The 72,089-nt window shown below is 45.5% G+C and overlaps 4 protein-coding genes across 4 annotated transcripts in view; all 4 read right to left on the bottom strand.

Moving 5' to 3' along the window:
* LOC123135097 (LOB domain-containing protein 16) overlaps positions 1-92 on the bottom strand; it is a 1,088-nt gene extending 996 nt beyond the window's left edge. Inside the window, exon 1 of the mRNA XM_044554210.1 lies at positions 1-92. This exon is cut by the window's left edge and continues 294 nt beyond it. Within this exon, the coding sequence (XP_044410145.1) occupies positions 1-24 (24 nt within the window). The 5' untranslated portion in view covers positions 25-92.
* An 8,757-nt stretch (positions 93-8,849) lies between these two features.
* LOC123139909 (chromatin-remodeling ATPase INO80) lies at positions 8,850-12,652 on the bottom strand. The gene is made up of 5 exons (XM_044559621.1): positions 12,357-12,652; positions 10,188-10,471; positions 9,984-10,073; positions 9,486-9,853; positions 8,850-9,389 (listed from the first exon to the last, which is right to left on the bottom strand). Exons 1-5 carry the CDS (start codon positions 12,595-12,597, stop codon positions 9,125-9,127), a joined length of 1,248 nt encoding a protein of 415 aa, XP_044415556.1. The 5' UTR covers positions 12,598-12,652; the 3' UTR covers positions 8,850-9,124.
* Positions 12,653-52,055: 39,403 nt separating this feature from the next.
* LOC123139412 (BTB/POZ and MATH domain-containing protein 2-like) lies at positions 52,056-53,129 on the bottom strand. Its single transcript, XM_044559219.1, has one exon. It carries the CDS (start codon positions 53,127-53,129, stop codon positions 52,056-52,058), a length of 1,074 nt encoding a protein of 357 aa, XP_044415154.1.
* Positions 53,130-65,706: 12,577 nt separating this feature from the next.
* LOC123139411 (BTB/POZ and MATH domain-containing protein 2-like) lies at positions 65,707-66,780 on the bottom strand. The gene has a single exon (XM_044559218.1). It carries the CDS (start codon positions 66,778-66,780, stop codon positions 65,707-65,709), a length of 1,074 nt encoding a protein of 357 aa, XP_044415153.1.
* Between the last annotated feature and the right edge of the window lie 5,309 nt (positions 66,781-72,089).

Below are 72,089 nucleotides of genomic sequence, written 5' to 3'. Positions count from 1 at the left end.
ACCACCACCAGCCGCCGCAGCCATCGTTTGTTCCTACTTCCCTAGCGACGACGGAGCTTCTTGATCGAGGACGACGTGGCTTGCTAGCTAGCTGCTTGGTTCGCCGGCCGGTACCGGTGCAGGTTGAGGTTGGCCTGGTATTTATAGAGGGAGGGAGGGAGCGTGGGTGATGGGATGGGACGGTGGCGAAGGAGGAAGAAGATTAGGAGAAGGTGGTGGAGAGGAGAGACAAGTAGGGCAGCGTTGGTCCGGTTTGAGGGGAGCAAACGTGTAAATGCTGTGTTGAATACAAGGGCCCGGCCGGCTTCTTTTACCCTAATTTATACTAATTTACACCCAATTACCCACTTAAAAAATGCAAATGTGCATGGCGCTAGCTGCTCAACTGGCTGGGCATGTGGGTGTCGACGATGGAGTGTAAAGACGCAACGCGTGCGTGCATGGGAAATGAGAATGCTTCTCATCTCTCATCCCGTCTTTGTTTGTTTGTCACGCACATTCCGGTACAGGTCGGTCGCAGAGCGTTGCAGGAGACGCTGAAACGTACGTACAAAGGGATCAATCAGCCACTGGCCGAGTATTTAACCAAAAACTACCACAATTGACGGAAACGTGACGAAAAACTACCACTTTACGTTTTTGTGCGAAAAACTACCAAATTTAGACTAAACCGTGGCAAAAAACTACCAACTCGTGAAATCGCTCGCTTCGCTCGCGCTAACCCTGAATCTGACCGGTTGGGCCCGCGAATCAGGCGCCACGTTGGCTAACGGTCGCCCGCCGCGCGTAGATGGCCGTTAACGGCCCGTCCGCTGTCGGAACGGCGCCTGTCAGTGCGGTGCGGGTCAAATCTGATCCGTTCCCCTCTCGATTCACTCTCTCCCTCATCTCCCTCTCTCTGACCTAGGTGGCGGCCGCCATGTCCTCGTTGATTCCGGAGGGCGGCGGCGCTGGCGGCGGCGACGCTGGCGGCGAGACAAGTTTGGACGCTGCTGCCTCGCCCGCGGCTCCACCGATGGCCAGCGGCTTAGTCGATAATTGGTTGGGGAGCACCAGTTTCTCGATGCAGGCCGGCTCGCAGCAGCCGGAGGCACCGCTCTCCCAGTCATCGCCAATGGGTCGCAGGTATGCAAGTATCATCTGCTGGGCTTTTGGTTAGCTGCTTCAACATTGCAAATTAGTAAGATGTGTTTGTTTCTGTTAGTTGGACATGTGTAGTAAACTGGAGTCAGTAAGCTGTATAGCTCAGTCAATTTCAATTCAATTCATGAGCACTTATTTGTGCAGTTTGGCTGACCAGAAGTGGGATATATGGTTTCATTTAGAAGGAAGAAACCCTGTGAAAAGGGGTATATTTGAGTCAGATATTTCTTTGCTTACTCTATAATCACTCATTGCTAGTGAAGGGTATGGGGACAGTGATTACATGTACTATGTGAAGGAGGAGGAAATTGGATCTGACAGAGTAAAGTATTTAGGTAATGAAGCTAGTGTTCATGAAATGTTGGACTTTTTTCATCATGTCAAGCTAGTCAACATAAGGGTTGTGAGAAATGTTGAACCTGGAATTAGTACACAGGCTAATGAGAATTACATGAACACTCAAGAGAGCTGCTGTGTGAAAAAGGTTGTGGAGCAATCTGAGCTTCAGAATCAGATAGATGATAGAAAAGGCTCAGCTTGAGAGGAGCAGGATTCAAAGAGAGGCAGATTTGAACCACTTTGAAGGAGACACTGAAGTGTCTGAATTTTGTTCTGAGGATTCAGTTCATTCAGATGGGAGTGCTGAAGCTGTTCAACCAATGGAAATAGTGTGTGTCTCTGAAGAGGATACAACATTGCAAACTACTGCTATTGTGAAACATGTGAAGAATCCTGGTCCAACTAGCAGATGTCACAAAGAGGTAGAGAAAAAACGTTTTGAAGATTGGTTTCCTGAAGCAGATGAGTTTTGTTTTGCTGGTGATGCAGGCATAAGTGATGAGGAAGAAGTAGATGATGTTGAACTACCATACCTCATGAAGAAGCCAAACACAAAGAGTAGTAAGAAAAAGATGAAGGAAAGGCTATATTTTGACCCCTCAATTCCCAATTCACATTTACTCTTGTGCAAGAATTTGTGTTTTGATAGTGTTTACCAGTTCAGAGAAGCATTAAGAGATTTTCATATAAGGACTTTGAGGTCTTTTCACTACCACAGGAACACTCCAACAAGAATTATTGTTTGGTGTTCACAAAGAGAGCATGGATGTGAATTTTACATGTGTGCCTCTAGGATAGCTCATGAAAGAACATTTTGCATTAAGAAGTGTAACATGGAGCACACTTGTCCAGCATCAGCAGAGAACACAAAGGTTACTACTAAGTGGCTTTCCAAAGAAGTTGAGCCATCTCTTAGAGCAGATCCTAGAGCACCTGTGGATTCACTTATTAAAAACAGCAAAGTCAAGTTTTCAGTTGATGTATCAAAGAGTGTGGCCTATAGGGCAAGGAGGAAGGCTATGAAGGTTGTACAAGGTGACCAGAAGGAGCAGTACTATAGACTGAGGGACTACCTACAAGCAGTTCTTGACACAAACCCTGGTAGCAGGTGTGTAGTTACAACATTTGAGGACCCAGAAAACCCTGCCCCAACACCTAGATTTAAGTACATGTTCTACTGCTTGCATGCATCAAAGCAAGGATTTCTTAATGGTTGCAGGCCCTTTATAGGTAAATCTATAACTGCAATTTGTTCAAAATATCTTGTTGTAAATATATGGTAGCTAATTTGGGTATGGATGCAGGGCTTGATGGTTGCTTCATCAAGCTAACCACTGGACAACAAATACTTGCAGCCACAGGAAGAGATGGCAATAACAACATCTACCCCATAGCCTTTGGTGTGGTTGATAAGGAAGATTCAGATAGTTGGACATGGTTCCTAACCCAGCTAAGATGTTGCATTGGAAGTGGTAGCAAATTTGGAACCTACACCATTATTTCTGACAGGCAAAAGGTATGCACCCTATCTTAGCCACTAGTTCAGATATATATTGTTATTAGTAGCTTTATTTCCTTTTGTTCATGACCATGGTTATAAATTTACAATCAGGGTCTTCTTAAGGCTATAAATGAGGTGTTCCCTGATTCCCCTCAGAGATACTGCCTCAGGCACATATATGCAAATTTTCAGTCAGCTGGTTTCAGAGGAGCAGAACTAAAGAAGCTAGTAGATCAGGCTAGCTACTCATTCACCAAACATGGCCATGAATTGGCAATGGCAGAGCTTAAAGCAGAGTGTGAGGATGCCTGGAAGTGGCTTAAAAAAATTCCAAAGGAGACTTGGTGTAGGTATGCAATGGATTACAATTGCAAAACTGATCTTGTTGTGAACAACCTTAGTGAGGTTTTCAACAAAATGATCCTTGATGTTAGGGCCAAACCAATTAGGACTACGTTTGAAGGAATTAGGACTAAGCAGATGATCAAAAGGCAGAAGACTAGGGAAAAAACAGAGAACAGCAGGTGGATGATCACACCCAACTATTCAGAGAAATTAGAGGAGAATAAGAAGTATGCCAAATTTTGTGATGCATATAAGGCAGGTCCTAACATTTGGCAAGTTAATAGTAAGGAAAATCAGTACTGTGTGAACCTAGCTACTCAATCATGTGACTGCAGGAGGTGGGACATGACAGGTGTGACATGCAGTCATGCAATAGCAGCAATGAGCAAGATTCACATGCACCCAGAGGACTATGTGCATGAATTTTTCAAAAAAGCACTATATATTGAAGCATACAAAGACATAGTGTACCCTGTCCCTGGTCCTGAATTCTGGCCTGACACCCATACTCCTGATATTGAGCCCCCAGTGTTCAAAGAAAAAGCAGGCAAAAAACAGACAGCTAGGAGAAAGGGGCAGTTTGAGGTGCCTGCTCCAAAGGACACAAGCAGGATGGGAACAATTACATGCAGCAATTGTGGTCTACAAGGCCACAGATATACTAATTGTGGGAAAGCTCTAAAACCTAGTCTTGAGATGAGAAAGAACTTACACCAGGTCATTCAAAAATGATGCATTCTTTGTTTACTTTTTTTAGTTCTGGTATATTTACTAACTGATTTAATTTTGTCATGCAGGAGAATAGAGAAATTTTTAGTTCTAGTGCTACACATCCACCTCCACAACCACCACCTCAACACCAAACTACACAGATGCCAGCATCATCAGCTCCACCTCCTAAAGCAAATAAGAGAGGTTCAACATCAACAGTTTCAGCAGGAGCAGCCAGGTCTTCACCAGCACCTGCAATAGGATCTGCATCAACAAGAGCTGCAAGAACAAGAGGATCAGCATCTACAAGAACATTCAATGCACCAAGAACATCCACTGGAGAACCAGGGATATTGGCAGGCAAGAGGAAGAGGAAACCTCCTAGCAAGTTTGCATCCTATTTCAATGCTAGTGGAAACTATTGAGTGTATGCTACTTATTTGTGTTCTGCTACTAAGTTTGTGTTCTGCTACTAAATGTGTGTTGTGCTACTAATTTCTGGACAATGTGACATGTGAACTTATTTGTGCCCAATACAAATGGGCTAAGTGCTACTGAGTTGTTTTGATTTGTTTTTTTGTTTTACTTCGCCATTTCTACAGTACAGAACTTATTGCCAAATTCATTGTACAAAAAAAATCTGCACAAAAAAAGTCTGGCCTGGGGCTCGAACCCAGGACCAGTTGGTTGTAACTATGCGTTCAATACCAATGGGATAGTGCTGGTGATTTGTTTGACTAGTATCGGCCAAACTTATTATATGTTGTTAGCCACGTCCTCTTTTCAGCGTGTGTAGCAGCCGGTAGCGTGGACCAGTCGTTTCGGATTCTACTACTTTATTACGTGTCCACCCACCACGCCCTCTCCTCACCCGCCCACTCGTCGGTCGCACCGCCCACTCCACCTCCCCCTCTCTCATGTCGAAATCACCGCCGACAACCACCGCCACCGCCGTCGCCATGGAATGGCAGCTCGCCATCGAAGCTCTCGGCGGCAACAACAAGGAGATCCGGGCGCAGTACAGGGAGATCGCGCGCTGGTTCCCCAGTATGGCGATGCTCAGGAACCACGCCCGCGGCCTCGTGAAGGTGATGACGGCTGATGAAAAGCAGCGCGCCTTCCACTCTGCCGGCCGCACCATCCCGGCGCCGACCATTCTGCTCTGGGCGATGCGCGAGGTGCAGCGCTCCCCCGACCCCAGGCAGCGCGCCAGATGGTGGATGTACCGCTCATCCACCACGCCACCGGCCGCCGCGGACGACGTCACCGAAGCCGTCCTCGCGGTCCCAGCCCCAATCAACAACGCCCTCTGGCGCAATCCATGGGTCCTTGGGCCCTCTGATGACTCTGAGGGCGAGTCTTCTGACGACAAGTCCACTGACGACGAGTCCAGTGACGAGCCCTCCGACGACTCTGACGACGAGGTGGATGAGGTAGTCGTCCTCTCCGACGACGAGCCTGAACTGCAGATGCTGGCTCCCGTCCTCGACGCCGTGGAGGGGGATAGGAACCGCCCAATCCACGTGGATGCGCTGCCAGAGGTGGACGATCTCCCAGACAGCGTCGTCGTGAAGCAAGAACAAGATGGCGGTGAGGATGATGTGCTGGAGCCGGCGCCGGGCAAGAAGAAGAGGGCGGCCGTGACTGCGGTGCGCCGCTCGCACCGCCTGAAGATGCTGAAGAAGGAGGAGTGAACTGCTGCACTAATATTCAGTTTCGTCAGTCCTGAACTTTCTTAAGTGCAGTAAGTTCCTAGGTTCAGTTTCGTCAGGCACTATCTACTAGTAGTTCATCTTTATGTCAGGCACTATCTAATAGTAGTTGCTATCTATGTCAGGCACTATCTAATAGTAGTTGCTATCTATGTCAGACTATCTATGTTAAGTTATTTGTCAGACTATCTAAGCTAATTGCTATATATGTTACTTGCTACTTCCAACTATGTCAGTACTGTCAGTTATCACACATGATATAAGCAGAGTAAAACAACCTCATCATAGATAAAACATTCTTACTTACTTAACTTAGCATGAGTACTTAGCATAGTAGGTCTTAACATAATAGTCATTACATCATAGATAAAACCAAGTAGTTCTTAAACCATAGCAATACCTCCCTCCCTCATACCATTCTGAAAGCACATGAAACTTTCCCAAAATATACACATAACATGCATGACATTCCAAGGCCAGCTATATATATAGGCCTACTAATTACTTAACCCACAAACCAACCACTTCACTCATTCATAATTGCCTTGATCCTCTCCAGCTTAGCTTTGCTGTCATGCCCAGCGTTGAGCAGATCAGCAATAAGATACTCTAACTTCTTCTTCTCTTGCTTAAGTAGGTCCCTGTCCCCCTCCACTTCCTTCATGGCCTTCCTCATGTTCTGAATGATCTCTGCTTGGCTTTGAAGAATGCACCTTTGCTCCTTGGCAAGCTTCAGCTTTTCCATACTTAACTCAATCTTTGCCTGATCCTCAAGTTGTTTCTTCTTCTCAGCTAGTTCATTGATTGCCTGACTGGTATAGTCCATGTCATGAGACATCTTGCCATCTTGATAGTCAAATAGGTTGGATACATCTTCCACCAACTGGCTGTAGTTGTTTGACAGGAAATCAATTTCCTTCTGTAGCTTGGCCACCTCTTTCTCATGGGCTTGTTTGTCATTCACCCTGCCCAAGTTCTGCTCATGATACATGTCCCAAATCCTGGTTAGCCACCTTTGTAGAATCTCTGGCCAAGGACCATCCACCCACTCCACAACCCCACAGTTCACACCTTCATCCTACAGAAGCAATTATTTATAATTAAGCACAAAGCACTTAGTAACAAACTTAGTACAGAAACCAAAAGTCATAAAGTCATTTCATTTAGCTGAAACCCTTTGTTTACATCAATATGCACCTGACTTAGCATCAGAGATAAATTCAGTTAACAGCTACATTTAGTAACAGAGATAAATTCAGTTAACAACTACATTTAGCAGTAGATATAAATTCATTTAACTCTGTTCTTTTTCAGTTAACACCTACTCTGTTCTTTTTCAGTTAACACCTACTCTGTTCTTTTTCAGTTAACAACTATATTCTCAGGTTCATAATACACTAAAGATATCTGCTTGTAGGTGTTATCAGGTTCAGTCATGTATTGAATTCAGTTAACTAAAGATCTACTTTCATATATAGCTTCCACATGCTGCAGCACACATCTCTGCACCACATGCTGCACCACACATCTCACATCTCCAGCAGCAAAACACATCACACATCTCCAGCAGCAAAACAAGTTAGCGTTCAAGATTTAATACCTGCTGCACAGGACAACCCAGGAAACGCCTGCCAGTCAAAGCACCTTCAAAAGCCACCATCTTCTTCGGCCTCTGATGATGCATCATGCACGTCGACTCAGATTCAGTGTAAGAACCACAGAAAGATGGTTCCACCACAGTGTCAGGGGTTTCCTGCAAAAGAAATTTCGAATCAAACCAAAAGCAAATTGGAATCTCCAATTTGGATGAACTAACCCTAACCCTAACTCTGTTCCACCATTATGCACTTACAAATAGCTGCTGATCCAATGAAACCATGTTGATGTCCTCGTCCGAGCTGTCCTCGTCATACCAGGATGGCATCCTCACCTTCGACCGGCAGCAATGGCCGCGGCGGCGACGGCGATAGGCTGACCTAGGTCAGAGGACCAGGGAGAGGGAGAGGGAGAGGATGGAGTGAGGACGAGTGAGAGCGAGCGAGGAGGAGGAGAATGAGCGGCTGAGCTCGCTCTCACTTATTGGCCCACCGACAGGCGCCGTTCCGACAGCGGACGGGCCGTTAACGGCCGTCAACGCGCGCCGGCCGTCCGTTCGCCAACGTGGCGCCTGATTCGCGGGCCCAACCGGTCAGATTCGGGGTTAGCGCGGGTGAAGCGAGCGATTTCACGAGTTGGTAGTTTTTTGCCACGGTTTAGTCCAAATTTGGTAGTTTTTCGCACAAAAACGTAAAGTGGTAGTTTTTCGTCACGTTTCCGTTAATTGTGGTAGTTTTTGGTTAAATACTCGCCACTGGCCTGGTCAACACTGCACCTGAAAAATGAATTGAGAAAAAAAACAGGTGAGTGTGTGCGCACGTACGTACGTGCACTGGCTGGGCATAGACATATGGATAAAGAAAGCATTTCCCGCCGAATGGCCGCGCTTTAGTTTGCACGGTCGACGACCGCCACCTGAATCCATGCCTCCGTGGATTTATCCGGCCGTGCAAACTTCTTTTTTTAACTTCTTTTTTTTTCAATGGGCCGGCATAGATACTACAATGGTGGCACCTCCCCTCCCACTGTCCACAACATATTTTTCTTCCAATCAGTATATTATAATAGATTCCCCGCAAAAACAAAAAAAAAGTATAGTATAATAGAAAGAAAAAGCAGTGAGACTGATATTAACTTCTTCTTTTTTAGGGAAATATTAACTTCTACTAGCCGTGCCAAGGTGGAGATGCTTCTTTTTTTTTAACTGCGCCAAAGTGTTTTTAAATATCGAGGGCGAGAGAGTGAAAAATAGCACCGCGTATGCAGGCCATGACATTTGTAGTAGTAGCAGCATTGGAGTCGACCGGCGGTCTCGTTCAGCGCTTGTGCTTATCTCCTTCGGCTTCAGATTCTCAGGTCGACCGGCCGTGCCTCGTTTTCCGCCCTCTATCTGGTCGCCTCTCCTCTCCTCCTCCTGGTCAGCTTCCCTGAGACCAAGACGCTGACGATTTCAGAATAACAAGCATTTATCCATCATCACCACACGAGACGAGACACCGGCAGCAACCCAAAACCCAAACCCCAGCCGCATTCACACGCGCACACCAGCGTCGCACGCACGCACGGGCGCCCAAGAAATCTGTGGACAGTGCTGCAACCCAAGATGAGATCACAAGAACGGGGCGCGCGCGCGCGCACACACACACACACACACGAATGCGACTATGAAAACTATAACGTCGTTTTTCGTCATCCATCCTGATCGGTGTAACGTCGCGGTCATCAGACAGCGCACCGGTTTTACATGCGGGGGCGGCCGGGCGTGCCGACTTTGCCTTTAGCCGAGCCACTGCGTGGCGCGGCGGTCGCCCGCGCCGCCGACGGCGCGCCGGATGCTGATCTTCTCGTGGGAGTACTTCTCCTGGAGCCGCTCGAAGGCGTTCACGTCCAGCTTCCCGCTCGCCGACTTGCCGTGCTTGCGCCGGATCTGCTGCTCCTTGATCGAGTTCCACAGCTTCTCCACCGCCTCCCGCTGCCGGGCCGTGAACCGCCCCACGCTCTCGTACGCGTGCCGCCCCAGGATGTCGATGCTCGTCTGCGTCCTGACAAACAAAGCCAGCCCAGAGGATCAGATTTTAGAGCAGCAAGGCAAGATGTGCCGTATAGCGTATACGTTTTGCAGTTGTCAGAGGACTCACCATGGTATCCTGTAGCGCCGAGCGGCTGTCTCGAGGCATTTCAGGAGGGCTTCGCGCCGTGACCTCAAAAGTCTCCTGGACTCCTCGTCTGCCTTTCTGCTCAGGGCTCCAGCCCCCTTATCCTGAGACTTCTCGGATTTCTTTGGCTTGTGCTCCAGGAGATTATCTAGACCGAAAGGATCTGAGGATTCTTCTCCAGAGTTGGACGCTGCAGCAGGTGTGTTGCTATCGGCTGCCTTATTCTCTGTGGTGCCAGATTGGATCTCAGCAAGTGCTGCAAGTGCTGCTGCTTCATCGTTATCATCGTCCACTGTCGCTACCGGCAGGGCTGAAATGGCATCTTTAATCTTCCCTACAGCCTTTGAAAACTGCAGAATAAAACACACAAGAACATTAGTCAGAACACACAAGCCAGTATTGCACATTGCATTCTGATAATGACATTTCTCAAGGGACATGGCAGCTGAGTCGAGAAGCATTTCACCACCATGCACTTACCACAAAACTGTCATCAGTACAGAGATCATTAGCCACCACTGCGTGAAGCATCCATACATCAAACTGATTTTTCTGCTCTTGGTTGAAACACTGCACATCAACCAGAAAGTTGTAAGTAGATGAGACAATGGGTTAATAATGCACAAAAAGGAATAAAACTATGATTTTGCAAGCTATTTGTTCTAACAACAGTAGAAACTTCACCTCTGTTACACCCTCAGCAGCATTAAACAGTGCCTGGTAATCTGCACGTACAGAAGGTTCATTGCAGGCTCCCGGTGAAGACATTGCAGCCTCTAGTACAGCAAAGAAGTGACCGATTGTCTCTGGCTTGACACTTCCAGCCTCAATAAGCTGTAGAGCAAGCTTTGATGCCTTGCTGAATTTTGAAGGATTCCCTATATGTGAAGTTATCTTCTGCATAGCCTCAATGATTTGCATTTCTGATGCATCAACAGTAGTTCTGAAGCGAAGACGCTTCTCAGGAACTGCAAGCAACACATTGGTCTTAGAACAGGACAGTGTGGCAAGTAAAAAGAACTATGTTATTGCTACAAGAGCTCAAATAACAAATAACGTAAAAGAAAGGTTACTTGTAAATATCACACAAACATGAGGCGAACAGCTGGACGTACAAGAACCTTAAGACAAATGGAGATAATAAAAAGTAGTCAGACAGGGCCCATATTTGTGCCATAGGCACAGAGCAAGGCATTCAAGTGCTAGAGCTGCTGGCGTAACTCCGACAAGATTACCACAAGGCATAGACGCTTATGGTTTCACCTTTTGAGTGAATTAATGGTAACCCAAGGTCACTGGTCAGAAATCTCATCAGATTCCACAAATACAGTAGTCACTAAATAACACACTGCAAAATGAACTTTACTAGGTAGGTCTAGCAAACAATGTGCAGAAAAATCCAGTGAACAATGTTGATATTTGGCACATGGCATTAACTTAGCCAGGATGCACTATAGCCCGAATTGAGTTACTTCAAGATGGTGGCGAATCCTGGAGGTAAGCCAAAAGAAATGCTGAATCAAGCTCAAAAGGCAATCATATTAGGACCTCTACAACTCATCTAACACCAGGTTTGGATTCTATCTTCGTTGCGACTGAACTAATAAAGCGTCTTCTATATGCCAGCCAGCGTGTGGTGCATTTCACGTTTGCCTCTACTATCAAAACAGGTTGTTCTAGCTGGTGCAGCCACCGGTCCCTACAGTTATAATCATGGCAAACAAGCTACAATCATCAATTTGCCATCAATCCCTATGGTCAAGAGTTATATCTGTTCTGAGTCTAGTTCCACAACAGGTTGAAGCAAGCTCTTCTAGTTGGTGCAGTCACTAATATGAAGCCATCTGATCCAAATGCACTTTTTCCTCGCATTCTGGGACAAGGGAAACAGGAAACGCTAATCCTGACCTAGAAATCCCCTCATGTTCACCAAACCTGCATCTCGATCTCAACACGAAGTTGTTTGATAACGCCATGACACTCTCGCCGCGCTCCGGTCGACCGCGCACAGCGTCCAACTCCTAGGAAACACTGCCACACAAGGACAAATCGGCGCTAAAATCTACAGCAACACCAGGATGCACCAGCAAATCGCCGCTAAAATCTAAAACAAACTTATAGTAGACACATCTAGCAACCAATGAGCAGAAAATCCACTGAACAATATTCATAATTGGCACATGGCATTAGCTTAAAAGACATTCAGTTTCGGACCTCTATAAATCATCTCAAACCAGGTTCAGATTCATAACTTCGTTGTCACTGACCTAATAAATCATCTTATATATGTCAGCGTGTGGTGCATTTCACGTTTGCTTCCGCTGTCAGAACAGGCGGTTCTAGCTGGCGCAGTCACTAATCCCTACGGTTATTATCCTGGCAAAGCAAGCTACAACCACATAAGTTTGCCATTAATCCCTGTGGTCAAGAATTATATCTGTTCCTAGTCTACTTCCGCAACAGGTTCAAGCAATTAGCTCAAGTATAAGCTGTGCTAGTTGGTGCAGTCACTAATCTGAAGCCATCCGATCCAAATGCACTTTTTCCTCGCATTCTAGGATAAGGGAAACAGGAAACCCTAATCCCGACCAGGAAATCCCCTCCCGTTAACCAAATCCACATCTCGATCTCAACACGAAGCTGTTTGATAACGCCATGACACTCCCGGCCCCGGTCGACCGCGCATAGCATCCAACTCCTAGGAAACCCTACGACACAAGGAGCAAATCGGCGCTAGAATCTACATCAGCACGAGCTCTATCTGAAATCCCACCACGCGCTAGCGGTGCTTCCAGCTCCCAAGCAGCAGCAATTAATTGTAAAGGAGAGGGGCCGGCAGAGAAGAGCGCTCACCGCGGCCTTCGGCGGCGACATCGGCGGGAGCGACGCTGGCGGCGGCGGTGGCGGGTGAGCAGGAGGAGGTGGCGGCCGAGGAGGGGGAGGGCTTGTCCCGCTTGAGGGAGCTCTTCAGCGCGGAACGCCTCGGCACCGTCGGAGCCGGCGGAGGAGGAGGCGGCGCGGGGGAGGCCGCACGGTCTTCGCCGGCGGGAGCCGCTGGCGGCGGCAGGCCTTCGAAGAGGTCGTCGGACGCCATGGAAGTTTTTTTCCCCTCACCTGGAGGTGCTCGGTCTGTTTGATTCTCTGCTTTATTTGGGTTGTGCGAAAGAAGCAAATGGGAGCCCAACTGAGCCGGCCCATTTACACGCACGCGACATCCAGTTGGTGAGCTTGCTTCGTCTCAAAAAAAAAAAGTTGGTGAGCTTGCAAACAGTGCGACATAGTAAAAATCACCAAAATTGTCTAAAAAAAAGAAAAAATCACCAAAAAAAAAGCGCACTTGCACGTGATCAAAACACACAAGCTCCAAGTGATCGACATGAGTTGATACTTGCTAGCCACCCAAGTCGAAAATCGTTAGTGACTAATTGGCAGCGAAAAACCATAAGAACTACCAGCAGCGGTAGATCTAAACGAATTTTGAAGTCTTTTGACCATTTCTTGAAAATGGTGAATAATTGAGCGAACATTTTCTGGAAACACGTGAACTATTTTTTAAAAATGCGAACAATTTTCAAAATGTGTGGAGATTTGTGAAATTTTGAACAGCCTCTGGAAATTTGGAACATTTTTTTAGGAACGGATTTACTTCTCGTGGAGGCACGAATTTGCTTCCGCAAGAGGCACAATCGTGCCTCTTGGAAAAGGAAAAAAATATGTTTTCTTTTTTTTTTCCCATGGAAGGCATTGATTTACTTCTCGTGGAGACACGGATTTGCTTCCGCGAGACGCATAGTCGTGCCTCTAAGAAAAGGGGAAAATGTGTTTTTTTTGTTCCGCGAGAGGCACGTATTTAGTTCTCATGGGGCACGGATTTGCTTTTGTGAGAGGCGCACATTTCTTCTTTTTTTTTCTTCCGTGAGAGGCGCAAATTTACTTCTCGTGGAGGTACGGATTTGCTTCCGCGAGAGGCACAGTCGTGGCTATCGAAAAAGGAAAAAAATGATTTATTTTTTCTTTTCCTTATGCGAGAAGCACAAATTTACTTCTCGTGGAGGTACGGCATTTACTTCTCGTCAAGGCACTAGGCCTTTTGATGAACGAGTACACCCTTGTAGACTTTGCTAGAACTTCATTTCCAAGCATGAACCGATGAAATTGCCACAAATTAACACACTTGTCTCCTAAAACACACTTAGTCAAATAATATTTAAAGTTTTAAACAAGAGATCTTGTTTAGTAACTTCTATATTCGAATATATCAATGTAGATGTTCCCTGTAGGATGTGGTCGAATAGTGTGGGGAGAAGCCATCAAATCTCAATACATGGTGCAAAAGATGTTGTTGGGTGGCGATCAAGAGTGGGGGAGTAAAGAGTCCCTGAATGTGAGTTGGACTCATGTAAATCCTATGGTGGGGGGTTATGCCCCCCTCTTATAAGACTTAGTTATATTGAATCAAGTTAGCCAATCATGCAATGATTTTATCGCAGCATCTTCAAATGGCAACAAGCATAAGTTAATTATACATAACACCATTTGCCAATCTAAGAATTCAAGTGGTAAGTAGTCATAGCATACAAAAAGGAAGGCACCTTGGTTGTTCTTAGATAAGTCTTCGTAAATGAGAAGCTCCTACTCTTCATGAATGCAATGACCAGGAATTCTAACTAGACTCTAGTGCTGCAATTTTTCAACTGAAGTTGCTTTGTTTCTAAGCTACTCGATACTTTCTCCAGAATCATCACTAAGCCATTTGATGGTAATTTCATTGCCATTTTTAGAACACCCTTTTAGACTTTGCCACCTCATTTTTGAGCATGAATCAGAGAAATTTCCACGGAGCAACGCATTTGTCTCCTAACACTCGTTTTAGTCAAATAATGTTTTAATTTTCAAACAAGAGATCTTGTTTAGTTACCTATATATTTGAATATATCAATGTGTATGTTCCCCGTAGCATGTGGTCGATTAGTGTGGGGAGAAGCCATCAAATCCCAATATATGGCGCAAAAAAATGTTATCGGACGACGAGCAGGAGTGGGCAAGTAAAGAGTCCCTACAAGTGACTTGGACTCATGTAAATCCAACGGTGGGGACCATAGCCCCCCTCTTGTGAGACTTAGTTATATTGAATCAAGTCAGCCAAACATGTAATGGTTTTATCGTAGCATCTTCAAATGGCAACAAGCATAAATTATTTATACATAACATCATTTGCCAATCTAAGAATAAAATTGATAAGTAATCGTAGCATACAAAAAGGAAGGTACTTTGGATGTTATTAGATAAGTCTTCATATATGAGAAGCTTCTCCTCTTCATAAATGCAATGACCAAGAATTCTAAGTAGGCTTCAATGTTGCAATTTTTCAATTGAAATTACTTTATTTCCAAGCTCCTCGATACTTTCTCCAGAATCACCACCAAACCTTTGATTGTAACTGCATCGCCATTCTGGAATACACCCTTGTAGACTTCATCAAAACCTCATTTCCAAGCATGAATCAGAGAAATTGCCACATATCAACATGTTTGTCTCCTAACAATGACTTTGTCAAATAATGTTTAAATTTTTGAACAAGAGATCTTGTTTAGTTACCACTATATTCGAATATATCAATGCTGGTGTTCCCCATAGCATGTGGTATGTGGAGAAGCCATCGAATCCCATTATATGGCGCAAAAAATGATGTCAGTGGCGAAGGAGAGTTGGCGAGTATAGAGTCCATACATGTGAGTTGAACTCATGTAAATCCAGGTGTGGGGTCCATTGCCCCCCTCTTGTGAGTAGAAGTTTCAGTCATTTCAACATATAGGAGGACAAGGATTTGAATTAAACCATACCAGAAATCAATATTGTAAGGGTCGCATAAGTAGTTACTTACAATGTCCCAACAACACAATTTGTGTTCTCTTGTTTCTATTTTCCATCAAAGATTCTTACCTTCATGTTTCTGTAAAGGGAAAGGGCGCCAACTAGTTCATTCCAAATCAGGCTCAAGTACAGGTGACAACATGAATTACATCGCCATGGTAATCTAACAGAGTCAGCCAAGGAAGAAAGTACAATATGATTGCCTGTGAACCTGATTAATGCACGCAAAGATAGGCTCCTGAGAAGAAGATAGAGTCCGATGAGCACAATCATGTGCAACACCATTAAGGTCTCTCTTAACATGGTAAACAAAAGAATTTAATTTGCTGGTGTTGCAAAAGAAGGCATCCAAATGGTGCCTAATATCCCATCTAACATCAGGAGAAGTGATGCTTCTAGTAGCAACATCTTTGGCAAGAGTAAGGTTATCCGTATAGGAAGTTGCACCCTGAATATTCAACTGCTTAGCCACCATGGCTGCAAAGATTCTTACCTTCTTGAAATATGATATCTTCGGATTGATTTCTACGTCCAACAAGATGTTGCATACTTTGAGATCTCGATAAACTATCTTTACACTTGAATCTTGGTGGAGAAACGAAAATCCTCTTGTTACCCCTTCATTATACTGAATCTAACCAGCCAATCAAGCCATGATTTTCTTGTAGTATCTTCAAATGGTAATAATCATGAGTTAGTTGTAAACAATATCATTTGCCAATCTAAGAAGTTCAAGTGAGAAATGACCATAACATACCAAAAAGGAAGGCATCCAGACTCTTGTTAGGTAAGTATTCATATATGAGAAGCAATGCTACAAGTTGGGAATAGGTTTGGTTCTTTTCTAAGCTCCTCAATGCCTTGCCCCGAATCATCAGTAAAACAATCGACAACAGTCGCATTACCATTTTCCAGTATACCTTTGCAGACTTTGTCAAAAAACCCTTTTCAAAGCACACTTGAATTAGAGAAATTGGCCATTCAATTGACTACGGCTTTAAAACTCACAAATGTCAATTCTAAATTTGGGTGGTCCGACTCTTTGAATTTCCTTCGTTCTTGTTTTTGGTCCTTTTTTCCTTGTTGGATTACCACATACCAACACATTTGACTCCTAGCACTCACTTAGTAAAAATATCGTTCGCATTTTTAAGGGGGAGATCTTGTTTAGTAACCTCTGTATTTGAATACAACGATGCATGGTAGCATGCGGTCGAGTAGAGCGTGGGGAAAAGTCATCGAACCCTTATATATAGAGTTGAAGATTTTGCTAACCATCGAGTAAGGGCAGGCAAGTATGAGTTTCTACAGGTGAGCCAGAGTCATGTAAACCAAGGGAAGTGAGACCCCCCCCCCCCCCCTCGGCTGTCAACTCAAAATATCCCTCATGAACAAACTAGTAAGCGCGCAATGCCATTCAAAGTCCAATTCTATGTAAATTTGTTTGTCCATTTGTTTAGTGTTAGGGATTTAGCATCTAAAATTGCCGCTTTCAGTTATACCATCATATATATGAACATTTTTTCTAAAATCAATGAAATTATTCTAAAACACGTATTTTTCTGTAATTCATAAATATATTTCTTTTTGTATACATGAACATTTTTTAAATATGTAATGGACTTTTATTTTACATGATTGTTTCTATGTATGTACGCGAATATCATTCTCATTTCAAAAAAATTACTTCCCTTCTTAAAATAGGTTTCTACAAAGTTTCTAAAAACCTTTTAAATAAAATACATTTTTTGAACACAAAACAATATCAGTCTTTTTTTTAGGAAAGCATAGCTTTATACTTAACGTTGCCTAGGCAAATCACCTAAGGCACAGGCTGCCATAGCGGCAGGTACATCTGACTCCCACTGCACTGAGTGGTTCATATCACAGAAATGAACCAAACTAGCGAGTTCATGTGCTACAGAATTTGTACTTCGCTTACAGGACATAACTACATGACGCGAGAACCATAATTTCAGCTGGAGTTTAGTATCCTCAATGACCGCAGAATACGTGGACGAATATACCTTCCTCAGGTCCATGGCCTCCGCGACAAGCTGGGAATCAGTCTCAAAGACCACCCGGAGCATACCCAAGTCAGCATCAAGCGAGACACCCTGTGACAAAGCATACACTTCCGCGCCGAACGCATCCGCAACGTTCTCCTGCCGCCCTGCGCGGCACAGATAACAGAGCCCTCCTTATCCCTCGCTGCCACTCCCCAACCAGCATGGTTTCCTCCCGGCACAAATGAACCATCAACGTTGATCTTTAATCATATCTTCCTACGGCGGTTTCCACCTATCAGTGCTATGCTGAGTGGGCACCTTTGAGAAGATCAGCTGGTATTCCATGGTGCTACACCTAGTTCGCCTTGCCACTTTGCCTGCTGTCCACAGGAGTTCTGCTTCCCGCAGCTTGTTGCGATTACTCCACCACAACCACCAGAAGGTCAAGACCAAGACTCATTTTCTTTCATCTAGCCCCCACAAGAAATCCAACATTGCATGCACGGATGAGATATCCTCTAGCGCCATTCTCTCAGACCTCCATAGCCAGCTCTCTCCACACGCCCTTCACCACTTTGCATTTTATGAACAGATGCGCCCCACCCACCCGCCAGCCACCTTTATGCAAAACTAGTTGCATGTCGGTCGGTGGAACCGGTCTCATGAACGTGGTCTTGTAAGGTTGGTCCGGGCCGCTTCATCCAACAATACCACTGAATCAAAATAAGACGTTGGTGGTAAGCAGTATGACTATCACCACCCACAACTCTTTGTGTTCTACTCGTGCATATCATCTACGCATAGACCTGTCTCGGATGCCACATTGTTGGGGAACGTAGCATGCAATTCAAAATAAAATTCTACGATCACGCAAGATCTATCTAGGAGATGCATAGCAACGAGAGGGGGAGAGTGTGTCAACGTACCCTCGTAGACCGAAAGCGGAAGCGTTAGCTTAACGCGGTTGACATAGTCGAACGTCTTCTCGATCCAACCGATCAAGCACCGAACGTACGGCTGTTGGGGAACATAGCAGAAATTCAAAAAAAATCCTACGAGTCACCAAGATCTATCTATGGAGAAACTAGCAACGAGGGGAAGGAGAGTGCATCTACATACCCTTGTAGATCGCTAAGCGGAAGCGTTCAAGAGAACGAGGTTGAAGGAGTCGTACTCGTTGTGATCCAAATCACCAGAGATCCTAGTGCCGAACGGACGGCACCTCCGCGTTCAACACACGTGCAGCCCGGTGACGTCTCTCATGCCTTGATCCAGCAAGGAGAGAGGGAGAGGTTGGGGAAGACTCCGTCCAGCAGCAGCACAACGGCGTGATGGTGGTGGAGGAGCGTGGCAATCCTGCAGGGCTTCGCCAAGCACCGCGGGAGAGGAGGAGAAAGAGAGGTAGGGCTGCGCCAAGAGGGAGGAAAACTCATGTGTTGGCAGCCCCAAAGACCTCAACTATATATAGGGGAGAGGGAGGGGGTTGCGCCTGAAGGAAATATGCCCTAGAGGCAATAATAAAGTTATTATTTATTTCCTTATTTCATGATAAATGTTTATTATTCATGCTAGAATTGTATTAACCGGAAACATGATACATGTGTGAATACATAGACAAACATATAGTCACTAGTATGCCTCTACTTGACTAGCTCATTAATCAAAGATGGTTTTGTTTCCTAACCATAGACATGTGTTGTCATTTGATTAATGAGGTCACATCATTAGGAGAATGATGTGATTGACATGACCCATTCCGTTAGCCTAGCACATGATCGTTTAGTATGTTGCTATTGCTTTCTTCATGACTTATACATGTTCCTGTAACTATGAGATTATGCAACTCCCGTTTGCCGGAGGAACACTTTGGGTGCTACCAAACGTCACAACGTAACTGGGTGATTATAAAGGAGTACTACAGGTGTCTCCAAAGGTACATGTTGGGTTGACGTATTTCGAGATTAGGTTTTGTCACTCCGATTGTCGGAGAGGTATCTCTGGGCCCTCTCGGTAATGCACATCACTATAAGCCTTGCAAGCAATGTAGCTAATGAGTTAGTTACGGAATGATGCATTACGTAACGAGTAAAGAGACTTGCCGGTAACGATATTGAACTAGGTATTGGATACCGACGATCGAATCTCGGGCAAGTAACATACCGATGACAAAGGGAACAAAGTATGTTGTTATGCGGTTTGACCGATAAAGATCTTCGTAGAATATGTAGGAGCCAATATGAGCATCCAGGTTCCGTTATTGGTTATTGACCAAGAATAGTTCTAGGTCATGTCTACATAGTTCTCGAACCCGTAGGGTCCGCACGCTTAAGGTTTCGATGACAGTTATATTATGAGTTTATGAGTTTTGATGTACCGAAGGAGTTCGGAGTCCCGGATGAGATCGGGGACATGACGAGCAGTCTCAAAATGGTCGAGACGTAAAGATCGATATATCGGACGACTATATTCGGACTTCGGAAAGGTTCCGAGTGATTCGGGTATTTTTCGGAGTACCGGAGAGTTACGGGAATTCGCCGGGGAGTATATGGGCCTTATTGGGCCATACGGGAATAGAGGAGAGAGGCCGAAAGGAAGGAGGCGCGCAGCCCCCCTCTGGTCCGAATTGGACAAGGGGTGCGGCCCCCTTTTCCTTCCTCCTCTCCCCCTCTTTCCCCCTTCTCCTACTCCAACAAGGAAGGAGGGAGTCCTACTCCCGGTGGGAGTAGGACTCCCCTTGGCGCGCCCCTCCTAGGCCGGCCGCCCCCTCCCCCTTGCTCCTTTATATACGGGGGCAGGGGGGCACCTCTAGGCACAACACAAGTTGATCTACGGATCGTTCCTTAGCCGTGTGCGGTGCCCCCCTCCACCATATTCCACCTCGGTCATATCGTCGCGGAGTTTAGGCGAAGCCCTGCGCCGGTAGAGCATCATCGTCGTCACCACGCCGTCGTGCTGACAGGACTCATCCCCGGCACTTTGCTGGATCGGAGTCCGGAGATCGTCATCGAGCTGAACGTGTGCTGAACTCGGAGGTGCCGTACGTCCGGTACTTCGATCGGTTGGATCGTGAAGACGTACGACTACATCAACCATGTTGTCATAACGCTTCCGCTTACGGTCTACGAGGGTACGTGGACTACACTCTCCCCTCTCATTGCTATGCCATCACCATGATCTTGCGTGTGCATAGGAATTTTTTTGAAATTACTATGTTCCCCAACAGTTGCATCCGAGCCTAGGTTTTATGCGTTGATGTTATATGCACGAGTAGAACACAAGTGAGTTGTGGGCGATACAAGTCATACTGCTTACCAGCATATCATACTTTGGTTCGGCGGTATTGTTGGATGAAGCGGCCCGGACCGACATTACGCGTACGCTTACGCGAGACTGGTTTTACCGCCGTGCTTTGCACACAGGTGACTAGCGGGTGTCTGTTTCTCCAACTTTAGTTGAACCGAGTGTGGCTACGCCCGGTCCTTGCGAAGGTTAAAACAACACTAACTTGACAAACTATCGTTGTGGTTTTTGATGCGTAGGTAAGAACGGTTCTTGCTCAGCCCGTAGCAGCCACGTAAAACTTGCAACAACAAAGTAGAGGACGTCTAACTTGTTTTTGCAGGGCATGTTGTGATGTGATATGGTCAAGACGTGATGAGATATAAGTTGTTGTATGAGATGATCATGTTTTGTTGAAGTTATCGGCAACTGGCAGAAGCTCTATGGTTATCTCTTTGTTGCATAAGATGCAAGTGCCAAATAATTGCTTTACTTTATCGCTATGTGATAGCAATAGTTGGCGAGACGACCATGTGACGACACATTGATGAAGATGATGAAGATCATGGTGTCGTGCCGGTGACGATAGGGATCATGACAGTACTTTGGAGATGGAGATCAAAGGCGCAAGATGATCATGGCCATATCATATCACATATTTTGATTGCATATGATGTTTATCTGTTATACATCTTATTCTGTTTTGTTTGACGGTAGCATTATAAGATGATCTCTCACTAATTATCAAGAAGTGTTCTCCCTGAGTATGCACCGTTGCCAAAGTTCGTCGTGCCCAGACACCACGTGATGATCGGGTGTGATAAGCTCTACGTCCATCTACAACAGGTGCAAGCCAGATTTGCACACGCGGAATACTCAGGTTAAACTTGACGAGCCTAGCATATGCAGATATGGCCTCGGAACACGGAGACCGAAAGGTCGAGCGTGAATCATATAGTAGATATGATCAACATAATGATGTTCACCATTGAAAGCTACTCCATTTCACGTGATGATCGGACATGGTGTAGTTGATATGGATCACGTAATCACTTAGAGGATTAGAGGGATATCTTTCTAAGTGGGAGTTCTTAAGTAATATGATTAATTGAACTTTAATTTATCATGAACTTAGTCCTGGTAGTATTTTGCAAATTATGTTGTAGATCAATAGCTTGCGTTGTTGCTTTCATATGTTTATTTTGATATGTTCCTAGAGAAAATTGTGTTGAAAGATGTTAGTAGCAATGATGCGGATTGGATCCGTGATCTGAGGTTTATCCTCATTGCTGCACAGAAGAATTATGTCCTTGATGCACCGCTAGGTGACAAACCTATTGCAGGAGCAGATGCAGACGTTATGAACGTTTGGCTAGCTCAAAATGATGACTACTTGATAGTTTAGTGCACCATGCTTAAACGGCTTAGAATCGGGACTTCAAAGACGTTTTGAACGTCATGGACCATATGAGATGTTCCAGGAGTTGAAGTTAATATTTCAAGCAAATACCCGAGTTGAGAGATATGAAGTCTCCAACAAGTTCTATTGCTAAAAGATGGAGGAGAATCGCTCAACTAGTGAGCATGTGCTCAGATTGTCTGGGTACTACAATCGCTTGAATCAAGTGGGAGTTAATCTTACAGATAAGATAGTGATTGACAGAATTCTCTAGTCACCACCACCAAGTTAGTAGAACTTCGTGATGAACTATAATGCAAGGGATGACGAAAACGATTCCCGAGCTCTTCGTGATGCTGAAATCGACGAAGGTAGAAATCAAGAAATAGCATCAAGTGTTGATGATTGACAAGACCACTAGTTTCAAGAAAAGGGCAAAGGGAAAGAAAGGGAACTTCAAGCAGAATGGCAAGCAAGTTGTCACTCCCGTGAAGAAGACCAAAGCTGGACCAAAGCCTGAAACTGAGTGCTTACACTGCAAAGGAAATGGTCACTGGAAGCGGAAATGCCCTGAATATTTGGTGGATAAGAAGGATGGCAAAGTGAACAAGGGTATATTTGATATACAGGTTATTGATGTGTGCCTTACTAGTGTTTATAGTAGCCCCTGAGTATTTGATACTTGTTCGGTTACTAAGATTAGTAACTCGAAATAGGAGTTACAGAATAAACAGAGACTAGTTGAGGGGAAGTGACGATGAGTGTTGGAAATAGTTCCAAGATTGATATGATCATCATCACACACTCCCTATACTTTCGGGATTAGTGTTAAACCTAAATAAATGTTATTTAGCGTTTGCGTTGAGCATGAATATGATTTGATCATGTTTATTGCGATACAGTTATTCATTTGAAGTTAAAGAATAATTGTTATTCTGTTTACATGAATAAGACCTTCAACGGTTAAAACACCCAATGAAAATAGTTTGTTGGATCTCGATCGTAGTGATACACATATTCATAATATTGATGCCAAAAGATGCAAAGTTAATAATGATAGTGCAACCTATTTGTGGCACTGCCGTTTGCGTCATATCGGTGTAAAGCGCATGAAGAAACTCCATAAAGATGGATTTTCGGAATCACTTGGTTATGAATCATTTGATGCTTGCGAACCGTGCCTTTTGGGCAAGATGACTAAAACTCCGTTCTCCGGAACAATGAACAAGCTACTGACTTATTGGTAATAATACATACCGATGTATGCGATCCAATGAGTGTTGATGCTCGTGGCAAGTATCGTTATTTTCTGACCTTCACAAGATGATTTGAGCAGATATGGGTATATCTACTTAATGAAACATAAGTCTGAAATAGTTGAAATGTTCAAAGAATTTCAGAGTGAAGTGGAAAAATCATCGTAACAAGAAAATAAAGTTTCTGTGATCTGATCGCGGAGACAAATATTTGAGTTACGAGTTTGGTCTTCAATTAAAACAATGTGGAATAGTTTCACAGCTCACGCCACCTGGAACACCACAACGTTATGGTGTGTCCGAACGTCGTAACCGCACTTTATTGGATATGGTGCGATCAATGATGTCTCTTACCGATTTACCAATATCGTTTTGGGGTTATGCATTAGAGACAACTGCATTCACGTTAAAAGGGCACCATCTAAATCCGTTGAGACGACACCATATGAACTGTGGTTTAGCAAGAAACCCAAGTTGTCATTTCTTAAAGTTTGGGGCTACGATGCTTATGTGAAAAAGTTTCATCCTGATAAGCTCAAACCCAAATCGGAGAAGTGCGTCTTCATAGAATACCCAAAGGAAACTGTTGGGTACACCTTCTATCACAGATCCGAAGGCAAGATATTCGTTGCTAAAAATGGATCCTTTCTAGAGAAGAAGTTTCTCTCGAAAGAAGTGAGTGGGAGGAAAGTAGAGCTTGATGAGTTTACTGTACCTGCTCCCTTATTGGAAAGTAGTTCATCACAAGAACCGGTTCCTGTGACAACTACACCAATTAGTGAGGAAGCTAATGATATTGATCATGAAACTTCAGATCAAGTTTCTACTGAACCTCGTAGGTCTACCAGAGTAAGATCCGCACCAGAGTGGTACGGTAATCCTATTCTAGAAGTCATGTTACTTGACCATGATGAACCTACGAACTATGAGGAAGCGATGATGAGCCCAGATTCCGCAAAATGGCTAGAGGCCATGAAATCTGAGATGGGATCCATGTACGAGAACAAAGTATGGACTTTGGTTGACTTGCCCGATGATCGGCAAGCCATTGAGAATAAATGGATCTTTAAGAAGAGGACTGACGCTGATGGTAATGTAACTGTCTATAAAGCTCGACTTGTTGCGAAAGATTTTCGACAAGTTCAAGGGGTTGACTACGATGAGACTTTCTCACCTATAGCGATGCTTAAGTCTGTCCGAATCATGTTAGCTATTGCTGCATTTTATGATTATGAAATTTGGCAAATGGATGTCAAAACTGCATTCTTGAATTGATTTCTGGAAGAAGAGTTGTATATGATGCAGCCAGAAGGTTTTGTTGATCTAAAAGGTGCTAACAAAGTGTGCAAGCTCCAGCGATCCATTTATGGACTGGTGCAAGCATCTCGGAGTTGGAATAAACGCTTTGATAGTGTGATCAAAGCATATGGTTTTATACAGACTTTTGGAGAAGCCTGTATTTACAAGAAAGTGAGTGGGAGCTCTGTAGCATTTCTAATATTATATGTGGATGACATATTGTTAATTGGAAATGATACGGAAATTCTGGATAGCATGAAAGGATACTTGAATAAGAGTTTTTCAAAGCAAGACCTCGGTGAAGCTGCTTACACATTGAGCATCAAGATCTATATAGATAGATCAAGATGCTTGATAAGATTTTTCAATGAGTACATACCTTGATAAATTTTTGAAATAGTTCAAAATGGAACAGTCAAAGAAGGAGTTCTTGCCTGTGTTACAAGGTGTGAAGTTGAGTAAGACTCAAGACCCGACCATTGCAGAAAATAGAAAGAGAATGAAAAGTCATTCCCTATGCCTCAGTCATAGGTTCTATAAAGTATGCTATGCCGTGAACTAGACCTATTGTATACCTTGCTCCGTGTTTGGCAAAGGAATACAATTTTGATCTAATAGTAAATCACTGGACATGGGTCAAGAATATCCTTAGTGAAGACTAAGGAGATGTTTCTCGATTATGGAGGTGATAAAAGAGCCCGTCGTAAAAGTTACAACGATGCAAGATTTCACACCAATCCAGATGACTCTAAGTCTCAATCTGGATACATATTGAAAGTGGGAGCAATTAGCTAGAGTAGCTTCGTGCAGAGCATTGTGGAGATAGACTATTTGCGAAATACAAACGGCTCTGAATATGACAGACCCGTTGACTAAGCTTCTCTCACGAGCAAAACATGATCATACCTTAGTACTCTTTTGGGTGTTAATCACATATCGATGTGAACTAGATTATTGACTCTAGTAAACCCTTTGGGTGTTGATCACATGACGATGTGAACTATGGGTATTAATCACATACAGATGTGAATATTGGTGTTGAATCATATGCTGATGTGAACTAGATTATTGACTCTAGTGCAAGTGGGAGACTGAAGGAAATATGCCCTAGAGGCAATAATAAAGTTATTATTTATTTCCTTATTTCATGATAAATTTTTATTATTCATGCTAGAATTGTATTAACCGGAAACATGATACATGTGTGAATACATAGACAAACATATAGTCACTAGTATGCCTCTACTTGACTAGCTCATTAATCAAAGATGGTTTTGTTTCCTAACCATAGACATGTGTTGTCATTTGATTAATGAGGTCATATCATTAGGAGAATGATGTGATTGACATGACCCATTCCGTTAGCCTAGCACTTGATCGTTTAGTATGTTGCTATTGCTTTCTTGATGACTTATACATGTTCCTGTAACTATGAGATTATGCAACTCCCGTTTGCTGAAGGAACACTTTGGGTGCTACCAAACGTCACAACGTAACTGAGTGATTATAAAGGAGTACTACAGGTGTCTCCAAAGGTACATGTTGGGTTGGCGTATTTCGAGATTAGGTTTTGTCACTCCGATTGTCGGAGAGGTATCTCTGGGCCCTCTCGGTAATGCACATCACTATAAGCCTTGCAAGCAATGTACCTAATGAGTTAGTTACGGAATGATGCATTACGTAACGAGTAAAGAGACTTGCCGGTAACGATATTGAACTAGGTATTGGATACCGACGATCGAATCTCGGACAAGTAACATACCGATGACAAAGGGAACAAAGTATGTTGTTATGCGGTTTGACCGATAAAGATCTTCGTAGAATATGTAGGAGCCAATATGAGCATCCAGGTTCCGCTATTGGTTATTGACCAAGAATAGTTTTAGGTCATGTCTACATAGTTCTCGAACCCGTAGGGTCCGCACGCTTAAGGTTTCGATGACAGTTATATTATGAGTTTATGAGTTTTGATGTACCGAAGGAGTTCGGAGTCCCGGATGAGATCGGGGACATGACGAGGAGTCTCAAAATGGTCAAGACGTAAAGATCGATATATTGGACGACTATATTCAGACTTCGGAAAGGTTCCGAGTGATTCGGGTATTTTTCGGAGTACCGGAGAGTTACGGGAATTCGCCGGGGAGTATATGGGCCTTATTGGGCCATACGGGAATAGAGGAGAGAGGCCGAAAGGAAGGAGGTGCGCAGCCCCCCTCTGGTCCGAATTGGACAAGGGGTGCGGCCCCCTTTTCCTTCCTCCTCTCCCCCTCTTTCCCCCTTCTCCTACTCCAACAAGGAAGGAGGGAGTCCTACTCCCGGTGGGAGTAGGACTCCCCTTGGCGCGCCCCTCCTAGGCCGGCCGCCCCCTCCCCCTTGCTCCTTTATATACGGGGGCAGGGGGGCACCTCTAGGCACAACACAAGTTGATCTACGGATCGTTCCTTAGCCGTGTGCGGTGCCCCCCTCCACCATATTCCACCTCGGTCATATCGTCGCGGAGTTTAGGCGAAGCCCTGCGCCGGTAGAGCATCATCATCGTCACCACGCCGTCGTGCTGACAGGACTCATCCCCGACACTTTGCTGGATCAGAGTCCGGGGATCGTCATCGAGCTGAACGTGTGCTGAACTCGGAGGTGCCGTACGTTCGGTAGTTGGATCGGTCGGATCGTGAAGACGTACGACTACATCAGCCGCGTTGTCATAACGCTCCCGCTTACGGTCTACGAGGGTACGTGGACTACACTCTCCCCTCTTGTTGCTATGCCATCACCATGATCTTGCGTGTGCGGAGGAATTTTTTTGAAATTACTACATTCCCCAACAGCGCCCCCCTTAGGGTTCCCACCCCAAGGGGTGCGGCTGCCCCCAAAACCCATCTAGGGTGGCGGCCAAGGGGGAGAGGGGGAAACTTGCCCCCCAAGCAAGGTGGAGGAGCCCCCTCCCCAAACCCTAGGCTCCTTGGGCCCTTGTGGGGGGTGCACTAGCCCACCTGGGGCTGGTCCCCTCCCACACTTGGCCCATGCTGCCCTTTGGGGCCGGTGGCCCCACTTGGTGGACCCCCGGGACCCTCCCGGTGGTCCCGGTACGTTACCGATAACACCCGAAACTTTTCCGGTGACCAAAACAGGACTTCCCATATATAAATCTTTATCTCCGGACCATTCCGGAACTCCTCTGACGTCCGGGATCTTATCCGGGACTCCGAATAACATTCGGTATCCACGTGTATCTATTCCCTATAACCCTAGCGTCATCGAACCTTAAGTGTGTAGACCCTACGGGTTCGGGAACAATGCAGACATGACCGAGACGTTCTCCGGTCAATAACCAACAGCGGGATCTGGATACCCATGTTGGCTCCCACATGTTCCACGATGATCTCATCAGATGAACCACGATGTCAAGGACTCAATCGATCCCGTATACAATTCCCTTTGTCTAGCGGTATTGTTCTTGCCCGAGATTCGATCGTCGGTATGCCGATACCTTGTTCAATCTCGTTACCGGCAAGTCTCTTTACTCTTCCGCAACACATCATACCGTGATCAACCCCTTAGTCACATTGTGCACATTATGATGATGTCCTACCGAGTGGGCCCAGAGATACCTCTCCGTCAACCGGAGTGACAAATCCCAGTCTCGGTTCGTGCCAACCCAACAGACACTTTCGGAGATACCCGTAGTGAACCTTTATAGCCACCCAGTTACGTTGTGACGTTTGGTACACCCAAAGCATTCCTACGGTATCTGGGAGTTGCACAATCTCATGGTCTAAGGAAATGATACTTGACATTAGAAAAGCTTTAGCATACGAACTACACGATCTTTGTGCTAGGCTTAGGATTGGCTCTTGTCCATCACATCATTCTCCTAATGATGTGATCCCGTTATCAACGACATCCAATGTCCATGGTCAGGAAACCGTAACCATCTATTGATCAACGAGCTAGTCAATTAGAGGCTTACTAGGGACATGGTGTTGTCTATGTACCCACACATGTATCTGAGTTTCCTATCAATACAATTATAGTCATGAACAAGGAAATATAATAATAATAAATAATTTATTGTTGCCTCTAGGGCATATTTGCAACAGTCTCCCACTTGCACTAGAGTCAATAATCTAGTTCACATCGCCATGTGATTAACACTGATAAGTCACATCGCCATGTGACCAACATCCAAAGAGTTTACTAGTGTCACTAAACTAGTTCACATCACCATGTGATTAAGACTCAATGAGTTCTGGGGTTTGATCATGTTTTGCTTGTGAGAGAGGTTTTAGTCAACGGGTCTGCAACATTCAGATCCGTATGTATTTCGCAATTCTCTATGTCATATTGTAAATGCTGCTTCCACGCTCCACTTGGAGCTATTCCAAATGGTTGCTCCACCATATGTATCCGGTTTGCTACTCAGAGTCATTCGGATAGGTGTTAAAGCTTGCATCGACGTAACCCTTTACGCCGAACTCTTTATCACCTCCATAATCGAGAAACATGTCCTTATTTACTCCAAGGACAATTTTGACCGCTGTCCAATGATCCATTCCTGGATCATTCTTGTACCCTTGACTGACTCATGGCAAGGCACACTTCCGGTGCGGTACACAGCATAGCATACTATAGAGCCTACGTCTGAAGCATAGGGGACGACCTTCGTCCTTTCTCTCTCTTCTGCCGTGGTCGAGCTTTAACTCTTAACTTCATGCCTTACAACTCAGGCAAGAACTCCTTCTTTGACTGATCCATCTTGAACACCTTCAAGATCATTTCAAGGTATGTTCTCATTTGAAAGTACCATTTAGCGTTTTTTGATCTATCCTCATAGATCTTGATGCTCAATGTTCAAGTAGCTTAATCCAGGTTTTCCATTGAAAAAAACTTTTCAAATAACCCTATGTGCTTTCCAGAAATTCTACATCATTTCTGATCAACAATATGTCAACAACATATACTCATCAGAAATTCTATAGTGCTCCCACTCACTTCTTTGGAAATACAAGTTTCTCATAAACTTTGTATAAACCCAAAATCTTTGATCATCTCATCAAAGCGTACATTCCAACTCCGAGATGCTTACTCCAGTCCTTAGAAGGATTGCTGGAGCTTTGCATACTTGTTAGCATCTTTCAGGATTTGACAAAACCTTCTGGTTGTATCACATACAACCTTTCCTCAAGAATATCGTCGAGGAAACAATGTTTTTTTTTGACATCCTATCTGCAAGATTTCATAAATAATGCAGTAACTGCTAATTCAATTCCAACAGACTCTTAGCATCACTACAAGTGAGAAAGTCTCATCGTAGTCAACTCCTTGAACTTGTCGAAAAACATCTTAACGACAAGTCGAGCTTTCTTAATGGTAATACTTACCATCATTGTCTGTCTTTCTTTTAAAATCCATCTGTACTCAACAACCTTACGACCATCAAGTAGTTCTTCCAAAGTCTACACTTTGTTTTCATACATGGATCCTCTCTCGGATTTTATGGCTTCGAGCCATTTGTTAGAATCCGGGCCCACCATCGCTTCTCCATAGCTCGTAGGTTCATTGTTGTCTGGCAACATGACCTCCAAGACAGGATTACGTACCACTCTGAAGCAGTACGCGTCCTTGTCGTCCTACGAGGTTCGGTAGTGACTTGATCCGAAGTTTCATGATCACTATCATAAGCTTCTACTTCAATTGGTGTAGGTGCCACAGGAACAACTTCCTGTGCCCTGCTACACACTAGTTGAAGTGATGGTTCAATAACCTCATCAAGTCTCCACCATCCTCCCACTTAATTCTTTCGAGAGAAACTTTTCCTCGAGAAAGGACCCGTTTCTAGCAACAATTACTTTTGTTTCGGGATCTGAGATAGGAGGTATACCCAACTATTTTTCGGTGTCTTATGAAGATGCATTTTATCCGCTTTGAGTTCGAGCTTATCATCCTGAAACTTTTTCACATAAGCGTCGCAGCCCCAAACTTTTAAGAAACGACAACTTAGGTTTCTCCAAACCATAATTCAAATGGTGTCGTCTCAACGGAATTACATGGTGCCCTATTAAAGTGAGTGCGGTTGTCTCTAATGCCTAACCCATGAACGATAGTGGTAATTCGATAAGAGACATCATGGTATGCACCATATCCAATAGGGTGCAACTATGATGTTCGGACACACCATCACACTATATGGTGTTCTAGGCGGTATTAATTGTGAAACAATTTCCACAATGTCTTAATTGCGTGCCAAAGCTCGTAACTCAGATACTCATCTCTATGATCATATCATAGAAATTTTATCCGCTTGTCACGATGATCTCGAACTTCACTCTGAAATTACTTGAACCATTCAATAATTCAGACTTGTGTTTCATCAAGTAAATATACCCAGTATCTACTCAAATCATTTGTGAAGTAAGAACATAATGATATCCACTGCGTGCCTCAGCACTCATTGGACTGCACACATCAAAATGTATTACTTCCAACAAGTTGCTTTCTTGTTCCATTTTACTGAAATGAGGCTTTCAGTCATCTTGCCCATGTGGTATGATTTGCATGTCTCAAGTGATTCAAAATCATGTGAGTCCAAATGGCCCATTTGCATGGAGTTTCTTCATGCATATACACCAATAGACATGGTTCGCATGTCTCAAACATTTCAAAAACGAGTGAGTCCAAAGATCCATCAACATGGAGCTTCTTCATGCGTTTTATACTAATATGACTTACATGGCAGTGCCACAAGTAAGTGGTACTATCATTACTATCTTATATCTTTTGGCATGAAAATGTGTATTACTACGATCGAGATTCAATAAACCATTCTTTTAGGTGCAAGACCATTAAAGGTATCATTCAAATAAATAGAGTAACCATTATTCTCCTTAAATGAATAACCGTATTGTGATAGACATAATCCAATCATGTCTATGCTCAACGCAAACACCAAATAACAATTATTTAGGTTTGACACCAATCTCGATGGTAGAGGGAGCGTGCGATGCTTGATCACATCAACCTTGGAAACACTTCCAACACATATCGTCAGCTCACCTTTAGCTAGTCTCCGTTTATTCCGTTGCTTTTATTTCGAGTTACTAACACTTAGCAACCGAACCGGTATCTAATACCCTGGTGCTACTAGGAGTACTAGTAAAGTACACATTAACATGATGTATATCCAATATACTTCAGTCGACCTTGCCTGCCTTCTTATCTACCAAGTATCTAGGGTGGTTCTGCTTTAGTGTCCGTTCCTCTCATTACAGAAGCACTTAGTCTCGGGTTTGGGTTCAACGTTGGGTTTTTTCCAGAGCAGCAACTATTTTGCCGTTTCATGAAGCATCCCTTCTTGCCCTTGCCCTTCTTGAAACTAGTGGTTTTACTAACCATCAACAATTGATGCTCCTACTTGACTTCTACTTTTATGGTGTCCAACATCGCGAATACTGCAAGGATCATCATATCTATCCCTGATATGTTATAGTTCATCACGAAGCTCTAGTAACTTGGTGGCAATGACTTTGGAGAAACATCACTATCTCATCTGGGAGATTAACTCCCACTCGATTCAAGTGATTGTTGTACCCAGACAATCTGAGTACAAGCTCAACGATTGAGCTTTTCTCCCTTAGTTTGCAGGCTAAGAATCTCGTCGGAGGTCTTATACCTCTTGACGTGGGCACGAGCCTGAAATCCCAATTTCGGCCCTCGAAACATCTCATATGTTCCGCGACTTTTCGAAAACGTCTTTGGTGCCTCAACTCTAAACCGTTTAACTGAACTATCATGTAGTTATCAAAACGTGTATGTCAGATGTTCGTAACATCTACAGACAACGTTCGAGGTTTAGCACACTGAGCGGTGCATTTAAGGACATAAGCCTTCTACTGTCCGCATAATTGCTACTGTCAACTTTCAACTATATTTTCTCTAGGAACATATCTAAAACAGTAGAACTGTAGCGCGAGCTATGACATAATTTGCAAAGGGCTTTTGACTATGTTAAGGATAATTAAGTTCATCTTATGAACTCCCACTCAGATAGACATCCCTCTAGTTATCTAAGTGATTACATGATCCGAGTCAACTAGGCCGTGTCCGATCATCACGTGAGATGGACTAGTTATCATCGGTGAACATCTTCATGTTGATCGTATCTACCATACGACTCATGCTCGACCTTTCGGTCTCTTGTGTTCCGAAGCCATGTCTGTACATGCTAGGCTCGTCAAGTCAACCTAAGTGTTTCGCGTGTGTAAATCTGGCTTACACCCGTTGTATGTGAATGTTAGAATCTATCACACCCGATCATCACGTGGTGCTTCGAAAGAACAAACTTTCGCAACGGTGCACAGTTAGGGGGAACACTTTCTTGAAATTTTAATGAGGGATCATCTTATTTACTACTGTCGTTCTAAGCAAATAAGATGCATAAACATGATAAACATCACATGCAATCAAAAAGTGACATGATATGGCCAATATCATTTTGCTCCTTTTGATCTCCATCTTCGGGGCTCCAAGATCATCATTGTCACCGGCATGACACCATGATCTCCATCATCATGATCTCCATCATCGTGTCTCCATGAAGTTGTCTCGCCAACTTATTACTTCTACTACTATGGCTACCGGTTAGCAATAAAGTAAAGTAATTACATGGCGTTGTTCAATGACAGGCAGGTCATACAATAAATAAAGACAACTCCTATGGCTCCTGCCGGTTGTCATACTCATCGACATGCAAGTCGTGATTCCTATTACTAGAACATGATCAATCTCATACATCACATATCATTCATCACATTCTTCTTGGCCATATCACATCACATAGCATACCCTGCAAAAACAAGTTAGACGTCCTCTAATTGTTATTTGCATGTTTTACGTGGCTGCTATGGGTTTCTAGCAAGAATGTTTCTTACCTACGCAAAAACCACAATGTGATATGCCAATTGATATTTACCCTTCATAAGGACCCTTTTCATCGAATCCGATCTGACTAAAGTGGGAGAAACTGGCACTCGCTAGCCACCTTATGCAACAAGTGCATGTCAGTCGGTGGAACCTGTCTCACGTAAGAGTACGTGTAAGGTCGGTCCGGGCCGCTTCATCCCACAATGCCACCGAATCAAGATTGGACTAGTAACGGTAAGCATATTGAACAAAATCAACGCCCACAACTACTTTGTGTTCTACTCGTGCATAGAATCTACACAATAGACCTAGCTCATGATGCCAGTGTTGGGGAATGTAGCAGAAATTCAAAAAATTTCCTACGAGTCACCAAGATCTATCTATGGAGAAACTAGCAATGAGGGGAAGGAGAGTGCATCTACATACCCTTGTAGATTGCTAAGCGGAAGCGTTCAAGAGAATGAGGTTGAAGGAGTCGTACTCGTCGTGATCCAAATCACCGGAGATCCTAGTGCCGAACGGACGACACCTCCGCGTTCAACACACGTGCAGCCCGGTGACGTCTCCCATACCTTTATCCAGCAAGGAGAGAGGGAGAGGTTGGGGAAGACTCCGTCCAGCAGCAGCACAACGGCGTGGTGGTGGTGGAGGAGCGTGGCAATCCTGCAGGGCTTCGCCAAGCACCGCGGGAGAGGAGGAGAAAGAGAGGTAGGGCTGCGCCAAGAGGGAGGAAAACTCATGTGTTGGCAGCCCCAAAGACCTCAACTATATATAGGAGAGAGGGAGGGGCTGCGCCCCCCTTAGGGTTCCCACCCCAAGGGGTGCGGCTGCCCCCAAAACCCATCTAGGGTGGCGGCCAAGGGGGGAGAGGGGGAAACTTGGCCCCCAAGCAAGGTGGAGGAGCCCCCTCCCCAAACCCTAGGCTCCTTGGGCCCTTGTGGGGGGGGGGGGGGCGCACCAGCCCACCTGGGGCTGGTCCCCTCCCACACTTGGCCCATGCTGCCCTCTAGGGCCGGTGGTCCCACTTGGTGGACCCCCGGGACCCTCCCGGTGGTCCCGCTACGTTACCGATAACACCAGAAACTTTTCCGGTGACCAAAACAGGACTTCCCATATATAAATCTTTACCTCCAGACCATTCCGGAACTCCTCGTGACGTCCGGGATCTCATCCGAGACTCCGAACAACATTAGGTAACCACGTATATCTAATCCTTATAACCCTAGTGTCATCGAACCTTAAGTGTGTAGACCCTACGGGTTCGAAAACCATGCAGACATGACCGAGACGTTCTCCGATCAATAACCAACAGCGGGATCTGGATACCTATGTTGGCTCCCACATGTTCCACGATGATCTCATCGGATGAACCACGATGTCAAGGACTCAATCGATCCCGTATACAATTCCCTTTGTCTAGCAGTATTGTTCTTGCCCGAGATTTGATCGTCGGTATGCCGATACCTTGTTCAATCTTGTTACCGGCAAGTCTCTTTACTCGTTCCGTAACACATCATCCCATGATCAACCCCTTGGTCACATTGTGCACATTATGATGATGTCCTACCGAGTGGGCCCAGAGATACCTCTCCGTCAACCGGAGTGACAAATCCCAGTCTCGATTCGTGCCAACCCAACAGACACTTTCGGAGATACCCGTAGTGAACCTTTATAGCCACCCAGTTACGTTGTGACGTTTGGTACACCCAAAGCATTCCTACGGTATCCGGGAGTTGCACAATCTCATGGTCTAAGGAAATGATACTTGACATTAGAAAATCTTTAGCATACGAACTACACGATCTTTGTGCTAGGCTTAGGATTGGGTCTTGGCCATCACATCATTCTCCTAATGATGTGATACCATTATCAACGACATCCAATGTCCATGGTCAGGAAACCGTAACCATCTATTGATCAACGAGCTAGTCAATTAGAGGCTTACTAGGGACATGGTGTTGTCTATGTACCCACACATGTATCTGAGTTTCCTATCAATACAATTATAACATGGATAATAAATGATTATCATGAACAAGGAAATATAATAATAATAACTAATTTATTATTGCCTCTAGGGCATATTTCCAACAACGGCACCTCCGAGTTCTGCACACGTTCAGCTCAATGACGTCCCTCGAACTCTTGATCCAGCAAAGTGTCGAGGGAGAGTTCCGTCAGCACGACGGCGTGGTGATGGTGATGGTGAAGTTATCTGCACAGTGCTTTGCCTAAGCACTACATGAATATGACCGGAGGCGTAAACTGTGGAGGGGGCGCCGCACACGGCTTGGAACAATTGATGTGTGTTCTAGGGGAGCCCCCCCCCCGTATATAAAGGAGGGAGGGAGAGGAGGTCGGCCCTAGGCGCGCCCCCAAGTAGGAGGAGTCCTACTTGGGGTCCTAGTAGGATTCGGCCCCACTTCCTTTTACCGGAGGGGAAAGGGGGAAGGAGAGAGAGAAGGAGAAGGAAAGGGGGGTGCCGCCCCCTCCCCTAGTACACTTTGGACTCCCCCCTTGGGTGTTGGGTGCGCCATCTCTTGTGGGCTAGCTTGCCTCCCTCCTATGGCCTATATCTTCCCCCGGGGGGTCCCGGTAACCCCCATGGTACTCTGATATGTACCCGATACATTCCGGAACACTTCTGTTGTCCGGATACTATCATCCAATATATCAGTCTTTACCTCTCGACCATTTCGAGACTCCTCGTCATGTCCGTGATCTCATTCGGGACTCCGAACAACATCCGGTCACCAAATCACATAACTCATAATACAAATCGTCATCGAACATTAAGCGTGCGGACCCTACGGGCTCGAAAACTATGTAGACATGACCGAGACACCTCTCTGGTCAATAACCAATAGCGGAACCTGGATGCTCATATTGGCTCCCACATATTCTATGAAGATCTTTATCGGTCGAACCGCTATGACAACATACGTTATTCCCTTTGTCATCAGTATGTTACTTGCCCGAGATTCGATCGTTGGTATCTTCATACCTAGTTCAATCTTGTTACCGGCAAGTCTCTTTACTCGTTCAATAATACATCATCCCGCAACTAACTCATTAGTCACATTGCTTGCAAGGCTTCTTATGATGTGCATTACTGAGAGGGCCCAGAGATACCTCTCCGATACTCGGAGTGACAAATCCTAATCTCGATCTATGCCAACCCAACAAACACCTTCAGAGATACCTGTAGAGCATAATCACCCAGTTACGTTGTGACGTTTGATAGCACACAAGGCATTACTCCGGTATCCGGGGGTTGCATAATCTCATAGTCAAAGGAATATGTATTTGACATGAAGAAATCAATAGCAATAAAACTGAACGATCAATATGCTAAGTTAACAGATGGGTCTTGTCGATGTGATCCCGTTCATCAAATGACAACACATGTCCATGGTTATAAAACTTAACCATCTTTGATTAACGAGCTAGTCTAGTAGAGGCTTACTAGGGACACAATGTTTTGTCTATGTATCCACACATGTATCAAGTTTCCGGTTAATACAATTCTAGCATGAATAATAAACGTTTATCATGATATAAGGAAATATAAAATAATAACTTTATTATTGCTTCTAGGGCATATTTCCTTGAGTTTTGCCTTCGTATTCTTCTTCTCCTCCAGATCTTCCACGACACACCTCAACTCAGCTTCCTCCCTAATCTTCTCCTCACTTACTAGGGCACGCATGCATTCCTCCAGAGAGCTTCGGGCCTTTTTCAACCTTCCCTCGAGCTCACCCTCCACCTCTTTCTGCCACCACCTCGTAGACCCAACAATGGATTTCAGTCCTTGGCTCACACTTCCCCCACCTGCGGCAGTAGCTTCACTCCCATGCCTCCTTCACCACCTCCCTACACCCCGTCTCCTGTAACCACCAAGCCTCAAATTTGAAGCTTCGAACACCATTGTGGACCCTACTGCCTTCAGTGGACACAATAACGGGCTAGTGGTCAGAGTGTCTCGGGTTCCCATTAATCAAAGAGAATTCAGGAAATGCTTCACACCAATATATATTCGATGTTGCACGATCCAATCTTTCACAGATGTATGACACCAACTCCTTGCTATGATTCCGCCATGCATGTGTATTTGTCCCCCGTGTAACCTACGTCAGTTAGCTCGCAGCTTTCCAATGCCTCCCGAAATTCGCCCATGCATACTTGTGACGGAACTGAACACCCACACTTCTTGTCGCATGTAAGTATCTCATTGAAATCACCCATACATAGCCACGATCTGCCCGTTTGATGTTGCTGCCCAAGGATCTTCAACATCCTCCACGTCTCAATCTTCCTCTCCACCACTGACTCCCCATAGATTCCCGTAAGGCGCCAAACCATACCATTTTCCTCACATACAACCACATCAACATGCCTCCGGCCATACGATCTCAGTGTCACATCAACTCCTCTTCTCCAAAACATGGCCACACCTCGACTCCTCCCATCAGGGTTCCAAGCGTTCATGTTTGTTAGTCCCAGCATCCATCTAAACCTCTCCAGCTCCTTCACCGTCATCTTAATTTTAGGTAAGAACAAAATATCGGGCTCCTCCTTCCTCCCCATGTCAAGGAGGCTACGAACTGTCGGGCCGTTCCCAAGTCCCCGACAGTTCCAACTTATGATTTTCATTATGCCCGGCGGGGCTGCTCTAGTAGCCCGGCTGATATACCATTAGTGTTGTCTGACTCCACGTGCTCTCCCTCCATCTCCATTCCTCCTACTTCTTCCATCAACCTCCCTTCTTCCCGTCCTTCTCCTTCACACCGTCCCCTGCCTCTCTTATCCCCCAACACCTTCTCTCTTCTTGTAGCATCGGCCGTGGCCTTGTCCCTCCGCACCACCTTCTTGTACTTCTTACTTTGCTTGTGCTTGTTGTTCCCCTGACTTGCCATCTCACTGGTCTTACGATTTGCATCCAGTAACTGTTTGTCCACCTCCATTCCTTTGGCAGCTTCACTATTATTGTTGTTGCGCTTGTGTTTCTTGCCACCTTCCCCGACCTCCTCTTGCTCTCCGGACCAATGTCTCCATCCCCCAGTAAGAGCTGTCGTGGAGTACCTTCCCTCTCCCTACCCTTGCTAACTTTTGATGGGTTGTTGACCTCTTCCCCCTTTTCCACATTACTACCTCCACCTCCTGTACCCCGTGATCCGTCCTTCCTCCAAGACAGACTAGCGCTGCCACTCCCTAACCTCCAAGCCAGCCGATTGAAGCGATAGCTCCTGCTGCCTCTGCCCCCTTTTCCTCCAGTCCACCAACCTCCATCCTCCTGAGGACCCTTCTTGTAGTTCATATCAGCTTTTAACCACTTCCCAAACTGTGGCTTCTCCCCTTTCTGCAGAATGATGGTGCAGTCCTTCTCTCCATGTCCTATGACGCCGCATGTGTAGCAGAAGTCCGGCATAAACTCGTACTCAAAACGACACCATCTACCTTCCTCCTCCTCCCGCGGCTCGTTTCCCTTCTCCTTCTTCTTCCCTTCTCCACTGTCCCCCTCCCCGCCGTCCAGCGTGAAGCCCTTCATCAATGGCTTATCAATTCTCATGCGAATTTTGATTCTCATGTACCTCCCAATGGCATTACCATCAGCTCCAGTATCTGCCTCCACATATTGATCAACTAAATTTCCAATGTCCTCCGCTGCGTCCGCGTTCATCATTCTTAGTGGAAGGTAGAACACTATCACCCAGATCGGAATGTTATTAAACTCATAGTCCTCAATCCTCCTGCTGGGTACGAAATTCTCCACCACAACCAGATCTTTGTCAACATCCACAGACCATTATCCAGCGCTTTCTTCTTTCCCGTACCGTGGTAAAATGTGAACATGAACAAGTTCTCACTCACTTCCTTGCATTCGATACCCTTGATGGGGCACCAGACACGCCCTAGAAACAGGTGGATTGCTTCCGGGTGCACCAGCCGATCCAACAGAATCTTCCCCACCGCGTGCAGTTCCACACTCTTCCCTTTCTCCCTCACCGAGATCCTGATCTTCACCCCCTTCTTATCCTCCTCCAACAGCCTTAGCCCTTTCATCAACCCTGCCACGTCCTCCATCTCACCTCCGACCCGAGCTCTGCCTCCTTCGCCACCTAGGGTTCGTGTTTTATGACCGTATGCCCTAGGATCACATGGAAGGCCTTTGGTGGATGGGATGGGGATCACTCTTGGGAATGGTTTGCGATCACCAGCGGAGGATTAGCACCAAGATCTCAACCTGATCGCGGTGATGAAGGCGCCGCACTGGACCAGAAACCCTAACCCGATCGCCCTCCGCGATCTCCGGATGAAACACAAACCGCCACGCGAGAGGCGGGCCTTTTTTTCGACCAGTGAGGGAGGGTTGACCTCAAAACAATATCAGTCTTACTGAGCTGCTTCACGCATTTACTTGACTATTTACCACAATGTCTGCTCCCGCCTCACTTTGTTTTAGAATTCTCGGCTCAGCAAGTAGTTTCCGACTCAGGAAGGCCTACCTTTTGCAGAGAAGAGAGACTAAGAAAGGCTTCATACGTGACTGTATAGCCCAGTGTCACTATTGGAAACTGGGAATTTGCCATCAGCCAGCTCTTTGCCATCTGCCAGCTGATGGCAAAGAACGTCTTTGCCATCTGCTTATAAAAAACAGATGGCAAAGAACTAACAGACGGCAAAGAACATGGTTGCCATCAGCCAATTCTTTGCCATCTGCTAGTGGATGGCAAATAATCTTTGCCATCTGCCAGCAGATGGCAAAGAGGTGGGTAGGGGTCCAGTGTTGTATCGACCTGTCAACCCACCTCTTTGCCATCTGCCAGCAGATGGCAAAGAATCTTTTCCGTCTGCTGGCAGATGGCAAAGAAGTGGGTGGGGCCCAATGGATGACGGCGCTATAACGGCCCAGTAGCCCCACCTCTTTGCCATCTGCCAGTCGCTGGCTGATGGCAAAGATATGGGCCTTTGCCATCCGCTGGCTGATGGCAAAGAAGTCGGACTATCTCCTCCCCTCTCTTCTTCTAAAAAAATCTCCTCCCCTCTCTTCCAGCCTGGCCCCACCCCCTCTCTCTCTCCCAGCCCGGCCCTACCCCTCTCTCTCTCCCCACCTCACCCACCCACCACCGTTGTCTCAAAAAAAAACTCACCCAACCACCGCACCCGCGCGCCCCAGCCCCCGTTCCGGACGACGCACAGCACCGCCGCCGGCCCGCCACTGCCCAGCACCGCCGCCGGCCCGCCCCTCCCCGCCACCGCAGCCCTCCCCCGCCCCTCCCCGCCACCGCAGCCCGCCCCTGCGCCCGTCCCTCCACCGTTCCAGACCGCGGCACCGCCCCTTCCCCCAACCCTAGCCGCCGCACGTAGTAGCCATGGCGGACTGCACCTTCAGCGCCGGCAGCCGCCGCTCGTCCATGCTGTTAAGCCATCCCCGCCCTGCTCGCCTTCGTCCGCCGCCATCGCGGACCGTCTCCTCCATCCCCGACCACACGTCCCCGCCCTCATCTGCAGCCATCACCGACCGGCTCCTCCGTCCCCGACAAGTCATCCCCGTCCTGCTCACCGTCTTTCGCCGAAGAACCCGGTGGCTGTGTCGATTCTCTGCCTCCCCGACCACCTCTTCCGATTTTGCGAAGGTGATGCCCTCTTTGCTGCCCAACCACCTCTCCCTGTACATGTTCATGCTCTGCTGCTTATATGTAGAATTTTCTCAAAGTTACCATTTGCTAGGCATGTTTCCCATTTGCTAAAATGGTGTAGATGGTGTGCAACAGCAAGTTTCCCAAGAGGACTAGAGAGTGTGCAACATCAAGTTCTTGATTGATTCAAAACACTCATTATGCTCATTGGTGGATATAGTTTTGTTTCACAGTATTGGTTGCAACATAAAAAACAGCAAGATCTTTCATATTGTACCAGTGTGAAGTATCCTAATTCACAACACTCATTGGTGGATATAGTTTTGTTTCAAAGTATTGGTTGCAACATAATTTTTTTTGGAGATTAGTCTTTGTAGGATAAGACTCCATTTCCATTTTCATAATAAAAATGGGGCCGTGTCCTTTGATAAAAAAAAACTTGCCTATATTATCAACACTTACGGTTATAGTAGTACATATTTTGCTATACTCAGTGTCAACTCCTATATATTCCACCAGGCTTAGTTGCATTTTAGAGTTGTCCTTGATGTTTGGCCTCCCTTATGTTTATTTCCTGGCTCCGTCGTTGCCTACTTCACATACAGATTGGATATTTAGTTGTATATTTAGCACCAACAAAACCATAAAGCTTACTATAGTCTCCATATATATATTTTATAGAAGATTAGATCACGTTTCTTTATACACACACAAAGAAGAATACCTTTCTATTATGATTATTTATTCATCATTATTTTAGGCATATTAGTATGGAAGCTAGGCTAGTATTGTGGTAGTGATTCCAGTTTAATTCGTTGAAATCTGCAGCTCTTTGTTTCAACTTCGAGGTTGGCGCTGATGTCATTGGTGAGAAAATTAGATGAAAAAAAATCAAAAGCCCCTCAAAGAACATCCCACGATAATACCCAGTCTCATCTATCGTCCTCTGATTATTGTCCAGCTTGTTGCACTATCCCATGTGAAGAAGCAATCTATCTGAGAAAGAAATTTTAAGAGGCTGGCCTATTAATTTTAAGAGGATTTTTAACCCAGATTTTTCTGTTTAGTGCTGGTTTGGCTTGCCTTAGCTTTTATATTTGAACAATCAGGTTCAGAAATAGATACCAACCTAGACACGAGCTGGATAAACCCTATCTGATTTTATTTTCTCCACTTGAGATTTGCAGGGGAGGTTGCATTGCCCGGAGGAAAGGCAGAGGAGGGTGATGCTGATGATGCAGCAACATCATTAAGGGAGGCAAAGGAGGAGATTGGGCTTGATCCAGCCTTGGTCACTGTCGTTTCCTCGCTTGAGCACTTCTTGCCCAAGGTAAGATGTGAAAATTACAAAAGATCATATTAATAAACAACTTTTACAAAAACAAATAGATCATGACAATAGATTTTAATTTTGTTGGCAGTAAGTACTACTATAAGGAACATCATATGTCGAATGAAATTCAATAAGAAACATAAAAACACTATGGATCGCATGTCTTGTTACCTCAAGTATACATTTAGATGCATCCATGTTTATTTCTTTTTATTTTCAGATCATAATATGTATCTGTTGTTTAACAAAAATGAGCTTGTTGATACTTCTGGGGACTCATAATTATTGCCTGGGTAAAAAGCAAACAGAACGCTTGAAAATTTTCAAGCATTGTATTTGCATGTAGTAGTTGCTCGAGCAAACAGAACTCATAATTATTGCCTGGACTCATAAGTATTGGCTTACTGATTAGAAATAACACATGCATGATTCTCACATAAGGTGCATCTTTGCTTTTAAATATAGTATGTGTTTTCAATTTGAATAATAATTAAGGAACAACATTTGTGCTTGACAGGGCCTGCAACGTGATATTTATTGCCTGACTCCCGAAGGTAAATTCAACAACAAATGTGTTTAGGATCCACTTTATTTCTGCAAGTTGAAGAGGTAAAGATATGCATGCTGTGATTTTGGTTGCCAGTGTATGTTTGTTTAACTTTTTCCAAGGTGTTCTACTCTATGGCCCACCAGGAACCGGGAAGACAGTATTAGCAAGGGCTATCGCCAATAAAATTGATGCTAACTTTTGGAGGTGTTGTTTTCACTTGATTGATGGTACTTGCTATTTTCATTATGCGAGTATTACATTACACTGACGTATTGTCTAAAACCAGATTCTGTCAAGCGCTACAATTGATAAATATATTGGAGAAAGTGCTCGTTTAATCAGATAAATGTTCAGCTATGCACGCGATCACCACGTAAGCTTTACTCTGGCTTTCTTTTTGCAAAGCTAATTGGTCTTAAGCTTAATTGCCTTATTATCTGTAAGACACACATGGTGGCAGATGGTTATGCATCTACTGTTGCTGAGATGCAAGCTGTGACTTGATAGTTCCCTTGACTGAGATGTTGTGCCATCTAATTATATTCCGGTCCAACACTATAAAATATTAAACTTCAGATCTCAGTAACAGTTTTGCCCAACAAGAAGAAATCAAACTGATCTGAATATAAGTACAAGTGCATTTCTTAGATCTTTGAACTTATATCACCATTTAGTTTATTTATGCTGCCCACAAATTTTGTTTCGTCTTCTTCAAATTATTATTTCTAGCCATGCATTATCTTCATGGATTAAATCGATGCAATTGGTAGGACATGATTTAGTGAGGAACCAGTAACGACCGTGAGATCCAGCAGACGGGGATGGAGCTTCTTAATCAGTTAGATGGATTTGATGAGCTTGGCAAGGTAAACTAACATCATCAACTTTTTTTCTCTAGATGCCTTTATGCCATATATGCAAAGAAATTGATCAGTCGAAGTAATTTCCTTGCCTAAATGTGTGTGTGATATGACCCTAGCTTTTCTGGCTCCTGGGGAAAGTATAGCGGTCTCAAGATGAATTTTACACGTTAAGTTTATTATTCCTCTTTGCTTCATTGCTTCTATGAATTTTCTGGGTGCTGATTTGCATAACATTTTATTTTACTCCCTTTCCTAACATTACACATTTTCTAGAGGGAAAATTGGGGACTCTAGGTTTTGTTCAGTCTGATTGTTGACATGCCAACGGAAGTGCCTGATTGTCTGATAAGCTTGAATTCTAATGATTTCTTTCTTGCTGGGCTTGTTTATATTATTTTGGGAAAAACCCATGAATTTCTCCTGATCCAAAACTTGCTAATGTAGGATAAGAGAAAGGGGAATCGAAACCTAATTCTAAACCTAATAGATTTATGCATGTGCACTCTTCGTAATGCATTTTTGTTACTGTATCTTATTTTTCCCAGCACCGAGATGCTCTTGTCAGTGCTCAAGTCTGATCTATTTTATGCATGTGCACTTCCTGTACCGAATTTCTGTTGTTGTATCACCTGGGTTGTCTGTCTTCTCGCTAAACTAAAGCTACTATCATACATGCACGTTAACAAATATGATAGCTTGGTTAGTGCGCATAATCCTGCCACAAGAGGCGCCACCAGGTGGCGCCCCAACCACTAGTATCTTCATAAAGTCGCACATCCCTATTTCCATGTATCATCGAAATGACTTAGTATGCTTAGTTAGCTCAAAAATGACATAATAACCATATTTAGCTCTAAAATGACCTATTTTACAGATATAAGTTGCATCATAATAATCTTCACATTTTAGTTGCATCATAATAATCTTCTTCTTCTAGTCTTGTTCTTCTAACTTTCTTCTTTCCCATTTTGTAGATTTGCTTCAGATCACGGAAGCTTGGGTTGATGGAGTGCTTGTCTTTAGTTTTTGTTTTGACTTTGTGAAACTTGCTACCTATGATGAAACTGTGTAATATGGATGAAACTATGTATATGTATGGATGAAACTTGCTACTATTGGTAACATGTGTTGGATATGTGTTCGATATATATGTGTTCATGACTATTGGTAATATGTGTTGAATATGCTATATTGGTCATATAAATATATTTGTGTTTGATTTTCTGTGAAAATGAATTGATATAAGAAAAAACAAAATTAAATGGGGCAATATAGGCACTTTGCCATTTGCTGGCAGATGGCAAAGAGCTTTGCCATCAGCTGGCAGATGGCAAAGAGGCCACGTGTCATATACATGTAAAATTTGGGCTGGTCTATCTGGTAGACGGCAAAGAGCCTGAAGCCTTTGCCATCTTCTGGCAGATGGAAAAGTATGCCGTTAGCCTTCTAACGGGGCTAACCCCGTTAAGAGGCTTTGCCATCTGCTGGCAGATGGCAAAGCCACGGGCTCTTTGCCATCAGCCAGCAAATGGCAAAGAAGCCTTTACCGACAGGGTTTCAGACAAACTGTTTGCCATCTGCTGGCAGATGGCAAAGCCTTTGCCATCCGCCGACCATGCCTTTGCCATCTGCCATGGCAGATGGCAAAGTGCCAGATTCCAGTAGTGTGTCAAATGGTCTCTGGCGCATGAAAATATGCATACACAATTCAAGAAGCCCAAACATAAAGGCCACCACCAAAGAAGCCACATCCTCCATTGTAGTTTCTAGCTCTGTAATTTGTTATTCCCTAAAAACATTTATTCTAAAAAAATCTCTAATTTATGATCTTATTGTTAGTAGTATATTTTAAGTCCAATTACTGCATGATGAAAAATCAGTGTTTCGAGGTTATGACCTATTACATCTACTACAAAGTTTTTGCCACCCAAGTTTATTAACTAACAATTGCATCATCTCAGTTACATTACCAGCTCCTACACCTAAAGCAAATAAGCATTCCGGCCTTTTATTTATCCGTCCTCTTAGATTGCAGCTATTGGCTGGCACTAGCTATCAAAGCAACTTTCTTTTGTTTCTGGCCACACTAGCAAATGAGTCTTGCTTTTACTACTAGCAACAATTGTTTGGTGCACCCGAGGCCCAGTTCTTTTGCCAGAATCTGGGGATTCTCCCAGAATCCGACCCCTACCCAGCTTCTCCCGGAATCTTTGAGCCCCATTTGTTTTACAATCCTATCTAATTAGACCCTAAAATATGAGCAACTTTAAATTTTTATTGGCTTGATGGTACTTCTATTAAACTGGTCAAACTAACTTATCTTGTTTTTACTATTTTCAAAAAGACGAGAAGCTACACCAGAGCTATGAAGTTATTTGGGTACTACTTTATTTATAGTATCTAAACAAATGGTTTTAGAATTTCTTCCAACTGGTACGTTTTATACTCTTCAACTATTATTAACATAACAAAATATGTAGTACGTACTATCATTTTTCTATTTGTTCTACTATTTTGGGTGCTGCAAAATGGAGTAAAAATAGCTTTTACGCTTAACTAATTCGTATCGAATCCTCGCTAGTCAACAAGTGAACCCAATGACTAAATTTTCTAGCTCCGCCCCTGTAGGGGTCGGATTCTGGGAGAATCCCCAGATCCTGGCAAAAGAACTGGAACGAGATCCTCTGACTTAGATCGATCTACTGCCGAGGGAAGTAGTACGCGTTGCACCGTCCGTTGGCGATCTGACGACTCGTGTGAGGTGTGCTCTTTCCTTCTCTCTCGTTCACAGCCTGCGCTATCCTTCTCGCTCAGAAATAACGGCCCATGCGGCCCAGTATGACTCTAGCGAGGGAAGCCAGGGAAAAAGGCGCGAGATGCCACAGAAAAAGGGCGCCAGCAGCAGCCAGGAGTACAAAACGGCGCCAAAGTTAATCGGAAGGTGATCCGGCGGCCGTCTGGGACTGCTGCTCTGCTCGTCTCGTCAATCTCAGTAAGTCCCCTTTCTCTGAAATCTAACACATGAATGAAACTCTAAAATTGATTGAACTTTCACCACCAGATTACTATAGAAACTGATCAAATTTCCCTTTTCTAATTGATCGGAAGAAGCAACCTACAAGTTGATTGGAAGGAGTTCCCCGGCGCCCAACGGGAACGGCTGCTCTCCTCGTCAATCTCAGTAAGTCTCCATAGTCCTTTCTCTGACATCTAACACGTGAATAAAACATTGACTTTCACCATCAGATTACTTCAAATATCCCTTTTATGATGGAAGAAGCAACCTCTTGAACTGTGATCAGGCATCCCTTTTCTGATGGAAGAAGCAGCCTGCTGAGCTCTAATTAGACATCCCTTTTTCTGATGGAAGAAGCAACTGAGATGGAAGAGGAGGTTAATACAATGCAGCATGATTCTAATTCCAATAAGTAAGTTTCCTATCCAAATTGTCGCTACTCTTTGCTTATTCTCTTATAGAAAACTTTTTCCAGTACTATTAGCCCCAACATTTTGTATGCACTTCAACAAGTCTAATGTTCATGTTGCTTTTACATTACAGAGTTGTATTGCCTAGTTTGGTACCTCATGTTGGCATGGAATTCAGAGATTCAAATGAGGCTTGGGCATTTTGGCTTACCTACAGTGGACAAAAAGGATTTGAGTAGAAAAAGGTACACAAACAAAAGGCCAACAGATGGCAAGGTCACATCATGTAGATTTGTTTGCGCAAATGAGGGTCATCGAACACAAGACAAAAGGGATTATTTAACAAAATGCCCTCGAGCTGAAACTAGAACCGATTGTCAAGTCTACATGAATCTTAAAATGGATCAAAAGAAGGAAAATCTGAAAGTGTCCGAGTTGGTTTTGGAACACAATCACACACTACACCTGCCAAAAACCTTACACCTAATGGTATCACAAAGGAAAATTTTAGAGTTGCAAGCATTTGAAGTTGAAACGACGGATGATGCAGGAATAGGGCCAAAAGCTGCACATGAATTGGCTAGTCACCAAGTTGGTGGAGTAGACCCTTTGGTGTGTTTGTCGGTTTCAACCATTTTAGAGAAACTGTAGTTTTTGGTGCTGCCCTCATGTATGATGAAACATTTGCATCCTTCAAGTGGTTGTTTGAGGCCTTTCTAATAGCTCATAAAGGAAAGGAGCCTAAAACATTCTATGCCGATCAAGATGTTGCAATGGGAAAGGCAGCTGGGGAAGTGTTTACAGAAGCATGGCATGGATTATGCACCTTTCACATTATGCAAAATGCTGTCAAACATCTACGTGAAGAGAAGGATGAAGAGCTGAATAAAGAGAAGAAAAAAGAGAAGAAAAAGGGAAGAAGAAAGAGAAAAATGAAGAGAAGAATAAAGAGGAGGATGAAGACACAAGCCTCAACGCAAAATTCTTGATTTGATGAATATCAAGTCACTACCGGCACATTATGTGTTAAAGCGATGGTCACGAGAAGCACGAAGCGGAACTGTACAAGACAACATGGGAAGAAATATAATCGCAAATCCAAATATGGATGCCATTCTTGGCTACCGATATATGTCCCTCAAATTTCAAAATTTGGCACATCGAGCAGCCACTTTAAAGAATGCATCGTGTTAGTAGATAGCACACTTGACATCCTTGGTAAGCAGATTGAAGAAAAAATTAGTGCATGTACAAGCACATCTGGGTACCCATGTACTATTCCCACAAATGCTAGCCCGCCAAATGACTTGTTGGCTAATGCACGCCTAAAGAAAAAGGATATTGAAACGAAAAGTGCAAAAAGAAAAAGAAAATGGCTTGAGATGAAGCACAAGGCTAAGAAAAAGAGAGAAAACAAAACTACATCACAGTTCAAGGAAGAGGTATGTTTCTAAATAACTATTGTCTTTTCAATGTTAATATTCTGCCCATTAATTCTCATAACCCTCAAATTTTCTTTCATTAGAAGAAACTAGAGGTTGGACAAGTTGCAGATGTTATAGTTTACAAGGACAATATGAAAGAGTCTCAAGATTACAAGGGCAATCTTAGCTTTACTCAACTTTTGATGGTAATCTTGCCCATATAATTAGTCTAGAAATTTAGGGGATGGCAATTATTCTTATAAATACTTACTTATTTAATTCAATTTCCAGGGACCAATTACGGATGATCTATTTACTGGGTCGTGGTGAAGTGCTACTGTTTTTGGGCAACCACGTGCTCTTTACTTGAATGAGAGCACAAACAAGCATGGTTTTGTGAAATTTGGCCATTCAGTTCAGTTTAGGTTCTAGTTGACCAATCAGTTTTTTCATGCATTTCAGAGATATACTCCGTGGGTTGGCATCTATTTTGTTCAATGCACCTGCAATTTCTGTATACATGCTCATTTACATTCAGCAGCCAAAGCAGGCATTATGACATGCAAATCATTTTATTATTGGAAGGACATGCTCACAAATTGTCAATAGCAGGTGCTATCCTCTTTAATTAACAACACATGTTATATGCTTTCAAATTGACAACCTTATATCACAACCGTTCAATTCTGTGCATTTCTATCAGTTCTGTCCGATTTGCACACACACTCTGTTTACTGGAACAATTCTTCAGCCAAAACAAACATTCAAGAATGCAGGAACATTTTCCATACAAATCTGCTCAACTCTGCACATGTACAAGTACCACTCAAGTCGGACCAATTCTGCAAATGTAGAAGTACAAACTAGAACGGTAATTCAATCATAACATTCATTCAAAATGCTGTTGTATAGCTTCTCTCTTTTTACTTTGAAAACATTCGTACATCAAGACGCAGTACAAGTAGCAGAGCAGATGGCCCGCAAAAGCCTTGACGAGGTTGGCTTCGTGGCCTCGGCAGCTCGGCGGTGTCTATGGCGCCGGCTCCGCAGCTCCACGGCCTCGACGGCGCCATCTCTCCACGGCCTCGATAGCTCCGACGCATCGCGCCCTGGACGAGGCAGCTGCTGGCTCCGCTGCCTCCACTGGTAGGCGCCCTGACACCTGGACGAAGCAGCGGCTGTCTGCCGCCTCCACAGCTAGGCGGCGTCCCGTCCTCCCGGAGCTGCTCCTCCCCGCCAGCGAACCCTAAGGCGAGGCGAGAGTTTCTTTTTTTTTAACGAGACGAGAGCTCAGGCGATGAATCGATGGGTGTCGTCCTGTTGGGCCGGATGGGCTGCTTGTGTTCGGGTGGACACCAACGACAGAGAAGGAAAGAGCGCACCTCACACTAGTCGTCAGATCGCCAACGGACGACGCAACGCGTACTACTTCCCTCGGCAGTAGATCGATCTAAGTCAGAGGATCTCGTTCCAAAGAACTGGGCCTAGCCTTATCTCCTTCACTAGTCCTCTATACAATGGCCCTCAGATTTCTTGAAAGGTTTGGTCTCTACAGATGATATGATCAACATAAGTATTTGCAATTATGAGAACAACATTTTTTTCACGTTCATTTGATGAGAGAATCAAATTAAGAGAGCTTGATTGCAGTAGCACATGCGCTGAAGTACGTTGTTGACATAATTTTCCCGCATTCTTATGCTGGGTTCCACTATTCATGTCATAATAATTTGTTAAAGTAGGGACTTATTTTTTTACTCCTTTCTTTGCATGTCCAGGGCCTTACTGGACCATGGATCCTCTGTAATTCAGATGATTAAATTTTCACTGAAATAATATGCAGGTCCCCGTGCAAAAAATAAAATAAAAATTCTGGATTTACAGTGAGAACTCAGGAGCAAGACTTCAAGAGTGTATGAGGATATTTGATAACGCTGTCACTGATTGGCAGACACCAACCGGACATTCATCCGATGAGCTCGAAACTGCAATGTGTTATCACTATGCCATGCATGTCTACGGCCTCACTCGCAATGTCTTCTCTTCTCCTGCATAGAACAAATGGACAATCAAGGCATGCAACTTATAGAAAATACACATGAGCTCCTAGGTGCTCCACCCCTCTATATGAATATTAAATTAAAAAAATCCCAGAAAATTCAAAAAAAAGGGATCTTGGGATATCAAACTTGTGTGCCCAATCTACTCCCGTGTGAAACTTCATGAAAAATATCCGAAAATGTATCCATGGCGAAGAAAATACAGTTCGACCTACGATCCATCCAAGCAGAATTTTTTATACATAGGAGTTTCTGTCCTTTTTTACTGAGAATAGCATCGGATGTCATCTTTTCACGAAACTTCATAAGAGAGTAGATTGGGTACCCGGGTTTGATATCCCAAAATCCAGAGTTTTTTCAATTTTTCCCGGTATTATTTTGAATTTAATGTTCATATAGAGGGTGGAGCACCCATGACTCCATGAGCTCCAAATCCTCTTCATGAAACTTACCAACAATTTTTACCGACTATCTTATTATGTGTTATTAATATTTTTACCGCCAACATATGCACAGTGCTGTAGAACAGTAATGTTGTCATATGTAGTATTGCAAAACCTACAAGCTGTTGTCATGTGCAAGACTAACAGTATATAGGGGTATTTGACAATATTGTCACATACTGGTACTGCGAGATGCTAATGGGATATTCATCTGATGAGTTCAACACTGCAGAGTCTGTGGGTTGTATGTGTGGTATCAGTTTATTCTCTGTGCACAAGGGGATTTCTTTACTTCACCCACTCATCGACAGTGTGTCTTCTATCCTCCTCGATAGGAACTTGCTGCATATTCAGAACACAGAGAAGAGGGCCAAGCCATCAGCAATTCAGCAGCCATGGCAACTTCAAGAAATCTTTCGAGTGATTCAAATGCTTTACCACTTCTCTTCCGTGTGAAGTGAACTCTAGGTTGTAAAAGATGTTGTCGCGTATTTTTTTCGAAAAGTGGGGTATGCCCCAGCCTCTGCATCTGAATGATGCATACGACCAATATTATTAATAAGCAAAATATCCAACATAAGTCTCCAAGTCTCGTGTTAAGTAATGGAATTATTATTGTCTATAATATTGATATTATTTTCCATGTTATGATTGCAACACTGAACCTCCAAAATATATAAATCCATTGCAGCATACATTGTAAACCATGCCATCGATAGATGATGATGGCTAGTCATGACCCACAGCATAGCAAAGCTCTCTAATTCTCCTAGGACGAGTACTAAATTGCCATCAAAATATCCTTTGCCGCTTTCAGTTCAGCAGGCAGGAGTCTAGCAATCAGCTCCTTGAGAACAGACGGGCAACTGCTTTTGAGATGCTCGTAGCCATCGCTTGCTATCATCGCCTCCAAATTGGAAGGACAAGTGAGAAAATGCAAACATACTTCCTTGAGACCATGGCAGCTATGTTGCTCAGCCAAAACCAAACTGGTCGCCACAGTGCTGGAGTCAATGTAGCTGCGCAGTTTATCCTCACAGATAAGCTTCAGCCTCTGAACATCATACCTGTCCGCCGCTACAAGGAGGTGGCTAGCTGCCACACCTTGATTGTCTCCCTCATGACTCATCTGCGGGAGGGAGTCGGTGTATATGAAGTGGAGCAAGGATCCGAACACGTCGGCTTCCATATCATCAACTATAATCTGATCATCAGAACTCCCCTTCATGGCGCCGAAGAGCTGCACCTTGAACACAGGCGACCGAGCAGCGAGCACGGACCGATGGGCCAAGAAGGTCTTGCCGTCGACTTGAAAGGTCACGTCCGTTCCATCCCCACTCTTCAGAAGGTCGCCGAGATGTCGGTGCAAGTCGCTCGAGGGAACCACAACGAACTGGCCATTTTCTTTGCCTTTGAACTTCTTCATCACGGTGACATCGCACCGGATGGTGAAGCAGTCGTCTATCAGGTGCGGCGATCGCTCCAGATCCTCCGGCTTGATGAAATTGACGACGCCCCAGGCTGATCCTTTGCCTGGGAAGACATGTTCAGGGATGGTGTGGCTGTACGATGGAACTGGGACGCCGTCCTTGTCGAGTAAACAGAACCTGACCTTCGCCTTCACGTCTTTTGCATCGGCAGAATCGAGAACCAGGTAGACGGACACTAGAACTCCATTTTTGGGGACGTACCTCAGGATCCAGTCGTGACCTCCGACGCAGAAAGGGGGGGATGTCACGCCCTCGTAGTCCTTGATCAGCCTTTTGGTTCTAGAGTATCCGTCTATCTTGAAGGCATACGATCTTTCCTCGGACTCGGCTACAATGGCAGGAGAAATCTTGCAGTGCTCAGCCATTCCGGTGGTGGGATGGATGGATGGATGGGGAACATGCATGGGAAGAAAGGTTTTGCTGCGTGCGTTTATATAGAGGTGTACGCGGGAAGTTCGATCGATTGGTTTCACCTTCAGTTTTAATGAAAACGTCGGATTTAATTTGCGCACTTCCATCTAGATGTTCTCGTTGGCGCAATTTGTTGTCATTTACTACTCGTTTACCTCCACTAAGATGTACTCCCTCCGTCCGAAAATACTTGTCATCAAAATGGACAAAAAGGGATGTATCTAGAACTAAAATACATCTAGATACATCCCCTTTTATTCATTTTGATGACAAGTATTTCCGGACGGAGGGAGTATATATTTTATTGGAAAATGAAGGGTTTGCATTGTGTACGTTTATACAACGCTGACCCGTAGTACTCCTCTAAACTTGATCATGGGCAGCCCGGCCCAAATGACCCGGCTCGAAAAATACGGGCTGGGACAGGCTCGGGCTTTGTTCTGCAGCCCAAAAGGATATTTGGGCCGGGATTGGGCTTTGCTTTTCAGGTTGAGCCTACACGTGAAATCACAAGGAAGCATCATTTGGGCCGGAGTTTTGGGCTTCGGGCTTGCGTTCGGCCCAGGCTAACACACATATTTTTGGGCTTTGGGATGGACTCAGTCTTGAAATTTGGGATTTGGGCTTTTTGATGCTTGGCCTGAAATCCACCCGTTTACTCCTCGTGAGAAAAATTTCAAACCCACACGCCATCCACAGTTTCATCATTCGATATACTCCCTCCGTTCCTAAATATCTGTCTTTCCAAAGATTTCAACAAGTGACTACATACGGAGCAAAATGAGTGAATCTACACTCTAAAATATGTCTATATACATTCGTACGTGGTAGTTCATTTGAAATCTCTAGAAAGACAAATATTTAGGACCGGAGGGAGTATTAAAGAACTGCAAGATTGCAAGCCCAAGAAACCTTCTATGTCGAACCAAGTGGTAGCAAGGCAACCACAGGCTAGGTGGACTCCACCCATGCAGGGCGTGGCCAAGATCAGAGTGGATGCAGGGGTAGCGCGCGAGATTAATGAAGGTACTTTCAGCGTTGTATGCAGAGATTCGGCGGGCATGTTCCTAGGCGCATCTGCGATCAAGTACTCTGGCGTTACAGACCCGGCTATGTTGGAGGCGCTAGCCAATCGGGAGGCCCTAGCCCTTGCACTAGACCTCTCACTATCTCATGTAGAGATCGCCTCAGACTGCCAGGGTGTTGTTAACAATATCAAGCAGGGAATTGGAGGAACACACGCCAACATCATCAAGGAGATCTTAGCTACCTCGAGCCAGTTCCACCATTGCTCCTTCATCTTCGAAGGGAGAGATACCAACTTCGAGGCACGCGCCTTGCTAGACATACTTTTAGTATTGAGAGGGGCCACCATGTTTGGCTACTTCATCCCCCGGACTTAGCTTGTATTACTATGAACATTCTTGATTAATTAATAAAATGTGTTTAGACCTTGGACTCCGTTTACTCCTCCTAGACGACACGCTCCAAACTCCACTGGGATCCAGAAAGGACGTCGGCTCATTTTTATGTGTCTTCCGACTGATTGGTACTAGATATCTCTAATTGAACTTATAAAGTTTAGCCTCTCAAATGCCTCCTCGAGCCTTAACTCCTTTAATTTGAGGAGTTAAAAAATGGTTCCCGGCCGAAATCCCATAAGTTAACTCGTTAAAAAATTTTGTACCCGAATTAAATTCAAACATAAAGTTAAACTACTTGATTGCATAATTAAACAAAGCTTGCACATCATACCGTAGCATAATTAGACGTTTCGTCACTAGTTCATACATCGATACTACAACAGCACTACTTGTCGTCACCGCCATAGGGGCAGTACGCGTCAGAGTCGTCTGAGAGGCACAATAGTCCGGAGAGAGAGGGATCATCCCCTCCCACTTGAGGGGCCAGCCTCATCGTCGTTGGTGTTAGGCCAAGTCGATGACATCTCCTCCTCCTCGTTGGAGGGCTCAACCAAGAGCTCATCAAACATCTCGTCATTCTTGGACTGGAACCATGCTTGGCTCTCGGCAAGGAGCTGCAGGTTCTTCAAGTTGAGCTCAACCATGAAGGCTGCATCGGCGCGCTCGACCTCGAGCTAGTTCTCGTCCTTGCGGTGCTTCTTCTCCTCGGAACGGGTGACCATACCAATAGGAGGGGCGATGGAGTCCACAGCAGGGGCGTCAACGGGGCAGTTAAGCTTCGCTCGCCTCCCGAGGTAGCGGACCGCCATGATGTTGTACGCACGCACCTCCTCCACGATGGCGAATGTGTTGAGCCACTTCTTCTCCCGCGTGTCCGGATTTTGTACCTCCCTCCGCCATCCAAGTGTCCGACAGTCGCGACCGCACGCCACGATACCTCACCGTCAGTAGCGGTTGTGTCCCGAAACGGAGGTCCGGAGGCCGCACGGCCACTCGGAGTTTTTGTGCGGATTCGTTCCGGATGAAATGCGGCCCATGGTAGCCCTCGTACGTCGTCATCGAGCTCATAGGGGAGAAGAGAAGAGGGTAGGGCTATCGGCAACCATGCCATCGTCGAGCTCATAGTGCCCATGGATAGGAACCTGCTGCGCATTCAGAGACTAGAGAAGAGCCATCGGCAAGCATGACAACTACAAATAATAGGTTCCGTCTCACATGGGCAGCCCCCAGATGTAACAACGTAAACACAGAATGTAGAAGGCACTGAGTTCAGAATTGTACTCAGACGAGCACAGATGCATGTAACCAAAAACTCAACCCTCGTTAGCCAATTCCTTGGCGGCCAGCTTCAGGCTAGTCATAGTGGGGAGTAACTTACACTAGTGTCATACATATGACACTACTCTATGTTATTACCTTCATATAATGAGGAGTAACATAGAGATAGTGTCATAGCTTATTGTATTTATTAGCTTGTGTACTCATTTTGCCTTGGGATGTGTTATGTGATGGTAACATATTACTATTATGTTGCTCCAAACAACTCTCGCCTCATTAACTACATGCCACATAGACAAACTTATCTTGACATGCGTTATGTTACTATCTAAGTTACTCCCACTATGACCAGCCTCAGAGTAGACAAGGCAGCTGATTGCCGTTGCTTCGTTGCCACCAACGGTAACCACATCGCTGCAGAAAAGCAAGCGATAGATGAATGGTTTGCATTGGGTTAGATGAATACTCCATTATTGCATGTAAGACAATTAATTTCCAGAAAGAAGGACCCAAGACCGAGCATCCGCTTGGACGGTGTATTAGACCTCCTTCAATGCACTAGTGCTAAAATGAGGTGCTAAGCACATTAAAGAGCTAAGCAACTAAAGTCCCCAATGCAATGATGCTTAACTTGTTGTACTTCATTTAATAGCTAAGCATTCTTCATTTAATAGTTTAGCAACTAAAGTTATCCATGCATTGGTGGACTTCTTTCATTTAATAAGTGTTTTTCCTAGGTTCCCGCGCCTGGCATTGTTTCTTCTTGGAGTTACCATGCCCATCTCTCTCCTCTTAATTACCTTTACACATGCATCATCTTTTTTGCCTAAGCCTTAGCACCTGTATAAGTTGGAGCATTGAGAGGGGCCTTAGATCGTCACAAACAGCTAGCAACCCAACAAATGCATTGACATTTTGCGCTGAAGAAGCGGCTTGAGATTCCAACTCAAGCGGACACATGCATCTGCATGTTGATCATTAATTAGCACTAATGACGAAGTGACGAACATGATGGACAGCTTGAGTAGTGTGTATATTCTATGTGCTGCCATGTACTGTCATCAATCCGGCTTTCTTACAAGGACGTCACAGTGTGATGTCTGAATGACGTGACGCTGCACGGGCGTGTTCACCTGGTTCTGCTAACATGATGCCATGCGTATGTGCAGCAGGCAGCAAATTCTAACGGTGCTCAGTGTGTCGTGCTGAGAAAATATATGGGAACGTTCATTCCATAAGATTTCCGTTCTTACAGTGACATGTAGACATTGTCTTTTCTTAATTTGCAATGGCCTGGTTTTTTTTTTTTGCGGGGAGCAATGACCTGGCTTTCAATACATGGAACTAAAGAAAATACTAGGAATATATGGCCAGGCAAGACGACTTGACTTCAATCAAATATACTCCTGGGAAAGATGAGTTTTCTATCATTGTTTCACATGGGCAACTGGGAAAAATTTAGTTTCAAGACTAGTTTTAGCCACTCTTTAGTCAGTGGTGCTTGGAACTTTAGCCTCTTAAGGAAACTATTTTTAGTCAGACTAAAATAAGTCCCTTGAATCCAAGCACCCTCTATATCAGGACTCCAAAGCAAGGGCAAGAGGTAAAATCATCTCTAGCTAGCTACTCAAGGTCGCCAGAAATTAACTGCTAGGCCATCAATTGGAGTTGATATCCTTCGGAAAAAAAACCGTTGGAGTAGACCGCTTGATGCACAAACTAGCTAGTCAAGGTCGTCAAGGGAAATACCTATTCCAGCCTGGCAGTAACCTGTGCTCAGATTCAAAACAATACTCCTAGGACAAGCGGCCGAGTCTGGAATGGTTCCACATCTCACTTTTTTGTGTGTGCACATCGATCTAGCCGTCTGAGAGAGAGAGAGAGCCCCATTGCCCTTCCAAGCAAGAGAGAAAGCAAGAAAGTGAGAGAGACACACATCACCGACCCAGATGGATGTCTCAAGTGCTATGCAATGGTGGGAGGAGTGGCAGCTGCGCTTCCTCGTCCTAGGCAGCCTCTTGATGCATATGTTCGTCGCATACGCTGAAAGGCTGCGTCGCAAGCCCAAGCTAAGGGTGTTCCTATGGTTGGCGTACGTAGGCAGCGATGCCCTGTCGATCTACGCTCTCGCAACCCTCTTCGGTCGCCAGAAGAAGCTGGCGGTGGACGGGGGAAGCAGAGGTCTGGAGGTCATATGGGCACCCATCCTCCTCGTCCACCTTGGCGGCCAGTGGAGCGTGACTGCCTACAGCCTCGAAGACAATGAGCTATGGCGGCGGCATGTCCTCACACTAATGACTCAGGTAACGATCGCTTTGTATGTCTTCTGCAAGTGGTGGTCGGGAGGGGGGAAGTTGCTGGCGGCGGCGGTTTTGCAGTTCATAGTTGGCATCGTCAGATTTGCCCAGAAGCCATGGCTCCTAAGGAGAGCTAGCATCAATACCCTCAAGGCAGAGAGCTCTCTCCGGCCAAGAAAAGGAGGAATTGTAGCTTCATTGTGGACATGGTGTACTAGCGATTTCTTTAAATTTGAAGAAGCAAAGATGGTTGGATGGAGGGAACGACAAGAAAGAGAATCACTCCACAAGTTTGTTGAAGAAGCAAGCAAGTCTGTGCTGCTGGCAACGCAGACGGAGACAGCTGAAGACGTTATGGGAATCCTGGGATCAGGAATCGGTCACACCAATTATTTTCTTGAAGTCATTACGGCATACTCTGCTCGGCTAAGGGAGCTGCAGCAATTCATCAAGCTTGATTGCTCGAGTGGAACCAACACCATACACAATTACATCCACACAAAATACTTAGCCATGTATACCGGAATGAGAGCAGCCAACAGTCCTCTTAGCGGTATATTGCGTCAATTTTTTATTTTTTTTGAAAAGGGGTGCAACCCCAGCCTCTGCATCAATAAGATGCATACGGCTCATAATATTAAAATAGAGAGTGTCACAAAATCTTCAGCAGGTTTAAAGTAAAAAAGACGACAAGCCGCTCAGACGAGCGTAAACATAAAGCCACAACCGGCTGGCAAAAAATAGGAGCACTACATGCCTATCCTATTACATGACCGCCATCCAAACCGGTTGAAAATAACCCGAGCTACCATCTCCCATCGGGTAGACGCAGTAGCCAAATGCCCCCTGTCCTCCATCGGAGTGAGTAGCGACCACATACGGATCAACGCTGTGGCCCTGAAGATAACCTGCAAAAAATGAAAGTTCGTTGCTCTGTTAAAAACCAAATCATTTCTGCAGTTCCATACTGCCCATAACAAGGCACACGCGCCAACACGAATGAGTCTTGCTAAAACCAAGTCTACCCCATCAAGCCATGTTCCAAACAACATATTGATAGAAGTAGGTGGAATAATATTGAAGGCAATATGAATCGAACGCCAAAGAAGCTTAGCCAGTGGACAATCCAGAAAGAGGTGCTACCATCCATTTCTATAGCCTCAGTGGTGCTCTTCGCCAGGAGCCACAAGGATGGTTACAGTGTGAACGACATCTGGGTGACATACATTGTCTTCTGTCACTCAGCTGTGCAGGAGTTCTCTCCATGGTTGATGGCGTTCTACTTCTTATTTTGCCGCCCAAAATGCATGGGGCCAATTGTTAGTATACAGAAGATGGTTCCGCAGTACAACCTATTGTCCTACTGTGCACACAAGAAGAAGCCCACCATTTTGATGAAACTTGCCACCTTCAGTTTTCTAAGGGAGCTCGTCAGCAAACATGCGTGCATTCAGGAGACAGATTCATTGAGCGGCATTATATGGGCAGTTTTCTCATATACGAAATTTGGGTGGACAGAGTACATCCAGGGAGATGTTGCTAGATACAAGAGATTCAATAATTTTAGGGGACAGTGGATCCTAAGTTGCCACGGTATGATGGAACGGATAGGATGGAGCGTCAGCATGCAGTTTGACGAGAGCGTCCTTGTGTGGCACATTGCTACCGACCTCTGCGTCTACTCCGTCAACACATCACCACAAGGAGAACAAGCAGCACGGATGAGCAAGGACATATCCAACTACATGATGCACCTGTTTTCCATTCATCCTGAGATGCTGATTCCTGGCGCCAGATCAGCCTTATTCTACCTTGCCATTGAGGACATCGAGCTGCTCTTGAAGGATAGCGAGGTACTGCTTGACAAAGAAGAAATTCTCGTACGGGAAATTCTCAAGGCAAGGAAAACAGAAGACACCCTGATGCACGATGCATGCAAACTCGCTGAGGCACTCATGGAGCTAGGCGAGGAGGAGAGGTGGTCTGTGATCGGAAAAGTATGGATGGAGTTGCTATGCTATTCTACTAGCAGATGCAGGGGCTACCTGCACGCCAAGGGCCTCGGTGAAGGTGATCTGTTTGGTACCTGGATCTGGGTCATGTGGTCCTTCATGGGGATGGAGACTTGGGTTGAGAGGTATCATAGGTTGGAAGATCCTGAAGAAGGCGGAGAGATGGGACGGAAAGGTGAAGAAGGAAAAGCAGCAGAGGAAGGACAACAGCAAGATGGAGGAGCACAAGCACCAGCGCACCCTCAAGTGCCCCATGCCCTCCTTCCTCTGAGCTCTATAGAGATTTCCATAGCCTAAGAGCTGGTGCTTGTGGAAAATTGCAGGTTCAAGTCCGTTTCATTTGCCTTAAGGGTGCGCTCTTCCGTTGCGTCATTTCTTAGCTGCTTGTTTAAATCCGTGTGTTTATCATTCTCACTTTTATTTATGGTTACCTAAATGTCCTTTTCCTGAAAGTGTCCATGCATGTGCTCCTCCTGTTGTGATTAATAAACTGCCCGAGTGTGATAGCAGTCGTCAGTCTTTGACATGCATACTTGTGCTTTTTCTTTTTCCATTGTGATGGATGTAGTATGATGTAGTCACCTTGACAATGTGCCTTTCTCCGGTGTGATATGATAGAAGTTATATACTGTATATGCCTTCTTCCAATGCAGCTGTGTGTGTGCGCTAGCTGACTGTTTGGCATAGACTTAACACAGACCTGCTAAGAGCATCTCCGGCCGCGTCACCAACAAAGCCTCCCAGGCGACTTTTCGGCCGCCGGCACCAAAAAATTGGCTCAGTCGCGCCCCCAGGGGCCCATTTTTCGCCGACTCGGGCCGAAATTGGCGCCAGCGGACCCAACTCAAAACCGGTGCGTTGGGGGGCGCTCGGGAGTGCCGGGCGAATATTTTTTGGCGCAAAAGCGCCGTGGGCCAGCCGTGTCAGCGACTCGACTCGCTTCTCGCCGCTTCGTCGTCCTCATCGCCTCGTTTCCCGTGGCGAATCAATGTCAAAGCTGCGCGCACTGCCGCGCCGGTCAGCCTCCATTGATGCCTCACGGGCGGCGGCAGTGAAGGCCGGGCGACGCGCGTCCCCTCGCCCGCCAAGCCTCCCGTCACGCGTAACGCGCCGGCCAAGCCCACGGCGCGGCGCCTCCGCCTATATAAGCCGAGAACCAGCGTGCCGGAGACACGCACAAACACTTCACCGCCGACGCGCCCACTTCTCCGCCTTCTCCTCTCGCCGTCTCCAGCTCAAAAGGATGGCCGAGCGCTTCCCAGGCGACGGCGCGGCGGCGAATGGCTTCGGGCGCCGCCATCTGCACGAGGACGAGGCTCGCCTCCTCTTCGAGGCCGAGTACCCGGCCCCGCCGGACATGCGGGTGCCCGGGGCGTGGAGGATCAGTGCTGGCGGCGTGCCGGTGTCACCACCACCAACCGGGGCGGCGCGGCGTGCGGAGATCGCACGCATCCGCGCGTCCCTGCCGCGGGCGGCGAGGGAAGGCCCGCGGTACACCCCTGACAGCCCGCTCTGGGAGCCCTACTTCCGCCGCCGACACGCCGAGCAGCTCGAGGCGACGAACGGCGTCGTGCCCTCCGGCAGGCTCAAATCCGAGGGCCGGCGCCGGTGGTGGGGCGTTCCCGGCCGCACGCTGGAGGCCGTCCTCGAGTACATCAAGGGCGGCAACACGCTGCGCCTCGAGTATCCCGCTCCCCCGACCTTCTTTCGCCGCCGTGGGAGCTCCTGGACGACGAGGCGTATGGAGCGGCCCGGCGCATCCTCCTCCTCCTCCGACCGCTCGTGGACTCTCCCTGCCTCCGCCCTATCAAGCCGGAGCCCCAGGACACGCCGGTCAACGCGTGCACCCGCAGCTCCGGCGTCCGAATCGGCGACTCCACCCCCCCCCCCCCCCCCCAACCGGCCGCTTCGTCCTCGTCGAGCCCAAGCCGGAGCCCAGCCTCCCCGCGGAGTAAGAGGAGATAGCCCGGCGCGGCTTCTCCGACGAGGACGCCCTGCAGTGGGGCGGGACGACTACCTCCACGACGAGATGGTCCGGCAGCGCCGGGCCCTGGAGGAGATCGAAGCCCGCAAGCGCGGGCGCGAGGACGAGCACGGCATCGTCATCCTCGACAGCGACAATGACGAGGACGCCCCCGGACCGTCCAACCCGCCGCCAACCGGGGGAGGGATGCAGCAGGGACGGCGACGGCGGAGGCGGCGCCGCCGCCGCCGCCGCGCCGACGATGACGACGACGGCGGGTGGCGGCGACTACACGCAGTTCTACAGCCTCCTCGGCATGTAGAACTGCGAGGACGGGCGGCGGGCGGCGGGGAACGGCGAGGCAGACGCGCGAGGAGCGGCGATGGAGACGGCGAGTGGCGGCCCCTAGTAGTTTACAAGGACAATATGAAAGAGTCTCAAGATTACAAGGGCAATCTTAGCTTTACTCAACTTTTGATGGTAATCTTGCCCATATAATTAGTCTAGAAATTTAGGGGATGGCAATTATTCTTATAAATACTTACTTATTTAATTCAATTTCCAGGGACCAATTACGGATGATCTATTTACTGGGTCGTGGTGAAGTGCTACTGTTTTTGGGCAACCACGTGCTCTTTACTTGAATGAGAGCACAAACAAGCATGGTTTTGTGAAATTTGGCCATTCAGTTCAGTTTAGGTTCTAGTTGACCAATCAGTTTTTTCATGCATTTCAGAGATATACTCCGTGGGTTGGCATCTATTTTGTTCAATGCACCTGCAATTTCTGTATACATGCTCATTTACATTCAGCAGCCAAAGCAGGCATTATGACATGCAAATCATTTTATTATTGGAAGGACATGCTCACAAATTGTCAATAGCAGGTGCTATCCTCTTTAATTAACAACACATGTTATATGCTTTCAAATTGACAACCTTATATCACAACCGTTCAATTCTGTGCATTTCTATCAGTTCTGTCCGATTTGCACACACACTCTGTTTACTGGAACAATTCTTCAGCCAAAACAAACATTCAAGAATGCAGGAACATTTTCCATACAAATCTGCTCAACTCTGCACATGTACAAGTACCACTCAAGTCGGACCAATTCTGCAAATGTAGAAGTACAAACTAGAACGGTAATTCAATCATAACATTCATTCAAAATGCTGTTGTATAGCTTCTCTCTTTTTACTTTGAAAACATTCGTACATCAAGACGCAGTACAAGTAGCAGAGCAGATGGCCCGCAAAAGCCTTGACGAGGTTGGCTTCGTGGCCTCGGCAGCTCGGCGGCGTCTATGGCGCCGGCTCCGCAGCTCCACGGCCTCGACGGCGCCATCTCTCCACGGCCTCGATAGCTCCGACGCATCGCGCCCTGGACGAGGCAGCTGCTGGCTCCGCTGCCTCCACTGGTAGGCGCCCTGACACCTGGACGAAGCAGCGGCTGTCTGCCGCCTCCACAGCTAGGCGGCGTCCCGTCCTCCCGGAGCTGCTCCTCCCCGCCAGCGAACCCTAAGGCGAGGCGAGAGTTTCTTTTTTTTAACGAGACGAGAGCTCAGGCGATGAATCGATGGGTGTCGTCCTGTTGGGCCGGATGGGCTGCTTGTGTTCGGGTGGACACCAACGACAGAGAAGGAAAGAGCGCACCTCACACTAGTCGTCAGATCGCCAACGGACGACGCAACGCGTACTACTTCCCTCGGCAGTAGATCGATCTAAGTCAGAGGATCTCGTTCCAAAGAACTGGGCCTAGCCTTATCTCCTTCACTAGTCCTCTATACAATGGCCCTCAGATTTCTTGAAAGGTTTGGTCTCTACAGATGATATGATCAACATAAGTATTTGCAATTATGAGAACAACATTTTTTTCACGTTCATTTGATGAGAGAATCAAATTAAGAGAGCTTGATTGCAGTAGCACATGCGCTGAAGTACGTTGTTGACATAATTTTCCCGCATTCTTATGCTGGGTTCCACTATTCATGTCATAATAATTTGTTAAAGTAGGGACTTATTTTTTTACTCCTTTCTTTGCATGTCCAGGGCCTTACTGGACCATGGATCCTCTGTAATTCAGATGATTAAATTTTCACTGAAATAATATGCAGGTCCCCGTGCAAAAAATAAAATAAAAATTCTGGATTTACAGTGAGAACTCAGGAGCAAGACTTCAAGAGTGTATGAGGATATTTGATAACGCTGTCACTGATTGGCAGACACCAACCGGACATTCATCCGATGAGCTCGAAACTGCAATGTGTTATCACTATGCCATGCATGTCTACGGCCTCACTCGCAATGTCTTCTCTTCTCCTGCATAGAACAAATGGACAATCAAGGCATGCAACTTATAGAAAATACACATGAGCTCCTAGGTGCTCCACCCCTCTATATGAATATTAAATTAAAAAAATCCCAGAAAATTCAAAAAAAAGGGATCTTGGGATATCAAACTTGTGTGCCCAATCTACTCCCGTGTGAAACTTCATGAAAAATATCCGAAAATGTATCCATGGCGAAGAAAATACAGTTCGACCTACGATCCATCCAAGCAGAATTTTTTATACATAGGAGTTTCTGTCCTTTTTTACTGAGAATAGCATCGGATGTCATCTTTTCACGAAACTTCATAAGAGAGTAGATTGGGTACCCGGGTTTGATATCCCAAAATCCAGAGTTTTTTCAATTTTTCCCGGTATTATTTTGAATTTAATGTTCATATAGAGGGTGGAGCACCCATGACTCCATGAGCTCCAAATCCTCTTCATGAAACTTACCAACAATTTTTAGCGACTATCTTATTATGTGTTATTAATATTTTTACCGCCAACATATGCACAGTGCTGTAGAACAGTAATGTTGTCATATGTAGTATTGCAAAACCTACAAGCTGTTGTCATGTGCAAGACTAACAGTATATAGGGGTATTTGACAATATTGTCACATACTGGTACTGCGAGATGCTAATGGGATATTCATCTGATGAGTTCAACACTGCAGAGTCTGTGGGTTGTATGTGTGGTATCAGTTTATTCTCTGTGCACAAGGGGATTTCTTTACTTCACCCACTCATCGACAGTGTGTCTTCTATCCTCCTCGATAGGAACTTGCTGCATATTCAGAACACAGAGAAGAGGGCCAAGCCATCAGCAATTCAGCAGCCATGGCAACTTCAAGAAATCTTTCGAGTGATTCAAATGCTTTACCACTTCTCTTCCGTGTGAAGTGAACTCTAGGTTGTAAAAGATGTTGTCGCGTATTTTTTTCGAAAAGTGGGGTATGCCCCAGCCTCTGCATCTGAATGATGCATACGACCAATATTATTAATAAGCAAAATATCCAACATAAGTCTCCAAGTCTCGTGTTAAGTAATGGAATTATTATTGTCTATAATATTGATATTATTTTCCATGTTATGATTGCAACACTGAACCTCCAAAATATATAAATCCATTGCAGCATACATTGTAAACCATGCCATCGATAGATGATGATGGCTAGTCATGACCCACAGCATAGCAAAGCTCTCTAATTCTCCTAGGACGAGTACTAAATTGCCATCAAAATATCCTTTGCCGCTTTCAGTTCAGCAGGCAGGAGTCTAGCAATCAGCTCCTTGAGAACAGATGGGCAACTGCTTTTGAGATGCTCGTAGCCATCGCTTGCTATCATCGCCTCCAAATTGGAAGGACAAGTGAGAAAATGCAAACATACTTCCTTGAGACCATGGCAGCTATGTTGCTCAGCCAAAACCAAACTGGTCGCCACAGTGCTGGAGTCAATGTAGCTGCGCAGTTTATCCTCACAGATAAGCTTCAGCCTCTGAACATCATACCTGTCCGCCGCTACAAGGAGGTGGCTAGCTGCCACACCTTGATTGTCTCCCTCATGACTCATCTGCGGGAGGGAGTCGGTGTATATGAAGTGGAGCAAGGATCCGAACACGTCGGCTTCCATATCATCAACTATAATCTGATCATCAGAACTCCCCTTCATGGCGCCGAAGAGCTGCACCTTGAACACAGGCGACCGAGCAGCGAGCACGGACCGATGGGCCAAGAAGGTCTTGCCGTCGACTTGAAAGGTCACGTCCGTTCCATCCCCACTCTTCAGAAGGTCGCCGAGATGTCGGTGCAAGTCGCTCGAGGGAACCACAACGAACTGGCCATTTTCTTTGCCTTTGAACTTCTTCATCACGGTGACATCGCACCGGATGGTGAAGCAGTCGTCTATCAGGTGCGGCGATCGCTCCAGATCCTCCGGCTTGATGAAATTGACGACGCCCCAGGCTGATCCTTTGCCTGGGAAGACATGTTCAGGGATGGTGTGGCTGTACGATGGAACTGGGACGCCGTCCTTGTCGAGTAAACAGAACCTGACCTTCGCCTTCACGTCTTTTGCATCGGCAGAATCGAGAACCAGGTAGACGGACACTAGAACTCCATTTTTGGGGACGTACCTCAGGATCCAGTCGTGACCTCCGACGCAGAAAGGGGGGGATGTCACGCCCTCGTAGTCCTTGATCAGCCTTTTGGTTCTAGAGTATCCGTCTATCTTGAAGGCATACGATCTTTCCTCGGACTCGGCTACAATGGCAGGAGAAATCTTGCAGTGCTCAGCCATTCCGGTGGTGGGATGGATGGATGGATGGGGAACATGCATGGGAAGAAAGGTTTTGCTGCGTGCGTTTATATAGAGGTGTACGCGGGAAGTTCGATCGATTGGTTTCACCTTCAGTTTTAATGAAAACGTCGGATTTAATTTGCGCACTTCCATCTAGATGTTCTCGTTGGCGCAATTTGTTGTCATTTACTACTCGTTTACCTCCACTAAGATGTACTCCCTCCGTCCGAAAATACTTGTCATCAAAATGGACAAAAAGGGATGTATCTAGAACTAAAATACATCTAGATACATCCCCTTTTATTCATTTTGATGACAAGTATTTCCGGACGGAGGGAGTATATATTTTATTGGAAAATGAAGGGTTTGCATTGTGTACGTTTATACAACGCTGACCCGTAGTACTCCTCTAAACTTGATCATGGGCAGCCCGGCCCAAATGACCCGGCTCGAAAAATACGGGCTGGGACAGGCTCGGGCTTTGTTCTGCAGCCCAAAAGGATATTTGGGCCGGGATTGGGCTTTGCTTTTCAGGTTGAGCCTACACGTGAAATCACAAGGAAGCATCATTTGGGCCGGAGTTTTGGGCTTCGGGCTTGCGTTCGGCCCAGGCTAACACACATATTTTTGGGCTTTGGGATGGACTCAGTCTTGAAATTTGGGATTTGGGCTTTTTGATGCTTGGCCTGAAATCCACCCGTTTACTCCTCGTGAGAAAAATTTCAAACCCACACGCCATCCACAGTTTCATCATTCGATATACTCCCTCCGTTCCTAAATATCTGTCTTTCCAAAGATTTCAACAAGTGACTACATACGGAGCAAAATGAGTGAATCTACACTCTAAAATATGTCTATATACATTCGTACGTGGTAGTTCATTTGAAATCTCTAGAAAGACAAATATTTAGGACCGGAGGGAGTATTAAAGAACTGCAAGATTGCAAGCCCAAGAAACCTTCTATGTCGAACCAAGTGGTAGCAAGGCAACCACAGGCTAGGTGGACTCCACCCATGCAGGGCGTGGCCAAGATCAGAGTGGATGCAGGGGTAGCGCGCGAGATTAATGAAGGTACTTTCAGCGTTGTATGCAGAGATTCGGCGGGCATGTTCCTAGGCGCATCTGCGATCAAGTACTCTGGCGTTACAGACCCGGCTATGTTGGAGGCGCTAGCCAATCGGGAGGCCCTAGCCCTTGCACTAGACCTCTCACTATCTCATGTAGAGATCGCCTCAGACTGCCAGGGTGTTGTTAACAATATCAAGCAGGGAATTGGAGGAACACACGCCAACATCATCAAGGAGATCTTAGCTACCTCGAGCCAGTTCCACCATTGCTCCTTCATCTTCGAAGGGAGAGATACCAACTTCGAGGCACGCGCCTTGCTAGACATACTTTTAGTATTGAGAGGGGCCACCATGTTTGGCTACTTCATCCCCCGGACTTAGCTTGTATTACTATGAACATTCTTGATTAATTAATAAAATGTGTTTAGACCTTGGACTCCGTTTACTCCTCCTAGACGACACGCTCCAAACTCCACTGGGATCCAGAAAGGACGTCGGCTCATTTTTATGTGTCTTCCGACTGATTGGTACTAGATATCTCTAATTGAACTTATAAAGTTTAGCCTCTCAAATGCCTCCTCGAGCCTTAACTCCTTTAATTTGAGGAGTTAAAAAATGGTTCCCGGCCGAAATCCCATAAGTTAACTCGTTAAAAAATTTTGTACCCGAATTAAATTCAAACATAAAGTTAAACTACTTGATTGCATAATTAAACAAAGCTTGCACATCATACCGTAGCATAATTAGACGTTTCGTCACTAGTTCATACATCGATACTACAACAGCACTACTTGTCGTCACCGCCATAGGGGCAGTACGCGTCAGAGTCGTCTGAGAGGCACAATAGTCCGGAGAGAGAGGGATCATCCCCTCCCACTTGAGGGGCCAGCCTCATCGTCGTTGGTGTTAGGCCAAGTCGATGACATCTCCTCCTCCTCGTTGGAGGGCTCAACCAAGAGCTCATCAAACATCTCGTCATTCTTGGACTGGAACCATGCTTGGCTCTCGGCAAGGAGCTGCAGGTTCTTCAAGTTGAGCTCAACCATGAAGGCTGCATCGGCGCGCTCGACCTCAAGCTAGTTCTCGTCCTTGCGGTGCTTCTTCTCCTCGGAACGGGTGACCATACCAATAGGAGGGGCGATGGAGTCCACAGCAGGGGCGTCAACGGGGCAGTTAAGCTTCGCTCGCCTCCCGAGGTAGCGGACCGCCATGATGTTGTACGCACGCACCTCCTCCACGATGGCGAATGTGTTGAGCCACTTCTTCTCCCGCGTGTCCGGATTTTGTACCTCCCTCCGCCATCCAAGTGTCCGACAGTCGCGACCGCACGCCACGATACCTCACCGTCAGTAGCGGTTGTGTCCCGAAACGGAGGTCCGGAGGCCGCACGGCCACTCGGAGTTTTTGTGCGGATTCGTTCCGGATGAAATGCGGCCCATGGTAGCCCTCGTACGTCGTCATCGAGCTCATAGGGGAGAAGAGAAGAGGGTAGGGCTATCGGCAACCATGCCATCGTCGAGCTCATAGTGCCCATGGATAGGAACCTGCTGCGCATTCAGAGACTAGAGAAGAGCCATCGGCAAGCATGACAACTACAAATAATAGGTTCCGTCTCACATGGGCAGCCCCCAGATGTAACAACGTAAACACAGAATGTAGAAGGCACTGAGTTCAGAATTGTACTCAGACGAGCACAGATGCATGTAACCAAAAACTCAACCCTCGTTAGCCAATTCCTTGGCGGCCAGCTTCAGGCTAGTCATAGTGGGGAGTAACTTACACTAGTGTCATACATATGACACTACTCTATGTTATTACCTTCATATAATGAGGAGTAACATAGAGATAGTGTCATAGCTTATTGTATTTATTAGCTTGTGTACTCATTTTGCCTTGGGATGTGTTATGTGATGGTAACATATTACTATTATGTTGCTCCAAACAACTCTCGCCTCATTAACTACATGCCACATAGACAAACTTATCTTGACATGCGTTATGTTACTATCTAAGTTACTCCCACTATGACCAGCCTCAGAGTAGACAAGGCAGCTGATTGCCGTTGCTTCGTTGCCACCAACGGTAACCACATCGCTGCAGAAAAGCAAGCGATAGATGAATGGTTTGCATTGGGTTAGATGAATACTCCATTATTGCATGTAAGACAATTAATTTCCAGAAAGAAGGACCCAAGACCGAGCATCCGCTTGGACGGTGTATTAGACCTCCTTCAATGCACTAGTGCTAAAATGAGGTGCTAAGCACATTAAAGAGCTAAGCAACTAAAGTCCCCAATGCAATGATGCTTAACTTGTTGTACTTCATTTAATAGCTAAGCATTCTTCATTTAATAGTTTAGCAACTAAAGTTATCCATGCATTGGTGGACTTCTTTCATTTAATAAGTGTTTTTCCTAGGTTCCCGCGCCTGGCATTGTTTCTTCTTGGAGTTACCATGCCCATCTCTCTCCTCTTAATTACCTTTACACATGCATCATCTTTTTTGCCTAAGCCTTAGCACCTGTATAAGTTGGAGCATTGAGAGGGGCCTTAGATCGTCACAAACAGCTAGCAACCCAACAAATGCATTGACATTTTGCGCTGAAGAAGCGGCTTGAGATTCCAACTCAAGCGGACACATGCATCTGCATGTTGATCATTAATTAGCACTAATGACGAAGTGACGAACATGATGGACAGCTTGAGTAGTGTGTATATTCTATGTGCTGCCATGTACTGTCATCAATCCGGCTTTCTTACAAGGACGTCACAGTGTGATGTCTGAATGACGTGACGCTGCACGGGCGTGTTCACCTGGTTCTGCTAACATGATGCCATGCGTATGTGCAGCAGGCAGCAAATTCTAACGGTGCTCAGTGTGTCGTGCTGAGAAAATATATGGGAACGTTCATTCCATAAGATTTCCGTTCTTACAGTGACATGTAGACATTGTCTTTTCTTAATTTGCAATGGCCTGGTTTTTTTTTTTTGCGGGGAGCAATGACCTGGCTTTCAATACATGGAACTAAAGAAAATACTAGGAATATATGGCCAGGCAAGACGACTTGACTTCAATCAAATATACTCCTGGGAAAGATGAGTTTTCTATCATTGTTTCACATGGGCAACTGGGAAAAATTTAGTTTCAAGACTAGTTTTAGCCACTCTTTAGTCAGTGGTGCTTGGAACTTTAGCCTCTTAAGGAAACTATTTTTAGTCAGACTAAAATAAGTCCCTTGAATCCAAGCACCCTCTATATCAGGACTCCAAAGCAAGGGCAAGAGGTAAAATCATCTCTAGCTAGCTACTCAAGGTCGCCAGAAATTAACTGCTAGGCCATCAATTGGAGTTGATATCCTTCGGAAAAAAAACCGTTGGAGTAGACCGCTTGATGCACAAACTAGCTAGTCAAGGTCGTCAAGGGAAATACCTATTCCAGCCTGGCAGTAACCTGTGCTCAGATTCAAAACAATACTCCTAGGACAAGCGGCCGAGTCTGGAATGGTTCCACATCTCACTTTTTTGTGTGTGCACATCGATCTAGCCGTCTGAGAGAGAGAGAGAGCCCCATTGCCCTTCCAAGCAAGAGAGAAAGCAAGAAAGTGAGAGAGACACACATCACCGACCCAGATGGATGTCTCAAGTGCTATGCAATGGTGGGAGGAGTGGCAGCTGCGCTTCCTCGTCCTAGGCAGCCTCTTGATGCATATGTTCGTCGCATACGCTGAAAGGCTGCGTCGCAAGCCCAAGCTAAGGGTGTTCCTATGGTTGGCGTACGTAGGCAGCGATGCCCTGTCGATCTACGCTCTCGCAACCCTCTTCGGTCGCCAGAAGAAGCTGGCGGTGGACGGGGGAAGCAGAGGTCTGGAGGTCATATGGGCACCCATCCTCCTCGTCCACCTTGGCGGCCAGTGGAGCGTGACTGCCTACAGCCTCGAAGACAATGAGCTATGGCGGCGGCATGTCCTCACACTAATGACTCAGGTAACGATCGCTTTGTATGTCTTCTGCAAGTGGTGGTCGGGAGGGGGGAAGTTGCTGGCGGCGGCGGTTTTGCAGTTCATAGTTGGCATCGTCAGATTTGCCCAGAAGCCATGGCTCCTAAGGAGAGCTAGCATCAATACCCTCAAGGCAGAGAGCTCTCTCCGGCCAAGAAAAGGAGGAATTGTAGCTTCATTGTGGACATGGTGTACTAGCGATTTCTTTAAATTTGAAGAAGCAAAGATGGTTGGATGGAGGGAA

This window comes from Triticum aestivum, chromosome 6B (assembly GCF_018294505.1).
Source record: "Triticum aestivum cultivar Chinese Spring chromosome 6B, IWGSC CS RefSeq v2.1, whole genome shotgun sequence".
Classification (NCBI taxonomy): Eukaryota; Viridiplantae; Streptophyta; class Magnoliopsida; order Poales; family Poaceae; genus Triticum; species Triticum aestivum.
The sequence above is the reverse complement of the archived record's forward strand: the minus strand, read 5'-3'. Positions and strand labels throughout refer to the sequence as shown.

Bases quoted from the DNA above. Each gene is read 5' to 3' on its own strand.
- LOC123139411 (XM_044559218.1), bottom strand. From the start codon at position 66,780: ATGGCTGAGCACTGCAAGATTTCTCCTGCCATTGTAGCCGAGTCCGAG.
- LOC123139412 (XM_044559219.1), bottom strand. From the start codon at position 53,129: ATGGCTGAGCACTGCAAGATTTCTCCTGCCATTGTAGCCGAGTCCGAG.
- LOC123139909 (XM_044559621.1), bottom strand. From the start codon at position 12,597: ATGGCGTCCGACGACCTCTTCGAAGGCCTGCCGCCGCCAGCGGCTCCC. The intron at 10,074-10,187 runs GTGAAGTTTCTA...GTTGATGTGCAG, and splicing joins CTGCTGAGGGTGTAACAGAG to TGTTTCAACCAAGAGCAGAA. The intron at 9,390-9,485 runs GTGAGTCCTCTG...TTTGTTTGTCAG, and splicing joins CGGCGCTACAGGATACCATG to GACGCAGACGAGCATCGACA.